Source organism: Cryptomeria japonica, chromosome 2 (genome assembly GCF_030272615.1).
Source record: "Cryptomeria japonica chromosome 2, Sugi_1.0, whole genome shotgun sequence".
Classification (NCBI taxonomy): domain Eukaryota; kingdom Viridiplantae; phylum Streptophyta; class Pinopsida; order Cupressales; family Cupressaceae; genus Cryptomeria; species Cryptomeria japonica.
This window is the reverse complement of record NC_081406.1, coordinates 8229122-8301210: the sequence shown is the minus strand read 5'-3', so window position 1 is coordinate 8301210 and position 72089 is coordinate 8229122. Positions and strand designations below refer to the sequence as shown.

The following is a 72089-nucleotide window of genomic DNA, read 5'->3' as shown; positions in this document are numbered from 1 at the left end:
TCCCACTTTTTATTAATCAAAACATAGCGGGAAAAAAATGGAAATTCAAATTCTTACATTGAACTTTTCATTTCTTACTATCATAATAAAAAAGTAGTTCATGAAAATATTTTTAACCTATTACTTATATATTATAATATTATTATCAGTTGATCTATGTAGCTTCTATTTTTCTATATCTAAATTTGAAGTTTGAAACTAATTCTTATTACTTTTAAAAATAAATATTATAGTTTCTTAAAAATTATTCAACATACTACCTTTTTAAGGAAGGTTGATAAATTGCCATTTTTGAAGAACAATTTTGTCCCATGATGCAAAGAAAAATTTTGCACTTTTATTTTTGATGGTATAAGCTTTGATTGATTCAGATATAAAATTTTCAATCATCAAAAGGACATAGAAAAAAATCTCTTTTTTTCTAAATATACATTTATTCCTTTCCCACTAATTCTTCCATATCAAAATGAATGGATATACTTTCCATAAAATCCCATAGAATGAATCACTATATAAGATAGGCCATGAGTGAAAAAAACTCCAGTAAATCTACTTGCATAGAAGACACCCATTGCAATTTTTACATTAACCAATATCAATATTCCTTTGGAAAAGAACAATTTAAATGAAGGTGGGTACCTGTTTCTATTTCCTGATCACAAAATACATAAGAGAAAGCTTGTTGAGCAATACCAAGAGAATGAAGATGATCAGCAGTTAAAGATTCTGCCTTTCAAGGCTAACCAAGCAAAAGCCCTTGCCTTTAGAAGACCTGCAACCAACCAACAAAATGAGAAGCCTCTTAAATTCTTCTTTAAAGTTGAGTTTCGAAGGATGTCATAGCCTAGTTTGACTTCATATTTATCTATGGAGAAGTAGTCCATATCAAGTGGCCCTAAGAATATTGATAATGAACAAATCTTTCTTTAAGCAAATTTTGAAGAATAGACTTTTTCTCTAAAGAGATAGGCGCAAAAGAGAAATCTTTCCAGTTAACTGCTTTTATACCATTAAACCCTGTGATAATCTAACAATTCTTAAAGAAGAAATCTAACTCCGTCAAATACATTATCATAACGAATGGATGGAAGGTGACACTCTTCTTCAACTATATTCACATAATATTTTAGCTCTTATCTCCAATGGTGGCAAATCCCTCCCAACAATGGAGTTGGAAGAGAATAATGGATTAAAGATAAGGATCTGATGGATGGGATGTCTGGAAAAAATCAGGATCAATTATTAGTACACAACTGCCTCTCATTCGCTTGCTACACTACGTCGACTTCAACAAAAGGTACGAAAGCTTTTAGTAAAAGTTAGTATGTTGGGTTGATAATTGTTGTTTGCAGTTAGCAGTGACATAAGCATTTGTGACAGAAACACGGTAGGTATGTCAATTTCTTAGTAGAGATATGGCCCAGGGACCAACTAGGCTATGTACAAATATCACGAGATAAACATTACTCACAAAATAAGGAAGCCGACATGTCTTTAGATAAAAATCGCATAAAGATATTTTTATTGCACAGGCTTGGGCTACCTATAAGGGAATGGCTATTCTTATTTTTATGATATTGCTATCAGGATTCAATTGTGTATATCATAATTTCATTTGTTGTGGAAAAAATATCTTATTTGTGTCGATTTAGTTCAAGTCAATTTGTTTATTTATATTTATCACTTTTCGATAAAAATCGTGTAAAATTAGTGTTGATTGTTTGATATTTAGATCGAATGATATCTCAGTAGAGTGATTCAATCATGGGTCAAATTTTGTCTCTTATTTTATGATGTTTTGACTGCAAATATTTATTACCAAGATTGAGGTAAATATGCATAAAATTTCAAGTACATGGAACTCACAAAACATTGCACAATGAGATAATCACTAAATGCAAAAACATATAACGTGTTTTCTTGGAGGAGGTGTGTAGATTGATATTTCTCGTAAGCCTTCATCAAAGTGTTTTATTAGAATTTTAAAGTTTTTGGATTGAAATTTTTTCTACCTTTTTTATAATTGTTATATTTGTATTCTTCGTTGACATCTACAAAGTTACACTAAATAAAAGTGCCTTTTTCAATGCATTTCTTCAATTAGTTTTCTATCTAGTTTGGAGCAATGTTTTGTCATGTTTATATAGTTATAAATTAGTTGACATCTACAAAGTCACACTAACTAAAAGTGCCTTTTTCAGTGCATTTCTACAATTAGGATTTTATCTAGTTTGGAGCAATGTTTTATCATGTTTATGTTGTTATAAATGACACATTTTTTTGTATGGTTGACTATATGTATCTAGTCTTGCTTGTAACTATTTACACATTTATCGCTTATCCCAATAATTATGTGCAGTGGATTCCAATCTGATTGACATATTTGTCTAATTATTATCATTAATCCAAGCTAATCTAGAATCCAACCTAGCTAGCTAGCCTAGGCCATGTTCATAATTACATGGTCATCTGAGAATAAGCAATCTTGTTCCACCTAAATGTAAAATCAAATCTAACATTTTTGTCAATAAACTCTCTTTTACACTTTCATCCTAGGTGGATTATGCACAAGTCTTTACTATTTAGAGATGTATTCATGCATAAGTAGACATTCATTTCATTCATTATAATCAATGAAGAGTGTTAAATATAATATCTTATCATCAATAGACACAGATCTCTCAATACAAGGACGTTTAAGAACAATGTTTTGCATGTAATCTATCATACACTCATCCTAACATATGTGAATCACTTATCAATTATTTTTAATTCATATGTACATTTGAAGAATTTTGTATATCCAAGTATATTTAGATACCACTTCCTTAACTTTAAAATATAAAAGTGCAAAACATGATATCAATATCTAGTAGTCTATTATTTGAGAGTTCAAAGATTGATTTATAGGTTAGAGTTAACTCAGAGTTGCGGATTACACCATCCATAATAATGAAGTCAACTTGACACAAATTAGAGAAGAATATTTGAAGTTTGTTCCATAGACACAAATATCGAGGGTATCTCTACATCTACTATTATTTATGTAGCATGATTATACATTCTATTTGACATTACCCAGTTTGATCCGCTTCAATCCAAAATTAATTCAATCTATGTTGATGTGTGATTAATTAATTATATTTAATTATTAACCCATATTAATCATTAAATGATGTTTTATTTTTCTATTATTGTGAACCCAACAAATAGACCAAACATTAAAACCAAAGTCATTGTTCAGATATGTAATTCAATTATAACTTTCTATTGTGTAAAATTATGGTATTTAATCTATACTTAGTTTAATAACTTATTTATTTTTCTATCCATGTTATGCAATTATAATTAGGGGTTCTGATTCAGGACTATCTAACCACACAATAAAGTAAACCCTCAAAAAATGCACTATTAAAAATAGAGTTTTACATAAAGAAATCGTATTTTATTATGCAAATGCAATAAGAAAAAATATTTAATGAACTTAATGTATGGTAGGACTTCAATTTATTTATAAAATTGATCAAAATAAGATCTCTTAGAATATTGATATACAAGATTATAAGTATCAAAAATCTTTATTGTCCTAATCTCACCATGTTATCATTTGAGCTAATTTTTGAGTACTATGCTCAACTAATATCAAGTGTCTCTTTCTATATGGTTGGATGTAAAACGGTATGCGCCATGAAAAAAATATAAGACTTTGACATAATAGTTTCTAAATTGAATTTAATTTCATACATGACCAATCTAAAGTCCCAAAAGAAAATTGGTAACCCTCAGAATTGACACATTATTCAAATATATTTTATAAATTTAATTCATGTTTTAGCAATAAAAATAAATATTCAAGTTAGGGTACTAGAAATAGAAAACAAGATATGATAAAAATATATGAAATTTGGATGAAGCATATAAGATTTTGTATGGAAGTTTTGTCTCAATCTAGATCATGTGAAATGTCCAACTATAGTGAAATGTGGGATGAAATGCTAATAATTATTCATATATTGAAAAGTATGGATCTCGAAGAAAGGAAAACAAAGTTATTTGAGATGTGATGTTGTAAAAATTTTACACTTTCTTGGTGTAACTAAAAGGCTTGGAAAACACATTCTTAAAATATATTTTAGCCAACATTGCTTTTACACCTTGGATACATTCCATTAGAGAGTTCATGTAATTGGAAAGTTTGTTGTTCACTTTTGTTCAAGTCCTTTAAATAATGAATAAAATAACAATTCACCCTTGTTGTGGACATATATGTTAGAGTCTTCAATTACATTAAATTTCCACTTCACCAATTATTCTTCATAAATTTTATTTTCAACTCTCTACATAGTTTATTTTCTAGGATATTCTGGATCTCATTAACATATTATTCCATTTTTATAAATCTATCTCTTCCTACAATCTCTTAACAATCCACTCCATTATAATAACATGAGTCTAAAAAAATAAATATATTTGAAACTCCATACTTCTTAAGTAGTTCAATTTCATAGGTGTTATAAGCAAAAATTATGATAATCTTTGACAACTCAATGATTATTCTCCTTAGTTTTTTATATGTAACAAATAGAAATATCCACTTTCTTATATATACTTTGGCTATATCTCCAAATTCACACTCCTTACATCACCTCATCTAATATGCACATATTTTATATTTTATTTTCATCTTCTCTAATTATATTATAACTTATTTCTATAACTCATTTGTGTGTTTTGTATAATATTGTTGAATATCCCAGACAATTGAGAGGGGGGTTGAATCAGTTGTACCAAGTGAAATCTTTTACTTATTCCATAGAAATAGATGTTAGAGTATTGTTGGGAAAAATGGTGTCTCAACCTTGCATTTATGTGAGGTTACTATTTATAGTAAGTTTTCATTTGAGCACGAAATGGTGCGAAACTCTTCCTGAAGCTTCTGGTCAGCTAGATAAGCATTTCGGTAAAGTTGCGTTGCAAGGTCACAACTAGTTTTGAAGATATTAAAGTTTTCGTCTTGGAGGGGTGCGATAAAATGTTTAAACTTAATTTTGGAGGCTTTAGAGGCTCTGAAATGCCCTGAAAAGTGGCCGTAACCGGCGCAGCGGGCTATGAGGTGATAGAGCACTTCGCGAGCTTTCCAGCGCTTCAAACGGTTCGTCAATCAAACACCCGGTTCTCAAGTTATGGCCTCCGGAAGTTTGTACTCCTGAAATAGGAAAAATAATTTGTATCGGATACATAAATTAGCTGTAAAAGGGAGCGACACGTGTTGATGTGTACTTTAACATATCATAGGGCATCTAGAAGGGAGATAAGGTCAGCTACACCTTATTGGGTGGTTTTAGCCCATGGTTTTGTAATACCGTTTGACGGTTTCCTGTATTGTATCTCCTATTTATGAGGTGTGTGAGATAGAGGTTGGGTGTAAGAGTCTTATGGCTATTGAGTTGCCTCTGAATCTCTGATTAGTGGTACTCCTGTGAACAGCTTGCTTTGCAAGTATGTTGTAATCTATTTTTGATTGCTGAATAAAATATTGAGCTGCTTTTGGAGTGTGGGGTTTTTCTCCCGAAAGGGTTTTCCCCACGTAAATCACTGTGTTGTGGTATGAATGCTATTATATCTATTTCTATTTTTCTGTAACTGTTGTAATGATCTGAAAAAGTTTTGCATTACCCTCCTCTCAAGGTTAGTGTAGGAAGTTGTTTCCGCTACTTAACTTCCTTACAAGTGGTATCAGAGCCTGATGACCTTTGGTTTTAATTGTGGGCAGTTGGGTTTTTTGAACTAATCCAGATTTGAGTGGGAGCTTGTGCAGAAGACACTTTTTGATCTTGTTGCAGGAATATTCAGATGGCGAGTTCGTCAGGGAGAATAGAGGTGGAGAAATTTAATGGAAGTAATTTTGAGATGTGGAAGCTGAAGATGGAAGATCTGCTAATAGATTGAGATCTTTGGGATGCTGTTGATGCGAATGTCCAAAGGCCCTTTGATCCTACTGCGGCAGCTCAGTATGATGTTATGGACTGAAAAGAAAAGGGTCTAATCAAACTGTGCCTGGCAGACTCTGTTCTAATCAATGTCCATGAAGAGAACTCTGCAAAGAAGCTATGGACTAAGCTTGGTGAGATGTATCAAGTGAAATCTTTATTAAATCAAATTTTCTTAAGAAAGAAATTGTATTCCTTGAAGATGGAAGAGGGTGGACGAATTGCAGACCACCTGGAAGCATTCAATATGTTGGTGGCTCAATTAGTATCCGTCGATGTTAAGATGGACGAGGAGGAGAAATGTCAGATCTTGCTTTGTTCTTTGCCTGATTCGTGGGATTCTCTTGTTATGGCTATCGGTAGTACTTCTGTTGTTTTGAAATCTGAAGACGTGGTGGGTGCCCTACTCGGTGAAGAGATGCGAAGGAAGGTATCCATCAGTTCAAAGGAAGCCCTAACCATTCGTGGAAGACCTAAGGAGAAAGGCAAGAAGAATGAGAAGCGCGACAAGTCCAAATCCAAAGGGAGATCGAAATCTCCTGGAAAGTCCAAAGTCATTTGCTGGAACTGTGGTAAACCGGGTCACATCCGTAAGGACTGCAAAGAAGAAAAGAAGAAGAAGAAAAAGAAAAAGTTCGATTCTGATTCTGAGTCCGAAAAGGAAGATGGCGATGCATTTATTGCGGCTTTGGCGACTCATGCAGGTAATGATGCCTGGCTAATTGACTCAGGTGCATCTTTTCATATGACTTCCAATAGAGATTGGTTTTCTGAATATGAAGGATTTAATGGAGGTAAGGTGTACTTGGGTGATGATTCACCTCTAGACATTGTTGGTCGAGGTAAAGTTAGAATCAGGTTTTCTGATGGTAGAATAAAAAGGATTAATGGTGTGCTGCATATCCCTGGATTAAAATGAAACTTGTTATCTGTGAGCAAACTGATAGATGCGGGTGTGCAGGTAGTCTTTTCTGAAGCAGGATGTAAGATGATTAAGGGTGCTATGGTAGTTGCTAGAGGTGTCAGGTTTGGCACTTTGTATAAGCTTGAAGCATACACTGTTGAGTGTAATAGCACTTCTATAAAAAGTAAATCTGCGGATACTTCACTGGAAGATTTGAAGGTTTCACCTTCAGCAGATGGAAATGGTTTTTGGGTACCTAAGGGTGCTCTTTCGTCTGAAGCAAAGTTACCTGCAGAGAAGACTATGTTATGGCACCAGAGACTTGGCCACATTGGAGAAAAGGGTCTAAGGACCTTGAAAAATAAAAATCTTGTTGAAGGTTTGAATGATTGTAATCTTGACTTTGATTTCTGTGAGCATTGCATTTATGGAAAACAAAACCGCGTTCAGTTTTACTCGAGTTCTCATAAAACTTGTGGTGTTTTGGATCTTATCCATTCTGATGTGTTTGGTCCAGTAGATGTCTCTTCGATTGGAAAATCCACATATTATGTTTCATTTATTGATGATTTTAGTAGAAGGACATGGGTTTATTTTCTAAAGAGTAAATCTGAAGTTTTTAGTCATTTTAAAGAATTTAAAGCAATGGTTGAGTTGTAGACTGGAAAGAAAATAAAATGTTTGAGAACTGATAATGGCGGTGAGTTTTGCTCTAATGATTTTGATAGATTCTGTAAAGACTGTGGAATTAACAAGCAGAAGACAACTCCATATTCTCCACAGCAGAATGGAGTTGCAGAAAGAATGAACAGGACACTGATGGAGAAGGCTAGGAGTATGTTGAGTGGTGCTGGTCTCGAACAAAAGTTTTGGGCTGAAGTTGTTGCCACTGCTTGCTACCTGATTAACAGGTCTCCTACATCAGCTCTTGTTGATAAAACGCCTATGGAAGCATGGTCAGGTCACAAGCCTTCATTGAGACATCTTAGAGTTTTTGATTGCGAGGCATATGCACATGTGCCAAAGGAGAAGCGAACAAAGTTGGAGAACAAGGCTATGAAATGTATCTTCATTGGGTATAGTTATGGTGTGAAAGGATACAAGCTTTGGGACCCTGTTGCACAAAAGGTAATTCACAGTAGAAGTGTTATTTTTAGAGAAATTAAGTCTCCTTCTGTTACATTGCAGCCAGAACAGACTAAAAAAGAAGATGTGATTCAACTTCCTTCCACACCTGAAAGAGTTGAATCGAGACCCCTAGATAGGCAAGAAGTTGAGGAGAGCTCATCTAGCTCTGAATCTTCAGAAGAGGAGGAAGAACCTCCAACTCAGCTTGTTCGAAGGTCTACAAGACATAGACAACCACCTGAAAGGTATTCACCTAATGATTGGAGATGTATTTTTGCTCTGAATACTAGTGTGGATGAACCGAAATCTATAGAAGAGGCATTAGGTATGAATGGTGCAGAATCCTGGAAGATTGCTATGGAGGAAGAAATGGCAGCTTTGAAAAAGAATGATACATGGGATCTTGTACCATTGCCTGAAGGACGAAAACCTGTTGGTTGTAAATGGGTGTTCAAGAAAAAGATTGGTTCAGATGGAAGCATTGAGAAGTATAAAGCAAGGTTGGTTGCAAAAGGCTACTCAGGTTGAGGGTGTTGATTACGGTGAGATATTTTCTCCTGTTGCAAAAATGACGTCCATTAGATTTTTGCTTTCTATTGCTACTGCTTATGATTTAGAGGTTGAGCAAATGGATGTGAAAACTGCTTTCCTTCATGGTGATTTGGAGGAAGATATTTATATGACATAGCCAGAGCACTATGTGGTGAAAGGCAAAAGTAATTTGGTCTATAAGTTGAAGAAATCTTTGTATGGCCTCAAACAAAGTCCTAGGATGTGGTACCAGAAATTTGATACATATGTGTTGAGTTTGGGATTTGAACGTTCTAAATAAGATCACTGTGTTTATTATAAATTTGATGGTGATCATTTCTTATTCATTGCATTATATGTTGATGATATGTTATTCATTGGTAAAGGGAAAGGTATGATTTCAGAACTGAAGTCTCAGCTCACTGCTAAATTTGAAATGAAAGATCTTGGTGCAGTAAAGCACATTCTTGGGATGGAAATTAGAAGAGATAGGGTGAACAAAAAGCTATGGCTAGGCCAGAGTAAGTATGTGAATTCAGTGTTACAGAGGTTCAACATGCAGAATTGTAGACCATTGAGTGTTCCTTTTACAGTTGGAACGAGACTATCTGTTTTAGATTGTCCTACATCCCCATTGGAGATAGAAGACATGAGCAGAGTGCCTTACCAGAGTGCGGTTGGAAGCTTGATGTATGCTATGGTCTGTACTAGACCAGACATTGCCCAAGCAGTGGGAGTACTTTCTAGATATATGTCTAATCCTGGTAGAGTTCATTGGGATGCAGTCAAAAGACTCTTCAGATATTTGAAGGGTACTTCAGAGTATTCTTTGTGTTATCATGGTAATTCAGTTGGAGACATGACTTCCCTTGATATCCATGGTTATGTGGATTCAGATTGGGCAAGTGATATTGATAGCAGAAGATCCACCAGTGCTTATGTGTTTACTTTGTTTGGTGGTGCAATTAGTTGGATGAGTAAGCGACAGGCTACGGTTGCTTTATCCACTACTGAAGTAGAGTATATGGCAGCTACTCATGCTTGTAAAGAGGCCATTTGGCTTAAGAGACTGTGTTCGGATATTGGAATAAAACAAGGTACAGTGATAGTTTACTGTGACAGTCAGAGTGCAATTAGCCTAGCTAAGAACCTGACATTTCATGCCCGGACCAAACATATTGATGTTCAGTATCATTTTGTTAGAGATATGGTCAAAGATGGTAGGGTGAAGCTGGTTAAGGTGGAAACTTTGATGAATGTTGCAGATGCTTTAACTAAGGCTGTGAGCACAGAGAAGTTCAGATGGTGTTCAGAGTCTATGGGCCTTATGGCCCCTAGCAATTGATTCATTGTGTTGACATTCCCTTCCGCTCCTGCAAGGTGTTTGACAAGTGGGAGATTTGTTGGGAAAAATTGTGTCTCAACCTTGCATTTATGTGAGGTTACTATTTATAGTAAGTTTTCATTTGAGCACGAAGTGGTGCGAAACTCTCCCTGAAGCTTCTGGTCGGCTAGATAAGCATTCCGGTAAAGTTGCGTTGCAAGGTCACAGTTAGTTTTGAAGATATTAAAGTTTTCGTCTTGGAGGGGTGCGATAAAATGTTTAAACTTAATTTTGGAGGTTTTAGAGGCTCCGAAATGCCCTAAAAAGTGGCCATAACTGGCGCAACGGGTTACAAGGTGATAGAGCACTTCGCGAGCTTTCTGACGCTTCAAACGGTTCGTCAATCGGACACCCGGTTCTCAAGTTATGGCCTCCGGAAGTTTGTACTCCTGAAATAGGAAAAATAATTTGTATCGGATACATAAATGAGCTATAAAAGGGAGCGACACGTGTTGATGTGTGCTTTAACATGTCATAGGGCATCTAGAAGGGAGATAAGGTCGGCTACACCTTATTGGGTGGTTTTAGCCCATGGTTTTGTAATACTGTTTGACGGTTTCCTGTATTGTATCTCCTATTTATGAGGTGTGTGAGATAGAGGTTGGGTGTAAGAGTCTTATGGCTATTGAGTTGCCTCTGAATCTCTGATTAGTGGTACTTCTGCGAAGAGCTTGCTCTGAAAGTATGTTGTAATCTATTTTTGATTGCTGAATAAAATATTGAACTGCTTTTGGAGTGTGGGGTTTTTCTCCTGAAAGGGTTTTCCCCACGTAAATCACTGTGTTGTGGTATGAATGCTATTATATCTATTTCTATTTTTCTGTAACTGTTGTAACGATCTGAAAAAGTTTTGCATTACCCTCCTCTCAAGGTTAGTGTAGGAAGTTGTTTCCGCTACTTAACTTCCTTACAAGTATTTGGGTATTTACTTGATTAATCAAACATTATTTGTTTAATTATTTAAGTTCCCTTTATCTCTTTTTACACTTAAGCTAACTTTAGGTGCATATAATTAATTATTATGTGCAAACCTAGGTTTTCCTTTTTAGGGTTTCTTGACCTATTAAAGGTTGAGTTCTTTCTTTTCATTGTAAGAATCACATTACATATTTTTGTGAATATTGAGCTCTCTTTTTGAGCATAGTCTCTGTGTATTTGTTTTTCTGTATTTGCTTTCTTGCTTCTCCTTGTAACAAGTTTTTCAGCTTGCAGAGATTATTTGGGCTCCTATGGTGTTGTATTTTCTCAACTCCTATATGGTATCAGAGCTTCAGATCTACAACTACTTGTTCTTGTATTGAGAATTTTTGTTTTGGAAGCAGATCTGGGGTTTCATTAATTTTTTTTTATGTACCTAGAGTTTGACCTTTTTTTTTAGCACTTTGGGCCTAAACAGACCTCACCATCATGCTCAGAAGGCCCAAAAACCCCTATGGTCATAAAAATTTGATCTTTTTTGACCCCTGAGCCTCTGGGTGATTTTGGGACTTGTTCTTCAGATATGTATATTCGGGGTTTTGTGCAGTTGTTTTTTCTCCATTTCTGGGGATAGCTGATTTTTTGGCACATTTTGGTGCCAAAAGAACCTCATAGTTGGATTCAGAAGGCTAATTCCATGAATTTTGATACATAATTCGACCTATTTCGATGACAAGAGCATTTGGACCATATTTTTTCATTGGCACTCTTTACGAGGCATAAAGATCCGTACGGCTGTACCTGCAAATGCGTCTGAAAATTTTCATCATATATATATATATATACCCTTTTTATGTCTTAAAAGAGGGGTTTTTTTCTTTTGGCCATATCTTGGGCATACAGAGTCATTTTTTCAAAAACGAATAGGCATCGGAAAGCTGGTTCTGAGCCAGACCTCATGGTGTTGGTAATTTGTTCCAATTTTTCTGTTTGATTATGTTTTTTTCTAGTCAAAGTGAGGTCTAGTTTTTGCACTCCGGGAGCCATAGAATGAGCATCCGAACTCCGTTTTTTGAAAACTTTATATTTTCGGAAAGCGTGTGCTGTGTACTTTCCAACCATCTGAGTTTTATTTCTAGATTATTCTCCATGCATATTTTATTCAGTATTTTGATTTTCAGCACTCTGGTGGATATCGTGGTTGTTTCAGGTCCTGGAATCTCTTCTCTAAGTAGGATGTCTCTATTTTGGTTCACATTTCTCTTTCCAATTTTCTTATCATTGTAGCTTGTATTTATGCAAACGCACTACGATAAAGTGCCATCATGCATTGTTTACTTGGGATCATGCACATCTTGTGCCTTGTTGTACATGCACTATTGATAAAGTGCCATGAGGGGGTTGATGTTTGCCTTGTTTGCCATCTTCCTTTGTCCAGTGATTGTTCCTTCCACGACATTCACCTCATGATGTGTGTCAAATGAGTGTTCCTTCCACGACACCATGTACTTTTCTCAGCACCTTTGATGTTCCTGGTTCTTTGTCATGTAGTTTTTCTTGGCCGTTCTTTTCAGTGTTCTTGTCCCTCTCCCTCTTCCGCATTATGGGGAGGTTTGTCCTATTGGTTCTAATGTTTCCATGGTTCGATTGATCAGCTCTTTAGGCTTTGGTTTCTCATGCCATCTGTATTTTCGATTTCAGTTGTTTGCCTTGTTTGCCTTCTGATTCGAGTAGTGTCATTTGAGGGCACTCATACAGATTATAGTCTTCTCTACCTGGTCATGTTCTATTTCAGTGGAGGTTCTTCAGATCAGCAGTTTCTCAGAGATAGAGTTTGCAGGTTCTTCATGCTTTAGTGGTGTTCTTTTCCATCTCTTTTTGGTGTAGAGTTTTGTTCCCACATGGTTTTCTCTATTTCTCCAGATCATAGAGATTTCATTGTATTTGGGTACTTGATCAGGCCTTTTTACCGGGACCCATCTTTCATGCTTTCAGTAGTTGTTCTAGGTTTTAGCTTCTCCCTAAGTCTAGCTTAAGGGGGGGTGTTAGAGTATTCGGGTATTTACTTGATTAATTAAACATTATTTGTTTAATTATTTAAGTTCCCTTTATCTCTTTTTACACTTAAGCTAACTTTAGGTGCATATAGTTAATTATTATGTGCAAACCTAGGTTTTCCTTTTTAGGGTTTCTTGACCTATTAAAGGTTGAGTTCTTTCTTTTCAATGTAAGAATAACATTACATATTTTTGTGAATATTGAGCTCTCTCTTTTTGAGCATATTCTCTATGTATTTGTTTTTCTGTATTTACTTCCTTGCTTCTCCTTGTAACAGGTTTTTCAGCTTGCAAAGATTATTTGGGCTCCTGTGGTATTGTATTTTCTCAACTCCTATATGGTAATGATACATGAAAATTATATCTAATTTCAGTTGATGTAGGGTAATGATACATGAAAATTTAGAGTGCTGCCTTCTTTGTATTACTGTTGTAATAGCCTTTTTTTTTCAATTGTTTTGCTGAAGTTGTAGCTTTATCTCTATAATTTGATTTTTAATCTAATAAAAAAAGTGTGTAACAAATAATGTTTTATTTAGTCAAAATAAATATTGATAAAGATTTGTGGGGCATCATGTGCTCAAGAAATTAGTTGAGGTTTTCTTCTAATTAGAAGGTTGAAATACTTTATAATTTTAATTTGTAATTGAATTATTTAGTGTATGTATTATTGTTTTCTAGAGTTTAGAGTTAAATTTGCACATTTATGTCTATCTATTAAATTTATTCATGTTATAGTTTAGAATTTATCTATTGATAGTATCAGGGTCACATACTCAACAAGACTTAAAATATTTTGTGGTCTTTTTATAATTTATTTAATATCACAAAAGATTGAAATTGTTCTTTTCTTTACTCTTCAATTTTTTTATAATTCTATTGACTCATAAAACTATAAATCCACAATCTTAAAGCATAGACATTCAATATCCAAGCCTAATGATGTATGTTCACCTATATAAAGAAGATGGATCACGACTACACATTATTTTCCATTCAATTAATCACATTAAAAATAATTCCAATCATTTTCTTTTAATCTTTCCAATTTTTAGTTTGCATGCAACCAAAATGTTTTTTTTTTGTTTTGATTTGGAATAATAGAAGAATAAATGAACAAAACTAGCTAGTTTTTCTTATATCCATTTCAAAAAAATATTTTTTCTTTTAATAGTATGAAATAAATAGTACCTTTTCAAAAATTATAACTTAGTACCTTTTTTAATTCTTAAGGAATTTGAGCTAATTTAATTCATTCTAATAATAGGCTATTACTAACATCATGGAATTAAAATTCATTTGATTCAATACAAAATATTTTATTAATTCTTTAAAAAATTAATATAATTCTTTGAAAAAAATATATCTCAACATTTGTCAAACAAAAACTAAATATTTTTCACACGCAATCATTTCAATATTTTTTACACAATTTAATACATTGTGTTAAAATAAAATAAACAAAATAATTATTTATTTATATGGTTTCACATAATAGTTCGGGTCATCCAAACTCATATGAGGTAACCAAGGCTCATCTTACACTCAAATTAATTATGATATAGAAGAACAAACACATGCAGGTAAATGCAACATCTATAATAGAACCACCATTGGAGAAATAACCTTATACCTAAAGACTTAGATAAAATCTAGAATGGTTGTACCACGTAATATATTGAATAAAAAGTAAAAACCACCCAATGTAACACAAACCATAGAGACATTTAATAGGTAATATCACATTGACATGGATATGTGATAATCAAATAAAATACAAGATGTGAAATTATAATAATAATCAAATATTTAATCTAGATATTTAAAGATAGTAGTTAGATAGAACACTATGATAATCTATTCATAGAAGCATAACAAATTCATCCAAAAATATTTAACATAATATGAATTTGAATCATAATATTTATGTGCAAGGGATCTCACTCATTCAATACATATAATAAAGACATTATAAAAATGTCAATTCCTTATGAAGGTCTTGTTGTAGTATTATACACACATCACAATATAGTAAAGATACCAATGACCAATATGTCAAGAAGCAACAAACAATATCTAAAAAATAAATGTGGAATGAATACATGTCATAAAATGGGGTGGGGGGAGGAGTGGCGAGATAGATAGAGTGAGGCATCAGAATCACTACTGACTATCATGGAGAGCCATCTCAACCCTCCTACCATCATTCGGGAGTTAAATAGTTTTGTTCCCCACCCAGCAATAATAGGCCCCCATAAATGTCCTGGATTCCAGGTCGAGCTCATCCGAGCTCACCTTAATTGATTGGTAGGCTTAAAAAGGCAGGGAAACAACCTAGATGAAATGCTAAGGTCCCTAAGTAGTCACTTAGTGGAAAAGGAAGTAGTCGAGCGATGACAACCAGGAGGTGGGCTTGGAAGCAATCATCCTTCGAAGAAAGTGATCGGGCTCCTCGTTAGGCTCCATCGGATGAGAGTTACCATCCCTCACCCCTGGTAGCTAGCTCCTCGTTGAGTTCTTTATCTCTCATTTGGAAGACATTTCAATCAATGCATACAATACATCTCATTTAAGAAATATGTCAATCAATTCTTATCATATCCCATTTAATAATCATATTGATTAATCATAATGTCAAAGGTGGTATACATGCCAATCACTTCATAAAAGAGTACAAATAGTTCAAAATAAGTCATAAGATCATAACTAACTATCAATAATAATAACGAATCTAAGAAAAAATAAACACATAAACAAGATGTAAATTAAACAAGAATTACGTAAAGTGAAGATATGTTACTTTCATTTAGAGAGAGATGGGGTTGGAATCAAGACTAAATTATTTATTTAACACCCATTAAACCCTAATAATTATCATAGAAAAAAAAGTATAATTTTACCATGTTCTTTGATACCAAAAGTAGAGATACCAAGTACCATTTAAAAACAAGTATATACCCAACAAAATGAGTATATACCCAACAAAATGTATTTGCAAAACTAAAATAGAAAGAAGAACTTCCTAAAGAGAGAGAATTTTTGAACTGTCATTATGCAAAGCCCCAACATTGCTCTCCAACCTAGCTACGACCAATGTACCATAAAGAAAATAAATTTATACTTTGAAAAAGGATGGACCTTACATAAAATAAGGTTGCATACATTTTATTAGCAAAAGTTGGTAACCATATGCCCATGAGAAAATAAAAAGAATCCTAACCACAATACTACTTAACATTCACCAAAACCTAATGCTCAACCCTAAGGAAATTCATCTAATTGTTTTATAGCCTTATACAAAGACAATAAAAAGAATAACCATCAAATAATAATCATAAACCAAGAGAAAATATTTGCAACAATAACATGAAAAGAACAACTATATAAAATGATATTAATCTTTCAAACTCTTACCATGCAAAGCCTTAAATTTGTTTTCTAGATCAATTATGATCATTATATCACAAAGGAAAAAGGATTTGAATTCCATACCAACTACACATCATGTACAAAATAAAAAGATAACCATGAATAGACACAACAAAACAAAACTCACATAGAATCAAAAAGAATAAACACTAACAAAAGCTAAACATAAATACCTAAAGGTATAACATAGAGCTTAAATAAAATCCTTGTTTTGATTGCAATCTCATCTTGTTGCATGTTATTTCAGCTTTCTTCATGTGCCTCCACATTTTACATTCATGGCTACCGACATGGTGTGAACAATGATAGAAGTGATATAAAGATAAAGCATAAATGATTTATTCTATGTTCTCACCATCTAATACTAGCGGTTGGACCTCAGAAAGGTCCGATTTGTACTGCCGATAGCAATTTCTCAAACGAAGATGAAGAACATGATGCCTAAAAAATGCATGCATTTAAGACAAGATACTTAGATCACTTGCGAGTGGGCTGCGAATGTCAAAGATCATCCATAGATTAGAAAAATGAATAAATTTAGGTAAATAAAATAAGTAATCATTTTTTAGACTGAATTAATATGGTTGTTGGCAGCAAGCCGAACAACTTACAATTACAAATACTGGAAGTAATGATTGTTTCTGGCAGCAAGACTTCTAGAATAATGACAAGTTCAAATTTAGTGTTCCTAAATCTCTAAATTTTGAAGTAATCATCAACAAACTTGAGTTTGGCCACACGATCACTCAAGTTAATAACTAATCAAAAATAAAATTAAGACCACAACACACAACAATCCATAATCATTGGTACTGCAGATATAAGATCCCTCACTAGTATCTCCCAAATTTTTGTGACATTTCTTCATACAGCTTGTGTAATGTGAGATGTTTATGTTTGCAATATCTGGGAGCAATTTGGTGTATTTTTGTTTGAAGGATTTCAAAAAAGAAGGGTAAAGACTAAGCAAATAGTATAAAATAAGGTGAAATAGAACATTTTGAAACTACCTGGAGTAAAAACAAGTAGAATCTGGCATCAAGTGGTTTTCTGAAAAGAATCTTAGGTTATAAGATTTAATTTCAAGTCTCCTTCATGCTTCTGGAAACAACTAACACTTTTCTCAGTCTAATGATGGTAAAAATAACAAAATATTCTGGCTAGTTACTATGAATTTCAATAGCATTCAAATCCCACTTACTGAAAAAATAAATAGAATAAATTTTTTCAAATTTCCTCATGATCCACAACATTGATCTAGAAGCAAATCAATACCTAATAATTTTATAAGCAGATTTCTGATTAAAGTAAACCATGTAATCAGTTTCAGTATTAAGTTCAAGCTGCTAGTATTAATATAACTTCAATTTCTCAAACCTAAATTCAAAAATCTATGAGATGGAGATTACCTAGCTATACAGTTGATGAGATTGCATGAGAAATCTCAATTCTCTTTTAACAAAGATAAGTTCTATTAAATAAAACTAAATTGTATGCAAAAGAAAATTGGTCATTTTAGGCTGAAGCCTGCTTCAGATACAAGTTGAACCTTTAGTTCAATGATTGAATGAAAACTGCAAAAGAAGAAATTTTTTTTTAATGAAAAATTTTTCATCCAGAGAGTTGTTGTAGCTATTTGATATGAAGCACAAGCCTTAGGCTGAAATCTCTTTGGCTGAAGACAAGCTTCAGATACAAGTTGAACCTTGAACTTGTAGTGCTCTGCTATAACATTGATTAATAATTTAATACTAGATATAGATTCCTTGGGTTGGAAAAATGGGAATATTTAAATTCAATGAACAAAGATAGATGCAAAGTACACATAGGAGGAGAAGCTATCCAACTACACTAGAAGTTTTAAACATGAGAAAATAATTGATGATTTTGACCATTAACAAGTAGGTTTACTAGAAAAAATCCTTACAACTCACAGAAACAGAGAACACAATAGCTAGGGTCCTATTTTGACCAATTGGCTAAACTTTTACCCTTTTATAAAAAATTACATTCGCTAATTTACACAAAGTCTGAGAAATATTAAACATTTATAATGAAGGCATGATCATCTCAACCTACCACTTGTTAAAAATTTTATAGCAAAAAACCCTTGTCCTCTTATGGGAAGGTAGGGTACTTAAAGGTCCTCAATTTCACTACCAATGAAACGATTTAGTATGGATCACCCCTTAATCTATCTATTGACACATTATATGCACAAATAATTCCTATGATATGAAAACTTGGAGGTTTCCAAAGTTCAAAGGATAATCAAGGTATCGTTTTCTACACACTATTGACTATATGTGGATACCACTATCATTGCTCTGAGATGAATGCTTTGTATCTCTGTTTGGTAATGACTACAAATTTGACTTTGTTGACATAGATCTTGACTGTGTTGTCATTCAAGGAAAAATAATATACACAAATACATATCTTCATTTTGAATCCAAAACACCCAAAACCCCAAAATAGTCAAAATTGGGAGAGTTTATCTCTAATAGTTTGTTCTATAATCTCCCAAGATGTTACTTTCTCAAGTATTTCATCATAATCATCACCATATCTTGGTCTTTTTAGAGAACACACTTGCACAATTTCCTTTAGCACCCCATATATTGCTCATGATGCATCGGGTATATACCTAGAACATCCAGCAAAAAAAATATTAATTCTAATAACTGCCAAAAGGCAATAACTGATAAAGTGAGATGTCATTTTCAAACACATACTGATGCTCCAGATTTCCTATTGGTGGGAACCTAGGTATGTTAAACTATTGCCAAATAAATAAGCTTAAATCAAACAAAATCTAGCTGCACCAACCTCTGGCATGTCAACATAGTAGTTGATGTTTACAAAAGCCATTAATAGTGGTTGGAAAGGAAGGACCATTCCTTTCTTTTGAGGTACCGAGGCTTGGAGTTCAAAGAGTTCTCTATCATGGGTAGAATGGAATTCAGAATTCGAACTTTCTTTTCTCTCTAGTGAGTATGCATGGCCTGACAAAAATATTACAATTTGTGAATGAAAAATGCTACCTTTTTCAGATGGTTTTGGAACTATTCAATTGATATGGCTAATGAGCTTTTCATTTGAGCATGTTAGAAACTTTTCTCTATAGCATATTTTTCATTTAATTTTTTTCTTTTTCTTTTTGAGAAATAAAATACTTTCAGGTATAGTTCAAAACACTTTCTAAGCTCTAACAATACTTTTTTCTGTTTTAGTGTTCTCTTACTCAAGATATAGAGAAATTTATATTTACACTCAACACGATAACTATTTTCCATTGCAATATTTACAATAGATAGTAAATAGTACCATATCAGATTGAAACATATTTTAGTCCCTATCTAAGACAAGGCATTTTATCTTTTATGGTAGATTCACACATTCACAAGCACTAAATGTATCTCAAAAAATCTCAAGTTATCACTGCTTAGCTTTCCAAAATTTATATGTGTTTATTTACTTGGCTCAGATCATCAAGCTTTGAGTAGATATTGACATCCACAAGCAGCAAAAGGATTTCAATAATGTCTTGGTTTATCACTGGTTAACTTTCTAATCTTTATATATGTTTCTGTCCTTGGCTAAAACAAAGAAATTCAGCTTTGAGGAGTAGATTTAGACATTAACAAGCAATATAAGTCTTTTAGGAGTAGATTCGGACATACCTCTGGAATGTTTTCCAGATGCATCGACAGACATAAGTTTTTGCCCATGGCTACTTTCTTCAGTTCTGTTTGCATGTTTCTCTTCTATTACATCTTTTGATAGTACACCCTATGATTTTCCAAAATTTGTAAATGGAAAGGATTCAAACTTCTATTAGATCTCCCATCTCACCATAAAAATAAAGAATAAGTGAGAAAACAATAATGCATTTAATCTGTTAATAGCATCATCGACTTACGATTGTGGAAAGTTAAAGCCAATCCAATAAAATCTAGCTTCAATGAATAAACCACGAGCTTCTATTATGGCATGCCCCAATGTCTCGTTTGAGGTAGTACTACTGGGCTGCATATTGTTAGCGCATAGAAAACTCCTTGTTCTACCTGTGATTTACGGAGAACAAGAGTTGCATATGCATTGTGAATGTAATCTAACTAAAGAGTTTTAAACTCCATCTACCTCATTATTTCAGTTTAACTAATCTACATCTTCAGAAATTTCATGCATCTCATGCATAATTTCTGCTCCTATGATCTATATATCATTTGTAATCATACAGATTTGTAATAATGAAAATGGTTTAATTGCTTTCATTTGTTCTTTTGATTTTCTCTACAAGTTTTTCTTTTATTTCCCAGCTAGAACTTTTCTCTATTTTGTAGGGATAGCTGCAAAATTTATCATGGTATCAAAGCTAGATTGCTAAGAAGAAGAAGCATTAATGATTATTTGCAGGCAAATTTCTGAAGATTATCATTACCATGGAAGCTGATGTAGATCTCTATTTTTAAATGTATGCATATTCTTCCCCTAATTTTTGCATGCTCCTTGAATTTTTTTTCTTATATTGATTCTTTTCAAATTGTATGTGCTTTGCAAGAATGAAATGATAAAGATCTGAAAAATTTGGGGCTTTGTATTAAAAATTTAACTTTTAGAAAGTTTATATGGGGGTTTTGCTTAATCCATTTAGTACAGGTTTCTTTCAATAAGTTTCTTAAATAAAAATAGAAGATTAAAGTTGCTATGAACTCTTCCTCCATGTGACAGCCAAAAATGTTCTTTTGTTCTAAATTCTTGTCTACATGAGATTCCAATGTTGCAACTTTGTTTGCTCCTAGATATTCTTTCTAGCAGGGTTCCTGACTACATGAGATTCTAGAGTCGCATCCTCGAGTGCTTCCAGAGTTTCTTTCTAGTTGGACATTATTGAGCAATGGATAAACAATGACATTATCATAATCAGAGGACTTTTTGCAGTTATTCAACTTGGAGCACATTTCTGCATATTCATATCTTCCTGTCTGTTGTTCTCAAAATCTGATTCCCCTTCAATGCCCTTAATAATACAATCTAAAATGGGTGCCAAGAAGACATCAAGGATAAAGGGATTCTAGAGACAACATATGACAAGGTTTGGTTAGACCTTCTACACTTCGGGCTTTTCTTTGAGCCCAGGTGGGTATACCCTTTGTGAATTAACTTCACACTCTTAAGCAACAAACCCACAGCAAACCAGTCCAGAAAACCAGTGGGTTTATTCACCTTGAAAACAACTGAAAACAAAGAATGAAACAATACTCAACTTCAGCATATTTGATCAACAAAGCATGCAATAAACAACTTCGATTAGTACCAGTGCTTTATCCAAGGCTACAGAGTCACTCAAACTCAAATAAAACTCCTGAAACAAAATATCTCTATACTTCCCATCAACTTGGTTTCCATTAATCCTTGCGAATGCCTAACACCAACAAGAATTCAATCACTTCAAACTAAACTATGGTCCTCAAAATTCAAAGTTTCTCCCAAAGTATTTACTGGTAAGAATGATCATGCATATTTAATTTCCCTCCTAAAGAGAAAAGCTAAAAACACCCATACTGAGATTGCCTTACAATTTCAATCAAACAGAAAATCCTGGATTATTCAGAATGAAAATAGTAAATAAACTTAAGGACAAGTTTGAAGACGACACAAAGCTTCACTCAAAACTGACGGCTTGTATATTGATATTCATTTGAAAAGATTTTACAAAAGTCTGATTCTCCATTAAACTTTTGGAAAAGCTCAGATAATATTTCTGTAGTGTTTTCTTACAAAATTTTTGTGATCCCTTTCTCTCTAGTCCTGGTATCCATTTATAACAATATGGATGCACAAATCTTCGGACTTCTCGAGGAAAGTTTGTTACAATTATTTCAAAAATTGAAGAGGTTACAATTTTTTACGTGAATCAGTTATGCGCTCTTCTCAGATTCCCCAGCAGTCTGTTCAACGAGTTGTTCAGTTGTAACCTCTTCTGGCTCTTCAGGGGCGCCCTCCAACTGCTCCGGATCTCGAGTGGAATATTTAACTCCCCACTCACTATACGTCTCCTCTATCGGCCATACAAAACTAATCACATCATTCTTAACTTTAGTCAACCTTTTCCAAGAATTCCTCAGTTTGTTGACTTCTGAGTTAAGAAAACTATAGTGTGATTTAATTCTTTCTATTTCCTGTATGGTTATAACAAAGAAAGAGGTATCATCCAGATCAATGATTCCCTTGACCCTTGCTGACAATTTAGCATTTATCTCATTGAGCCATATCTGCTTATCTTTCAGCTGATCTGGATTGGCAAAAATCCCTGGGAGCAACTCACAAACTTGATCAGTGTATTCCTTCTTAAGCAATTGAACCCTTCTTTCCACATTATCCACCTCTGTTGCCAATTGCAATAAACTCTTAGTGATAGCAGAAGTGGATTTGATGATGGGATTAGCTCTTGCTTCATCATAGGAAACACACATGAACTCTAAGTCTTGCTCCCTAGGCCTCCATCTGTCAAAAATGGGTGTCAAAATGGCCTTATCTCTTCTTAATTCAGTCCATATCTCCATGACCTTTCCCACACTATTATGAAGGAGTGAGGCATTTATAGTGTCTGCAAAACTAGAGATTGTGGCTTTTATCTTCTCCTCATACTTCCCCGCATAATAGGCCTGAGTCTGCTTTAGATTCTCCAATTCTTGGGGAGTTATCTCAATCATTTGAGAGCTGGAAGGCGCAGGAGATGGTGGGAGCTCAATGATGGGGCTAGTAGGTGGAGGTCTTGCAGGAGAAGAGGTGATCATTAATGTTGAAGACTCACCTTGTTGGTGTTGTCCCGCTAGCTGGCTCTGCAATTTAGCAATAATGCTATCTTTGCCTCTTATCTCCTCCTTAGCACTATCATAAGCCTTCAAAACTATTTCCAATTTAAGCTGGAGGGCCTCCTTTTCTTTGGCTTCCTTTTCAGCCACTGCAACACTAAATTTGGCAGTCTCTAGCACAGTGCTAGCAGCCTCTACTACCCCTATACTCTCTACTCTCTTGATCATCAATCCACCAATGTGACTTGTCCCTGAGGTGTCCTTACCTTTCTTATCCTCATTTCTTTTAAGGGACCACATGACTAGTGCAGCATTGTCCTTACTGAATGTAACCCCTTCCATGGGTTTGGTCTCCTTTCTTACTGCATCCAGCACCAGAGCATCAGCAATATTCCATTCTGGTAAAATGAGCACTCCAGCTTGTGCTACTAGATCCCTTCCCTGTTCAGGAGTGATGGTTTTGAATTCTTCCATCATCTCCTGTTTTATTTCTTCCTCCACTGAGGCTGGGTCTTTATTAGGCTGTTCTGCCTTTCTTGCTTCACATCTAGCATTATATTTATCTATATGCTGCTTCCAGATAAATTGCATGAATGTTTCAGATGTGACAAAGCTATCATCAGCTAGAAAGGCACTAGTGGCCTTCTTTATCTCAGGATCCCACTCCTGGCCTATGAGTTCAGTTGAAGTGATGTCCATCTGTGCTTCAGTGGGCTCTTCTGGCATCCCTTCTTCCACTTCATCATAGGTATATGCGATTTCCCCCAAGCTGCCCAACTGAGAGAGGTATTCAGTTGCTGCTTGCTCATCTCCTATGTGGAGAGGGGATTGGGATGGGGAATACAGGGGTGTATCTGATTGCACTTCCTTCCCCACCCTCTGCTTCTTTGGGCTGTCCTGGATGTCAATGACTTCTTGTGCCTTCCTCTTTCCTTTGGATGAAGAGGGCTCCCCTATTGTAGACACCAGCACACTATAACCTGCTTTCTTATGCAGGGTGTAATCACCAGGAGGGATTGCTTTAGTGGGAGCTGATTTTCCCAAAATCATTCTTGCTTTCTCAGGGTTATTCTTGATTACAACTTCCCTCTTCTCCTTTATTGTTTGCATTACATCCTCAAAGCAAATAATCAAAAATTTTATCTTCTCTTCCAATGGGAAGAAGCTAGACAATGGGTCATAGCTAGCATCAAATTGATGCACAAAATCCAGGGCTTTCCTATAAGCCACCCACTTTTCTTTCCTCAACTCCTGTTCATCTAAATCAAATTCATTCCTGATGAGGTCTTCAGGAAAGTGGAATTGATGAGGCCTACCTCTACATGCTACTTTCTTCCGGAACACACCATTGTAAAAGTCCTCTGGATCAGCACATCTAGACACTGCAGTGGACAAATGGTAGGGTTTGAGGAAATCCTCAAAACATTTTCAGCCTCCCTTGGTGATTACAAATTGGTGGGCTACTGTAGCTACAGGGAAAATAGTCCCTTTACCTCTGCCTGTTAACTCTGCCTCTTGCAGGTCACCAATTTGTCTGAAAATCTCAGCTATTCCAACTTTGAGGGGGACCTGGTATGGTAACAAAAATGGGGTGCCTCTGAAACCAAAGACTCTAAAAACTATAGAGACTGGATATAAGTACATATCACCCCAGTTATGAACTATCTTGATATTCTCTGCGAATTCTTTTGGTCTTAAGAACTCCAGAAGAACCTTGGGGACTCTTGGGTTGTCAGAGAAAAGGAGAGTCCTTATTTTGGATGCAAAATATTTATCAAATTTCAAAAAACTAGCATCCTCTCTGTCCCATGACAACACAGTACTCCATAGTTGTACCGGCATTTTCTCTCCCTCCTTTTCTTTTACCAGGTCCATACCACTGGCAAAATAATCACCACCTTTGAAGAGAAAGAGGTGCATCAAGAGTGAATACCACCCAAATGGCCTATCCACCTTTCCATTCTTTATCCCTATCAACCGTCCATGGATAGCATCGGCAATATAAGAAGCATAATCAAATGTAATAGTAAGAGAAGGATTCAAAATTTGAACAATCATTAGCAAGTAATGGTTTGGCATATTCGATTCAGCATCCTCTCCTAGAACTTGGCAAAGTGCCCAATACATCCCTTTTGCCCTCAAGGTAAACATACTTAATGAAAAAGGCTCTTGTGTGTTGGGCCCTACAACTGCTAACCCTCCTACTTTCAGAAAAAGTTCTTTGAGAGGTCCATTCCTAAGATGACTCCTTTGTGCCCTATACACCTGAGCTAATTGTGTGAAGTTTATAGGTTCCAAGAAGTTGGTAAACTCACTGAGCCCAAATGCTGTTCTCAACTCTTCTGCATTAATCTCCACGAGGGTTTTTCCATTTACATCCCGGATGCACCTTGTAACTGAATCACAATTCAACGCCATTTGGGTTAACAAATCTGTATCCATGAACACCCCTGGGACTACCAACATCCCAACATCTAATTCCCAAATGCTATTTTGAGGAGCAGGAGAGTTCCTCATCCCAAATCCGACTCTAAATAACCCCAACCCAGACAGTCCAACCTGTGGGTCTCTTAACCAATTACCTTGTCATATAATCCTTCTCCAATCTTCAGACGGGGAGCCCTGGGTACTAACTCTTTGGCCTTAGATGCCTGGTTGGTTGACAGCGTCAACTGTTCTAAAAAGTCATCACACACACTCCTTTCTAAATAATCAACTTTACCAGAAAATTCCCTTTTAGGAGCCATTTGCAAAACAACCAGATGAATATCACTTCTTAAACACTTCTGTAATACGAGAATAATTCCACTTGTTACAACACACAAGAATAGCTGCAAAATAAGAAAGAACCTGATGCTTGCTTGAAGGAATTCGCTCTGCAACTGATTCACCTTCTCTGTATTTGCAAAAGATAACTCTGCATTACTCTTCTGCAAAATCCTTTTAAAAGATCTCTATACTTGGTTGTTAGGAAATCAAATGCTTGTACTCTGGGCCTTAACTATAACATTGATTCTGCATGCTTCGGCCGTCCCTTCAAAATCGAATTCATACGAGAATTCATATTTTAACTCCAACGGGTCGCAGCCTTCCTGCAAGTGTCTCACTGTGAATTGCATTTTGACGGCTTTGTCTTTAGTCTGGGTCCCATCTTCCTATTGGCTACATAATACCACGTGGCATCTGATCATTGGCTTAGAAAATCCCTTTACATTCTGTTTTGATACTGGCCGAATGTATCCCTTTATACTGTGGCGGGCCCATGTTTTTCCCTTTTGGCCATGTCATCATCATGCCATTGGATCATTCTTCAAGCTGATCACTGTTTAATCCTTCGAAAAGGTCCTCAGGAATGGTGGGCCCACTGTGTCGTAACTAACACCTGGCATCTAGTCATCCGTTGTGCTGATTTGTCACTCCGTCACTTGCCAGAAGAAGAACCATGGGGGCCCCACTTTTCGTCTCAACAGGTCTATCTCCTATGTCATAATCAAGACACGTGGACGGCTAATATTCATTCTCGCTATTTTGCGGCCTTAAAGGGCGAGCACTTAACCCTTGCGAAACAGCGTCGACCATCGGATCTTCTCTGCAGTCGATCGGTGTTTAACCCCTTGAGAAGGCTCTCAGAGATGGTGGGCCCACGGACACGCCATGGACACCTGGTGCCTTGTCATTTTCGAAGCTGACCTGTCACTTTTTCATTCGCTGGAAGGAGCCACGGGGTCTCAATGAACTGTAAGAGCTGTCCTTGCCAGGTCATCTCCACCTGTGAACTAACTCATCTTTAGGGCCCACTTTTGAACTTTAATCTTAACCCGCTGACTGTGGCGACTTGTGCCACGTGCCGCCGTCTAATACACCAGAAGAAAACCACAGAGGGGGGGGCCTACCTTCTTTGACGGCCACATCATTTACTTCCTCAGCATGACACATGGACGGCTGATATTCATTCTCGCTATTTCGCGGCCTTAAAGGGCGAGCACTTAACCCTTGCGAAACAGCGCCGACCGTCGGATCTTTCCTCAAGTTGATCGACGTTTACTGGGCCCGACACTTTAGAAGGAAATAAAACAGGGCGAAATTTTTTCAAATAATCAACATAACCGCCTAGGTAAATAGCAAGGGGGGGACACTTCCTATGACCCCGCGACCCATGACTTAAGTGGAATAAAGTAACGACAGAATAGAAACCAGGGGATCTAACACAAAAGATAAAGTAAAACTTGAAAAACCCATAAACCCTCTAGGTTTAGAACAAAGCTGAAGCACTTGGGACCACACCCTATTCGAATATTTTCAAAGTACCATAGCCAATTATGGGGAAGGTAGAACCCAATTTTTAAACAGTGATAACACTGTCTTCAGATGACCAGTTTCTGTATTCAGAGACCGTGTACCTGTCTGTTCATCCATGTGAGCAATGGAAAATATGTACAAGTAATTTTCAAAGTATCCCAGAGGTACTCATGCAGTGGTTTCTATGATTATGTACAATCCTTTTGTAGTGTGGATTCATTTGCAGTTCTTCTTCATCGGCAATTGCAGCTTTCTTTTATAGTTAGAATAATGGTTAGGAGTTTTTCTCAATTGGGTTTTCTCCTTTCTTCTTTGTAATTGGGTTTCTGATCAGGATTTGTTGCCTGGACCAGGAATAACTTTAAGAAACCACCCCCTGGGCAATTGTGTAAAATCCTGGCAAATTAGACATTATTTTCAGGGGGAAATTTTCATATGGATGGCGAAATTTTTTTTTAAATGGGGAAAAAAATTATTTTGTATTGGTGATTTTTTTTCTACGGTATGAAAATTCCATAAATTTCTGGCAAATAGTACCTTGTTCTATGGGGAAAATATTTATTGTGAGAGGCAAATAATTTGTGTTTAAAAGAACAAATATATAATTATATGAGCAAAAATGCTTACTCTGAAGGAAAAATTATTTAAATGTATTGGCAATTTTTATCCATCGCTTGAAAATTATTTAAATGTATTGGCGATTTTTTTCCACCACTTGAAAATTATTTAATTTGTTTTTGCGAATATTTTGTTATATATGGTACAATATATAATTTATTGGCGATTTCATGAATTCATTGCCATTAATAGACAAGGCACATCACATCACATCACATAATTCATTGAGTTCGGACTCTGCACGATGTATCAATAAGCATGACCTCTTTGACACGTGAAGGGTGACACATACCTAAAATCTATCAATGATTTTAAACCATTCGATGATCGTGGATCAATGGCTGAAGTTTTATTTCGGCCCAATTTTCTGAAGAGAACATAGCTCACCAGAAAGTGCCCGGAATGGAATTGGATTCAATAGACACGTATCAAATGTCCTGAATCACGATCGATAATTTTGTTCATTTAATATATATCTTTTCACTAATTTCAATCCACTCTGTCCCCACGACTTCCAATGTGATACTTGCCAATTTGGTACTAGTTCATAGTTGTTTCCATTTTCGCATAATAGTGCATTTATGGGATAGATTTGCAGAGATACGAAAGATTTAAAAAAAATTATAGTAGTTAATACTGTTAAAGAAGTAATTATTACAATCAAGAGCTTCAACAATTTATATACGATCTCTGCTTCTTTCATCTTCAATTAGCCTTTGCCATTTGGCAGATAAATCATCAAAGCTCATGGTATTTTAGGTTTATAGGCTCACTGCTTAGGTTGTTTAATTTGTTAATCTATTTTCACAAGATGGACACTCCCATCCGCTTGAGAAGCCTTTCTGCAGAGGACCAGAGGGTCTTTCTAGGCTTCGTTAGAGACCCAACCCTCCAATCAGTCTGCAAGGAGGTTGGGTCGTTCACCAATGAGACTGTGCGGATGGTGCTGGGTAGAGAATTTATGTGAAACGAAAATAGGTACCATGTTAACACAGACCTTACATCCCGCTTCTTAGCATCTCTTCTGGACCTGGGAGGAGACAAGGTGGATATGTTGATGCTGTTGAGGAAGGTTTTTAAGGAAGACTTCCTCGGAGATGACATTACTCTTGTCGTTCTTGCAGAAGTAGGGGTGGGGATCCCTTGGATGATTGATTTATCCAAGCTTCTCCTCCTTGACCAAACAATGCCAGTGGCCAGGCAACCATTTCTCCTAAACTTGAATGCGGAGCAGCTGACGTGTCACAGAAAATGGGCACGGATTGGCAGGGACTTCCTCCAGAAATGGTTCCTCCTGGACCACTTTCCAAACTACATGTGGCTTGATGAATTCTCTCAGCTTATGTTGTCTGAAGAATTCTACATGGAAGGAGGGCCAGATTCTTAGGGCAAAATTGTAAACAATTCCACTAGATGTGCCCTAGCCCCGCCCCCTATAGTTTTTTTTTCTATGTCCTCAAACCCTAACAGGCTCAGTGCTAGTGGCTCACTCATTTTGGCTTTTAAGTTTTTGGGGGACTCAAGTCTTAGACAAAAAAATTGTAAATTTCAAAAGCATAAATATTAATGATAATTTTTCAAATTCCAGTTTGCCTCTTACAGTCTTATGGATATAAAAATGCTTTCTATAATTCTATTTCATTTTTATTAATTAATTTCTTTCAAATGCTTTTTGTATATGAGCTACGTTATTTCAATTATTTGTTAAACAATGGAAATAAATTTAATAATGTGATCTTTTTTATGTAATGCTAAAAAAAAAAAAATCAGTTCTTTCCATTAATTATTTGTACATTGATTATGTTTGATTATAATTTTATAAATATATACTATATAGTCATTCAAAATACAAAATTTCAAAAGTTTCAAGATACAAAAGTTGATTGGTAAAGGTTTTTTCATTATATTAATTCAAAAGTTTCAAGATACAAAATTTGCAGTCATTCATGCATAAATGCAGACTGAGAGAAAAACCTACTGCCCACAGCTTATAGCAAGCAGACAAAAAAAATAGTTCATTGCCGATAGGCCGCTCACTCAGTCTCACTATCCCCCTGGGTCACCTCCTCCCAGTCCCTTCCCTCCTCAGAGGTCGATGCTTTGGCTTTCCCTTTTCCCACTTTAGCTTTCATTTTTGGAATGTAGTTTAGCCACTTGAAGTTGGGGTCACCCTCCAAGCTTGCTAGTAGCTGTATGGCCCTTCCTTCTTCAGCCCTATCTCTCAATTCCCTACCAACCTCCATCCTTGCCACCACATGCAAAGCCTTTAGGACTTTATCCACCTTGATTAATTTCACAAAGACTTTCATCGCTTCCCACCCCACTTTGGCATGTTCACGACACTAGTATTTGATTTCATCCTTTGGGCCACGAATAAAAGGAAGCAACTCCTCCTGGTCATCCCCTTCCTTAATTTGAATGCCAACTTCCAGCACCACCCACTCCAAGATTGAATCCAGGTTAATCAAAAAATCCCTATCAATCAATTTGACCAATGTGAGATTTATCTTTTCCACCTCTAGTTCGAATTCATAGGCCCACGCCAGAATAAGAGAGTAAACATCCATGTTAGTATGATACTAGTGACTGATATGTGCCACCTCCTCTGCAAGCATCAGTCGAGCTGTCGCCCACAACTTTTCCTCCTTAAACATGAATAGTCCTTGCATTCGTTTATCAGATACTTTGCCCAAAAAGCGCACCAACTTCTTGTCTGTTTGAAGTGTGAAATTGGCCTCCATGGTCACCTGCAACTTCAAAATCACTTCCTGCAAAAAATGTCTTACAGAAGGTATGATTCTATGAACTATAGATTTGTTCCGCTTCAAAGCAAAAACTGGTACAAAAGGTAATAGATTCTGCCTCCGTCTTATAGGTCGGGTAATGAATGTGCACGATAAGGCATTAATGCCATGAGATCATGAAAAAGATTTCCTGCCATCCTCCCCTTCCTCCGTTTGTGCAACATGCCGCATAAAACTCCTTCTGCACCAATTAATCACCACCTTGGCATTTGTACATTCCAAATTTGCTCACCTTAACAGGTTGAGGACTGCACATTTTTTAAAATTAATACACTAAATTTATGTTTAATATTGAATGTTTTCTTTTTTATATTAAACTTTTACCTTTCAAATTGTATATCAAAATTTATATTTTTATTTAGTTATTTGTTTTATTCTAGAAACTAAGTTTCATGTTTTATATTATTTTTTAATTTCAAATTTTTACAAATAATATTAACATTATATTTAATAGTTATCTCAAACTATTGCACATCTTTAAAATTTAAATGACTCTTATTATGGGACTAATGACATCTGACAACACTCAAGTTCTCAACAGGTATCATCGTCCGTCGGATGAGCAAAGATCAATGGCTTAAGGTGGATTTCGGCCCAAATGTGGGTAGTGAACACATTTGTGAGAACTTCGGCTGGAAATTGGAATTGAACATTTTAAATTTAATTAAATAGAATTAAGTCTATAGTCTATAGACTAAAAATCTCTTTTTTGGGCGGAATTGTAAAATCATTAAATAGACTTAAAAAATAGACCCGAAAAGTGACACGAGTATGGTGACGTGCCAGAAAAATGGTAGAAGTCATGGGACCCACTTCATCTGAAAATAGGTACCATCGACCATTGGATGAACAAAGATCAATGGCTAGGGTGGATTTCGGTCTGAATGTGGGAAGTGAACACCTTTATGAGAACTTCGCCCAGAATTGGAAATTTTAAATTTAATTAAATATAATTAAGTCTATAAAGATTTTTTTTGGGCGGAGGTTTAAAATGATTAAATAGACTTAAAAATCAAACCCGAAAAGTGACACGAGTACAATGACGTGTCGGAAAAATGGCAGAAGTCGTGGAACCCACTTCATCTGAAAACAGGTACCATCAACCATTGGATGAACAAAGATCAACGACTTAGGGTGGATTTCGGGGCAAATGTGGGAAGTGAACAACTTTCTGAGAACTTTGCCCGAAAAAGTGACATGAGTATGGTGACATGCCCAAAAACTGGCAGAAGTCATGGGACCCATGACAACTGACAACAAGTACCATCATCTATTGGATGAGAAAAGATCAGTGGCTTAGGGTGGATTTCGGCCCGAATGTGGGAAGAGAACACATTTGGGAGAACTTCGCCCGGAATTGAAATGTTTTAAATTTAATTAAATATAATTAAGTCTATGAAGCACTTTTTTGGGCGGAAGTTTAAAATTTTTAAACAAACTTAAAAAATAGACCCGTAAAGTCACAACAGGTACCTTGGTCCCTCGTTCGTTGGATGAGCAAAGATCAACGACTTAGGGTGGATTTCGGCCCGAATGTGGGAAGTGAACACATTTGGGAGAACTTTGCCTGGAATTGAACGTATTACATTTAATGTCCTCAGAACTTATACTGAAGTAGTGAATGTTTTGTCCTTCGACATCGAATAGTTATTAATAATAATTAATAAAATTACAAGATGATTCTTAATGTCCTCGGAATTTATACTACAGTAATGAATGTTTTGTCCTTCGGCATCGAATACTTATTAATAGTAATTAATTTTGTCCTTCGGCATCGAATAGTTGTTAATAGTAATTAATAAAATTACAACATGATTCTAGATATTTTGCACTTTAGGTTTTACTTTTCTACTTTTTAGAGTTTTCAAAATAAGAGACTTGTAAATCATAATCGTCTTTCATTTCTTGGACAAACCTATGAATCGAGGGAGATTCAGAAACAGCTACTAGATTGAGGAATGCAAGTTGCAACAGATACTGTCTGCGCCAATCTAGTGAAATAGAAATTCCAATTTCCGGGTAAAATCTAGAACACCTACATCTTGCCTTTTTTGTTTTTGGTAATCTCATGGTCCAATTTGAGGGTTAGCATTTTCAGGTTTTTATCTAGCATTATTTTGAATTATTGACAATAATAGTGATGGACAAAATGGGAAGCAGTAGTTCAACAAGAAGCCAATTGAAAAACAAAATGTACCTAACCGAACTAGTTAAAACACCAGGTTTCACTGATGAATATGATGATATTTATGACCTTGCTATCCATGGTGAAAGGCATATCATAGATATTAGATATGCATTGTCTAGTAAGGCGGCAGATGCAAACAGGGTAAAATTTACTATTTTCAAACCAATGTTAAAACAAAAAACAAATAAAATCGCATCATGGGATGTTGGATTGGGAAGCATGGTGTTTCCTGAAGTATTCCCTTGCCCTGATTTTGTCATGGTCTACGCCAAAAATTATGATGAAGATAAAAAAGCAATTGTCAATAAAAATACAAAAGAGGAAATTCTATCCATAAACGAGGGAGAATTTGCTCGTTTGTTGAACTTAGGACTTGAAGCCCAAAACTCAAATGTCCAAATTGACCTTGAAAAGCTGGCAGGGAATTATGAGAGTCTTGATCCAAGTTGCAGAGATTCATTTATCAAAGCTCTAATGAAGAGTGGTATTGGTATTGTGTTGGATCAGAATCATAAGCCTCCTTATGATTCTAACATTTGTGTTCCATGGGTTGGGGATACAATTTCCTTGCTGTCGTTTTGCCTGGGATTGGAAAATGATAGGGAAGTGGGTGCAAGCCTTCTTGAAATGATTTATAATATCCATTGTGTAGGTCAGCTAGTAAGATATAATTTTGTTGAGAATGTTGTTCAATCCATGCAAAAATAATTACTAATGATAAAAAAAGGTTCCTATAAGACATTTAGGTTCTCATCCTACTTGTGCTATCTCCTTTTATCCAAGTATCATGCAATATTCGAGACCAACAAGCTTCAAATTGTGAGCTATAAGATTGATGAGAAGACTGGGAATAGAATAGAGAGTCCAATATATGATTGGGTGCCAAAGATAAGGATGCATGATAACAGAAAGAACTACAACCATTTTGTAGACTTCTTTTTGGCACCAATGTATAATGAAATTACAAGCACTCCAATGCCTAGGTTGCCTGTGTCTTGTAGAGATTGCATTCTGTAGACACCCAAAAATGGTCAACGCTTGCAAGGTCATACTTTAACAATTGCGCATTGCCTCATTTTAGGTTTTTGCGTCGCATTAACATTTCTCCTATGTCACGCACTTGGTCTTTATCATTTGCGAACATCGAGTCATTTTTCTACATTATTCAATCATCTCGTCCTCAAATTTGGTCTTCTCGACAACATTATCCAGTCATGATTTTGATCAATTTTATCCTGTCGCATCAATGTGCGTATTCATTTGTCATCATTTTGGACATCGTCAATCCTAATTAGGGTTTTGTCCTCCTGTCAATCTTATCAATCTTATCATCAATCTCATCATTTTGGACATCGTCAATCCTAATTAGGGTTTTGTCCTCTTATCGATCCTGTCAATCTTACGATCAATTTGTCATCGATCATTGTCCTCTTATCAATCTTGTCGATTTATCATCAATCCTTCAATACTTGCCGTTTTACGATCAATTTGTCATTGATCGTGGTCATGTCTAATCTTGTCATCTTGCAATCTATTTCATCAATTTTGTCATTTTGCAATCAATTTTGCTATCGATCATTGTCTATCTCAATTATGTCAATTTGGATCAATTTGTTATTGTTCCTCGTCAATTGGCGCATTTTCTCAATCATTTTGTCGCATTGGTCATTTATCGAAATCAAATCATGACATTAATTATCTTTAATCAAGACCTAATTGTCATTTTCGCATTTCTAATTCGTCTTCTAGGGTTTTATGAGTTGGTCATTTAACCTAATTTGCCATTTCTTCCTCTAGGATTACTAAATTATTTATTAATCCTAAGTCTTCTTATTACAATTAAATCTTTATTTAATTGGCTAATTATTCCTCTTTGTGAATTGATTAATAAATGAAAAATTATTAATTAATTCACTAATTTTCCTAAATCCTATTTTTCATCAATTTCTAATTCCAATTTCCTAATTGGTCATCAATTTCAATTTCCTAATTTTCAAATTTCTAATTCTTTTTCCCTCCTATTTCATCTCCTAATTCTATGGGAGTGGCATTTCAATTTGTCATGAAATTGTCATAATTGATTAATCAATCAATTTTGACATGAAATGTGTCATAATCAATCAATCAAAATTGTGCATGGAAAGTGCATAATTTGCATAATTTGTCATAATTAACATATTGATTTGCAATTTCCATTTGAATTGCATCATGCCAATCTTGTCACTTCTCCAATTTCTCTATAAATTGGATAATTTTTCTTCAATCAACCCCTTCAATTACTTCTCGAAATTCGAATTGCTGTCAAACTATCAAATTTTAGTTCTAGTACTCTTGAGCTTTTTTGCTTTCAATTGTGAGAGCACTTGTAGGTGAGATCCACAAACCCATTGAAGAGGAAAGAACAACAATGGAGCCGCATGGAAGGAGTATTCAATCTTGAATCTGGTTTGCATAATGTTTTCTTTTGAATGCTTCATTTTCATACCTCTATTGAATGTGCATTGTGATTAGGTTCATTGCAATGAGTATTTCTTTGATTGAGCTATCAGGTCTTATGTTTTGATTTGATCTACTTATCTTGTGATGATTCCTAATTTCTTATGCGTACATTAAATGGTGAACCCGACGTGAATACTAACCTTCTAACCATCTTACTGTGTTTTGGAGTGCTTCTAAGCTGATTTGCAAGTCAAAACTCAAAAACAGGGCCGTGCAGTGCATTCTGGACACATCCTGCGCCTGTGTAAAGCATCTTGCGCCTATGTTGAAGAGTCTTGCACCTGTGTCAAGACATCTTGCGCTTGTGTTTGACAACCTGCGCTTGTGTCCTGTCTTCTGCGCTTGTGTAAAGTCCATATCAGAGGGTAAAAAAATGCAGTTTACTTGAAATTTTTGATGTTTTTGCATTCTGTTTTCTGTGTTTTGGATTTTGGTACTGATTATTTGTGCAGGATCTTGGCTTACGCATGACAAAGACTAAAAATCAAATTACTAACGTGTGTTATGCAGATTCGATGGTCAAAGACTATAAATCAAACTTCTGACATGTGTTTTGCAGGTTGCCTTGGAGAAACAACCAAATTGTGTGTTTGAGTTTTCTAATTAGGCACTTAGTGATTTTTTTAAATAGGTTGGGAATGAACCCTTGTTTGCTTTGTTTTCTAAGTATGACATTGGAGTAGGAGAGTATGCTCTCATCCTTCATAGGGTGATCAGAAATCCAGATCTTCAATACCATGCTTGTCTTGTTGATTGTTTGTTTCCATTAGAGGGCCTGCCTTCCCGACCACTTTGCTTTAGCAAGCAGGTGATAATCGTGAGAAGGGAACGACCCAAAGTGAGTACGGCTAGAATTCCTTGGCATTATAACTCACTATAAAAAAATACCTGATGGGCGAAAGCTTTGAAGGAAGTGTTACGTGGGAATTGCAGTTACTTGGGAAGTGATGCCCCTTGAAACTCTTTCTCATATCAACATCTAAGTAGGGCCTCTTGGTCTAAATCGTGCTTGCGCGACTACATTTGTTTGGTATCTTGATGGGCTTAATGTCTCAATCATGTTTTCATGACATCAAGGAGTAATGCTTAACAGAAATCCTTACTACATACCTTGTTTTTAGAGGCCAAAAACCCTTCTAGCTACTTGAGAAGGACAAATTCGGATACTTGGAAGAGATACTAAGTTCGCCATGGGGAGATTCCATGGGGACTGATGCTTAGCTGCCCTGAGAAGTGAGTGCCGTGGAGGGGAGCCCGTGGGGTCAAGCATCTATGTATTCTCCTTGAATCCCATAATGAGTCTACCTCTCAAGTACCTAATGTCTTTGCCTACCATAAGAAATGTGGAAATGAGCATGATTGTCTTGAGTCTAAGTTGCAATATCTTGTATTCTTTGATTGTCAAAAGTTGAATACCATTTCAAGAACAAACACATTGATCAAAACAAGATTAAACACAAGAGACATTCATCCAACAAAAATTCAACAAGATTCAAAGATCATCTTCCTAAAACATGGTTGTCAAACATTGTTCCAAATCTTGTCTTAACATTCATGTCACTTGCATTTAGGTTCATCCTAGGTTGCATTTTTCAAAGTCATTGTCAAGTATCAAGGTTAGGTTTCACCTAAGTCATACTTCTTTTGCATATCAATAAAAGTCATCCATTTGCATATGTGCTCTTGCATAAGAGTAATATCATTTCATAATTAAACCCTAGGTTTCATCTTAGGTGGACATTGTCATACATCGGCATTTGCATATCCAAAGTCTCTTCATTAAACCTAAGTCATTGTCATATCATAATAAGATCATTTGCATATGTCCTCTTGCATAAGAGTAATATCATTTCATAATTACACCTTAGGTTTCATCTTAGGTTGACATTGTCATACATCGGCATTTGCATATCCAAAGTCTCTTCATTAAACCTAAGTCATTGTCATATCATATTAAGATCATATACATATTAATTATCCTTTCACATATAGTCTCAAAACCTAGGTCTTGTCATACTTAAGCAATCCAAATCTTTGATAAACCCTAAGTCATTGTTAAGAGGTCTAGACCTTATCAAAGTCCTTTGTCCTTTTGTCATCAATATCATTTCGTTAAACCTAGCTTAGTATCCAAACATATAGGGGAGACATTGTCATCTTATCCTTTGTCAATTAAGTCCTTTTGTCCTTTGAGGTCTAGATGTCATTTCAATATTCTAAGGGTCTCTTTTAGATTTGCATTTCAAAAGTTTGTCAAAATCTTCAAAAACAACCAAAAACATAGATTGCATTTTCATTTATTTAGTTTGCATTTAGTTGCATATCATATATTATCCTTGAAAAATTCCAAAAATATTGCATTTGCATAGTGACATGTCTATTGAAACAAGGTTCCAAGCACCAATGATGCAACAAAGTTTGACATATCAACCGACAATGCAATCACAATTCTATTCAACCCAACAACAAAGCAACATTGGTCAAACTTATCATGATGATTTAAATGTCCAAATACAAAAACTAGAGGAGAAACTAGCTCGAGAAAAGGAGATATTGGAGCAAAAAGTGATAAACAGTGAGAAGATAAGATCTCAAATGTCCAAAATGTTTCAAAAATTTCCAGGTCAAAATTTTGAGCCAATTAATGTAAGATCTCTTCTTGAACGATCAGACATACCAGCTCTCCTCTCCCAAATAGAGATGATGAAACAATTACAAGAAAGGAGACAACATCAATTTCAACATTATGTGCCTCCACAACAAGAACAAGAAGGTGTTTACTATCAATCATATTTTCAACCATCACAACCAATGACACAACCAATTGTTCAACATATGCAACCAACACAACCAATGGTTCAATTTCAACAAAATGTCCAACCAACTATACAATGTCAACAAATGGTTCAACCAATGGTGGAATATCAATGTCAACAACCACAATCACCAATTCAAAAACAAAACTTGCAACATGCACCAAGCCGAATTTTGAACATGTCAAACCAAAATGATCAACATCTAGTTCAATATCAAAAAATGACATCAAATCAAAAACAAGTTCAAATTCAATCAACATATCAATGTCAACAACTACCACCAAACATTCAAAAACAAAGGTTGCAACACACACCAAGCCAAGTTTCAAACATGTCAGAACAGTTAAACCAAGTTCAATATCAAAAAATGACATCAAATCAAAAACAAGTTCAAATTCAATCAACATATCAATGTCAACAACTACCACCAAACATTCAAAAACAAAGGTTGCAACACACACCAAGCCAAGTTTCAAACATGTCAGAACAGTTAAACCAAGTCCAATATCAAAACATGACATCAAATCAAAAACAAGTTCAAATTCCAAGTCCAACTATGTCAAAACCTCGAAAGAAAGGTGGCCTTATTGCAATGCTCTTAAGGAAAAAACTAAGTGAGTCTTTTGAGGAAGATAAAGATAATACACTTATGTCTAGCAATGCCTCATCCCCTCACAAGAAAATTGACTCTCCAGTGGCATCTATCCCTACACCTTTAAAAGTTTCACAAGAACCTTCCATATTGTCCTCATCAAACAATACACCCAAGGATGCAATTATCCAAGAGCTATCCATAATTGATTGCCACGATAATCCAATTTGTGATGCACATCCTTGTCATATTTCAGAAATACAAGACCCAATGCCACCATGCACTTTATTGCCATTCCCTATTTTAGAGGACCCCATTCGAAGTCCCTCTTCCTCATGTTCAAGCATTGATTCCTTGCCAGAATCCATCACAAATTTTCAAAGTGCCTTTCCTTCATGCCAAAGCATTAATCCCTTGTCAGAATCCTCCATGCATATCCAAAGTCCAACCTCATGTCAAGAGGATAGTTTAGAGCATGAAAAAACGTGTCCTAAGGAAAATCAAGATCAAGATCCTGAAACCTTATCATCCCATCCAATTGTTGACCAGGACCCCATCTTCCCAGAAACTCATGATGATTCTCCTATCACTATCCATTCTATCCAAGAGAACAACACCTTTTCAAGTCCTATTGACATTCCACTCCCCGAGCAAGATCAAGATATCCTAGTCCATCCAATCCCAAATGATCCCCGTTCATTCCAAGAACAAAATGTCCTTTCAAATCCCATTGACATTCCAAATATCCCTTCCATCCTTTCTGATGATCCTATTGAAAGTCAAGAGCAAAGCACCTTTAAAGAGGAATCCAATGATCTTCCTCCTTGTCAAGATCAAAGTATCCTTCCAAATTCATTTCCAACACAAGACCCTATCATTCCTTCAGATCCTCCACAAGATCCACTTATTCCTCCATCTCCATGTCCTAATGCTCCATATACACTCCAAGATCACATTTCTTGTGATGATCCCATTATTCCTCCCATTCCATCTCTTGAAGAGCCTATCATTGAACCATGTCCACCACACAATCCTCGATCCCCTCGTGATCCTAGTCCCCCTCATGATCCTAATTCCCCTCATGATTCTAACGTGTCAGTGCAAGATGTTCATGAACCCCTGACATTAACAATGGGTTCTTCCACTTTGGTGCAATCCGATCCACTTCAAGATCTCATTGTTTCTCTCATATCATATCCACCTCATAATGGACTCGCGTCTTCTTCCCAAAGAAAAGAGTATCCTACAAGTCAACATATTGATAAAGGCAAAGGAGTAGATCTCCATAAGCAAGAATCCCTTCATGTTAAAGAAGATCTTAATGGTCATGGCTACAAAGCTCACACTCAAGGCATTGGTATCACTTCAAAGTCAAAATCCAAATGTCCACCTTCCCCATCATCGCTTCCATCCATTCTAGGTCCCTATATCCCTCCATCTCCTATGAAACATCAACAAAGGCACACATCTTGGAGAACCTTCCATCCATCCCACATGCCTCCATATCATTCCCATCCACACCAACATTCTTTCCCTCATCCAAGCAATTTGGATGCCAAGTATAAGCATCATAAGTCTAGAAATCCACATGTATTCAAGGATCAACATGTCCAATATAATCGACATGTCAAAACAAAGAACAATATGATCTATAAAGAAAAAGAAATATCCAAAAGGCCACAAAGGCCCACTGAGCAAAATAAAGCAAAGTCAAGATCTATATGGGTTCCTAAATCCCTTGTGCAAGCAATGCACTCCAAGGAACCACAAAAGCATGAAAAATCAAAAACCATGTGGATCCCTAAGAAGCTCCTTGAAGCACAAAGAGAAACATCAAACTTGGCATCCAAAATTGTTATTCCTCCATCCAAACCTCTCAAATCTATTCCTCCATCACCTTCATCATCCATTTTGGGCTCTTATGTCCCAAAATCCCAAGCTATTCCTCCATCCAAATCTTACAATCCAAAATACATTTGTCCTCCATCAGTCTATCACCCCTCAAGGTGTGTGCCAATGTTGATCTTGCTTTCATTTCCATCCATTGAAGCCCAATTCTTCCAATACCCTATCCATTATCCAATGCATATTTTCCATCCTTCCATCCCTCTCGTCCAATCCTTTGCATAAATCATTGCCTTAGTTCATCTCATTGTCCATGTCCTTATCCTACCAACATCTTTGAGCATACTTTTAAAGGTCATGGTCCAATTTTTTAAGGCTACTATCCAACCAAAAAGACGCTCGAGTCCTTCTTCCATCCCCTATCATGTGTCCGTCTTCTATTGAAAAAGTCAAAAATCAAAAAAAAATTGAAAAAAAAAAAAAAAAGACAAAAGAAAAAGAAAAAAAATAAAGAAAAATAATTCGTCCACTGGTGAAAACCTGGCAAACAGGCGCTTTGGGCAAGTACCATGATGAAAACCTGGCAAACAGGCATCATGCGTAATTTATGAACTTCTTGCACACCACACTTGGGGGCAGGTTTCCTCCTTCATATCCTTTTGTCCTTCATTGTTCCATTATCCTATCGAACCCCTGTCATTACCCTTCATGTCCTATTGTCACTCATGTCCAGTTTTCCTTTCCACCTTTGATCTTGACAAGGCTGACGATCTTCATGAGCATCACGCATCTTGTTTGCAGCTTTTAGTCTATCATAGCTTTTGGTCTTTATCCATTTGCTTATTACAACCTTTCATCCATATTCCCTACCTTATTGCAACTTTCTACCACTATCCCTTAGCCAATCCCGACCTTCAGTCCCTGTCCCTTATCCATTCTTGGTCTTGCTTATCCTATCCATATCTTATCGCTATCCATACACTCTTTTTGTCCCTTGATCTTGATCTAACATAAGGACATGAAATGCAAAACATATTTTTCAAACACCTCTTGACATGTCCCTCATGCCATGTCACTGCTTTACATTGTCATATCTAGTCTCTTGTCCCATCACGCCATAGCCCTTGGAAATTGCATCCGTATTGTCTCCATAATAAAAGGCCTGTGTTTTCCCTCTATCCACCATCATTTCAGCAAGCCTATTTATTCACCTGTCATATTCCTTGCCTTGCTAGACACTGGGGGCAAAATTTGAAAAAAATCCAAAAAAAATTGAAAAATGTCCTGAAATAAATCCATAAAAAATTGAAAAATGTCCTGAAATAAATCCATAAAAAATTGAAAAATGACCTGAAATAAGATCATAAAAATTGAAAAAAGTCCTGAAAAAAAAAAATTCTAAAAATCAAAAAATGTCCTGAAGAAATCCATAAAAATCGAAAAATGTCCTGAAAAAATTCTAAAAATCAAATAAAGTCCTGAAAAAAAAAAATTGTAAACCTCCAAAAAACCAAAAACATGCATTTTTGCAATAATTATCCCTTTTGTGCATCGACAGATCACTGAGCATTCCTCCAATGACATTCGCAATCATACGCTATGCTTTAATGAAATCATGCTTTAACAGATGAACTTTTTCAATCCAAACCAAACATTCAACCTGATCACAATTGTCATCTCAATCGAATATCAGCATCGATATCATTTTTCCTTGTCACATTATCATGGGTCTTATATAGGGTGTGGTATACTCGAAACCAGACTGTGTCCTGTCTTAGACGGGGGTACCGCATTTCCTGAAACCAGACAGCATGATCGTCCTATCAGCACGTTCAACTTTTGACAATGAAGATCAAGATGTTTGTTTGATTGGCTTGAATTTGTGAGTCTTCTCTTTTTATTGATTTATCTTTGGCTTCGATCATGTCCCTATGTTGCTCGATGATGTCACTGAGTGATTTAGAGTAACCGGGATGGCTCATGATCCTTTTCTTTTTTGATTATGATTGTCGTTTGTCTGTGATGTGTCTGTCTTTTGCAAATCGGGTTGCATTTCAGCTCTGGCCTTCAATGCCATGATGCTACGCATCCATTTTGCTAAATAAAAATAAAGGTTCTCACCTACAAAGTGCATTATTGAAAGCAAATTTTCATCATCTCTAATTGTCCCCTGTCTTATTTCTTCTTACTAACACTTCTTCCGTCCGGTCGGATAGTCAGTTCGGTCTAGTGCTCCGATATCCAAAACCATATTGTGTCCTGCATACATTTGGTCAATACATTTGCATTCCATCACATATTACATCACGCATTTTATACATTTCATATTATAAATACATCCAAAGTACATACAATGCATCCATACATGTTCATAAACCAGTGCATAAGTCATCCATACATAGCAAAATCACTACATCAGTCATAACATATTGCATCCATCATATCGATGCATATCATATCACATATCATAATAATGTCGGAGTACAAAATTGGACTGTCTGTCCTAAGTATGGCCCGCAGGCTGACTACATAATGTCAAACTACATAATGTCCACTGTCTGTCATATGGAGCACGTGCCTCTGTCACTGGGTGCTCCCTCTGTCCTCCTCATCCCTGCCATGTCTCGCAGATGATGTACCTGGTCCTGGTCCTGGCTGCGGTGGTCTCATCGGTCCACTCCCTCCTATGCTGCTCAATGACCTCCGAGAGCGTGACCTACTCTCTGTCCTCGATCGTGCCTGATATGAAGGTGCTCTCCGCTCCGGTGGAACTGCACCCTCATATAGTGTCCTCCAGTACAGTCTCTCCTCGCCGGTCTCTACCAGCATCTGTGCCATCTCCCGTGCACTGGCATCCCTAATCGACCCAATGAACTCAGCGACTCTCTGTCCCTCTCGCTGTGCCTGAACTATGGCTGTATCCCGAGCCTCTGTGAGTCTGGCTATCTCCGCTCTGAACTGCTCATGCTGTCTCTCCAATATCGCAATATAATCCTGCTGGCTCGCTATGGTAGCCCTATACATGTCTATCTCCTTTGTCCTAGCTATCTCTGGCTCTATGGGAATATCCTGCAAAGTCTCCTGATCCGCTGTGTCTGGCTCCTCATCGTCCTCACCACACATCGCTGCTCATACTCGGCTGCCATAGTCTCCCACCGAATCTCCCTCTCGACAATGTCTAGATCCTCTGCGTCACACTCAAACAGTCTGCATAACGCGTCTCTCCCTGTCACTGGGTCGTACTCTATCATCTCCCCATGTATAGGAATGCGGAGGATGCGCCATACATCCTCTAGAGTCACTGTCGCCTCGCCAGTCGCCAAATGGAATGAGGAAGTCTCCGAATGCCATCGCTCTGCCAATGCGGTAAGCAATCCTGTGTTTTCCCTAATCTCGGGCATATATGTGATGTAATACAATCCCAGTCCAGCTAATGTGTCTCTCTCTATGCTCCTGAGTCTATGTCGTAGCATGAAACAGTCCGGTCGATTCTCTCGTGCGATCAATGGATATTGTCGACTCTGCATCACAATCGAGGCATCATTTTGTCAGTTTTAGGGTGTGCTCCTATGGGTTGCATTTCCTCATTTTCATGTCCAAATTTGGGTGTTTTTCATCTACATTGGCCTATCCTACCCATTCCCCCCCTTGTCAGGTCATTTGCATGCCATTTCCAATCAAAAGTGAGTCATTTTTCAACTCTTGCGCTTGTGTAAGATAAATTGCGCTTGTGTCAGGTGAATTGCGCTTGTGTCTTCCTACACAAGCGCAGAACATCCTACACAAGCACAGGTTTAGATGACACAAGCGCAGATGTCCATTTTGGTGCCTCCTGTGGGTCCCGCAATGTCCCGTAAGCCATCAAAATTCATGAAATCAAAAACATGGGTTTTTGCGATACATACCGCTGCTCCTGCATCCTCCGGTCATCTGAATGTGCGTACACGTTCTCCAAGGTGACCCACCATTGGAATGTTCGCCATCTATCTGCAAGTGTTCTTGTCCAGAGCAACAAATCCTCCTCTTTAGCTAGTGCAAATGAGTCATTTTCACCCTCTTGGTCCCATTTATAGCTCTTTGTCATTGCATAGATGGACGTGCGTCTTCTCCATCTTATGTTGGTCGCGGTCTTGTGCACCTTAAATTGATTGTCCTTCATGCATCTGATCTCCGATTTTTAGTCCGTTCGATCCTATCATTTTTTATCGATCAATTGGCCTCTTTTCCGCATGTTTCCGGCCAATTCCTCGAGGGGGCATGCATATGTCATTATTATTGTCTGGGGCATTTTTGTTATTGTTCTTTGAAACAACGCTCAGAATCGCATTGTCTCAAAGAGGGGCAAAATGTAGACACCCAAAAATGGTCAACGCTTGCAAGGTCATACTTTAACAATTGCGCATTGCCTCATTTTAGGTTTTTGCGTCGCATTAACATTTCTCCTATGTCACGCACTTGGTCTTTATCATTTGCGAACATCGAGTCATTTTTCTACATTATTCAATCATCTCGTCCTCAAATTTGGTCTTCTCGACAACATTATCCAGTCATGATTTTGATCAATTTTATCCTGTCGCATCAATGTGCGTATTCATTTGTCATCATTTTGGACATCGTCAATCCTAATTAGGGTTTTGTCCTCCTGTCAATCTTATCAATCTTATCATCAATCTCATCATTTTGGACATCGTCAATCCTAATTAGGGTTTTGTCCTCTTATCGATCCTGTCAATCTTACGATCAATTTGTCATCGATCGTTGTCCTCTTATCAATCTTGTCGATTTATCATCAATCCTTCAATACTTGCCGTTTTACGATCAATTTGTCATTGATCGTGGTCATGTCTAATCTTGTCATCTTGCAATCTATTTCGTCAATTTTGTCATTTTGCAATCAATTTTGCTATCGATCATTGTCTATCTCAATTATGTCAATTTGGATCAATTTGTTATTGTTCCTCGTCAATTGGCGCATTTTCTCAATCATTTTGTCGCATTGGTCATTTATCGAAATCAAATCATGACATTAATTATCTTTAATCAAGACCTAATTGTCATTTTCGCATTTCTAATTCGTCTTCTAGGGTTTTATGAGTTGGTCATTTAACCTAATTTGCCATTTCTTCCTCTAGGATTACTAAATTATTTATTAATCCTAAGTCTTCTTATTACAATTAAATCTTTATTTAATTGGCTAATTATTCCTCTTTGTGAATTGATTAATAAATGAAAAATTATTAATTAATTCACTAATTTTCCTAAATCCTATTTTTCATCAATTTCTAATTCCAATTTCCTAATTGGTCATCAATTTCAATTTCCTAATTTTCAAATTTCTAATTCTTTTTCCCTCCTATTTCATCTCCTAATTCTATGGGAGTGGCATTTCAATTTGTCATGAAATTGTCATAATTGATTAATCAATCAATTTTGACATGAAATGTGTCATAATCAATCAATCAAAATTGTGCATGGAAAGTGCATAATTTGCATAATTTGTCATAATTAACATATTGATTTGCAATTTCCATTTGAATTGCATCATGCCAATCTTGTCACTTCTCCAATTTCTCTATAAATTGGATAATTTTTCTTCAATCAACCCCTTCAATTACTTCTCGAAATTCGAATTGCTGTCAAACTATCAAATTTTAGTTCTAGTACTCTTGAGCTTTTTTGCTTTCAATTGTGAGAGCACTTGTAGGTGAGATCCACAAACCCATTGAAGAGGAAAGAACAACAATGGAGCCGCATGGAAGGAGTATTCAATCTTGAATCTGGTTTGCATAATGTTTTCTTTTGAATGCTTCATTTTCATACCTCTATTGAATGTGCATTGTGATTAGGTTCATTGCAATGAGTATTTCTTTGATTGAGCTATCAGGTCTTATGTTTTGATTTGATCTACTTATCTTGTGATGATTCCTAATTTCTTATGCGTACATTAAATGGTGAACCCGACGTGAATACTAACCTTCTAACCATCTTACTGTGTTTTGGAGTGCTTCTAAGCTGATTTGCAGGTCAAAACTCAAAAACAGGGCCGTGCAGTGCATTCTGGACACATCCTGCGCCTGTGTAAAGCATCTTGCGCCTATGTTGAAGAGTCTTGCACCTGTGTCAAGACATCTTGCGCTTGTGTTTGACAACCTGCGCTTGTGTCCTGTCTTCTGCGCTTGTGTAAAGTCCAGATCAGAGGGTAAAAAAATGCAGTTTACTTGAAATTTTTGATGTTTTTGCATTCTGTTTTCTGTGTTTTGGATTTTGGTACTGATTATTTGTGCAGGATCTTGGCTTACGCATGACAAAGACTAAAAATCAAATTACTAACGTGTGTTATGCAGATTCGATGGTCAAAGACTATAAATCAAACTTCTGACATGTGTTTTGCAGGTTGCCTTGGAGAAACAACCAAATTGTGTGTTTGAGTTTTCTAATTAGGCACTTAGTGATTTTTTTAAATAGGTTGGGAATGAACCCTTGTTTGCTTTGTTTTCTAAGTATGACATTGGAGTAGGAGAGTATGCTCTCATCCTTCATAGGGTGATCAGAAATCCAGATCTTCAATACCATGCTTGTCTTGTTGATTGTTTGTTTCCATTAGAGGGCCTGCCTTCCCGACCACTTTGCTTTAGCAAGCAGGTGATAATCGTGAGAAGGGAACGACCCAAAGTGAGTACGGCTAGAATTCCTTGGCATTCTAACTCACTATAAAAAAATACCTGATGGGCGAAAGCTTTGAAGGAAGTGTTACGTGGGAATTGCAGTTACTTGGGAAGTGATGCCCCTTGAAACTCTTTATCATTTTCAACATCTAAGTAGGGCCTCTTGGTCTAAATCGTGCTTGCGCGACTACATTTGTTTGGTATCTTGATGGGCTTAATGTCTCAATCATGTTTTCATGACATCAAGGAGTAATGCTTAACAGAAATCCTTACTACATACCTTGTTTTTAGAGGCCAAAAACCCTTCTAGCTACTTGAGAAGGACAAATTCGGATACTTGGAAGAGATACTAAGTTCGCCATGGGGAGATTCCATGGGGACTGATGCTTAGCTGCCCTGAGAAGTGAGTGCCGTGGAGGGGAGCCCGTGGGGTCAAGCATCTATGTATTCTCCTTGAATCCCATAATGAGTCTACCTCTCAAGTACCTAATGTCTTTGCCTACCATAAGAAATGTGGAAATGAGCATGATTGTCTTGAGTCTAAGTTGCAATATCTTGTATTCTTTGATTGTCAAAAGTTGAATACCATTTCAAGAACAAACACATTGATCAAAACAAGATTAAACACAAGAGACATTCATCCAACAAAAATTCAACAAGATTCAAAGATCATCTTCCTAAAACATGGTTGTCAAACATTGTTCCAAATCTTGTCTTAACATTCATGTCACTTGCATTTAGGTTCATCCTAGGTTGCATTTTTCAAAGTCATTGTCAAGTATCAAGGTTAGGTTTCACCTAAGTCATACTTCTTTTGCATATCAATAAAAGTCATCCATTTGCATATGTGCTCTTGCATAAGAGTAATATCATTTCATAATTAAACCCTAGGTTTCATCTTAGGTGGACATTGTCATACATCGGCATTTGCATATCCAAAGTCTCTTCATTAAACCTAAGTCATTGTCATATCATAATAAGATCATTTGCATATGTCCTCTTGCATAAGAGTAATATCATTTCATAATTACACCTTAGGTTTCATCTTAGGTTGACATTGTCATACATCGGCATTTGCATATCCAAAGTCTCTTCATTAAACCTAAGTCATTGTCATATCATATTAAGATCATATACATATTAATTATCCTTTCACATATAGTCTCAAAACCTAGGTCTTGTCATACTTAAGCAATCCAAATCTTTGATAAACCCTAAGTCATTGTTAAGAGGTCTAGACCTTATCAAAGTCCTTTGTCCTTTTGTCATCAATATCATTTCGTCAAACCTAGCTTAGTATCCAAACATATAGGGGAGACATTGTCATCTTATCCTTTGTCAATTAAGTCCTTTTGTCCTTTGAGGTCTAGATGTCATTTCAATATTCTAAGGGTCTCTTTTAGATTTGCATTTCAAAAGTTTGTCAAAATCTTCAAAAACAACCAAAAACATAGATTGCATTTTCATTTATTTAGTTTGCATTTAGTTGCATATCATATATTATCCTTGAAAAATTCCAAAAATATTGCATTTGCATAGTGACATGTCTATTGAAACAAGGTTCCAAGCACCAATGATGCAACAAAGTTTGACATATCAACCGACAATGCAATCACAATTCTATTCAACCCAACAACAAAGCAACATTGGTCAAACTTATCATGATGATTTAAATGTCCAAATACAAAAACTAGAGGAGAAACTAGCTCGAGAAAAGGAGATATTGGAGCAAAAAGTGATAAACAGTGAGAAGATAAGATCTCAAATGTCCAAAATGTTTCAAAAATTTCCAGGTCAAAATTTTGAGCCAATTAATGTAAGATCTCTTCTTGAACGATCAGACATACCAGCTCTCCTCTCCCAAATAGAGATGATGAAACAATTACAAGAAAGGAGACAACATCAATTTCAACATTATGTGCCTCCACAACAAGAACAAGAAGGTTTTATGGATCGGTAGTAAAACCATACAGACTTCTAATACATGTGACAGAGAGGGTATTTGCATTAGAGTATGTACGACAATTGGAGAGCATAGATAGGCACTTCCATGGTTAGCAAAAGAAGAGCATATTTCCTTCTTTGCCTTTCTCATGTGGAGGGTTCACATTTGAGAGAAAAGCATTCATTGTGGCACATGATTTCTTGACAGTTTTTAACTTTGGTGATGAGGGTCTCTGGCAGTATTATCCAATCGGTGTAGTTCAAGAAAGGCTTAAGAAAAATGGGAACTCTTCAGCATTATATCAACATGAAAGTAAACCATTGCTAGAAAAGTTTAGAAACAAGGACTCCTAGGATGAGGTTAAAAAAGAGATGGAGAAAATTGTAGCTGACAATAACATTTCAGCAGAAAAAATTTCATCACAAATTATGGAGGGGGGCCAGACATCCAAAATAGGAGGTCCTACAATTTCTACCTAAAATCTGCTAATCCATCTAAGAAAACTATTCCCAAATCAATTCTACATGAATGTAAAGAGAATTATTGGACTCAAACCAAAATAAATGATTTTTGGACTATGAGGAGGAATCTCGGTGAACCAAAAACAAGTGCAGAATTTGAGAGCATTGACGAGGATACAGAGTTTAGAAAATTGTGGAATATGGAGCATCCCACAACATCATATGATAGGAGTGAAGATGTTAATCAGTATGAGCTTGAGGTTGAGCCCACTCAAACAACTACTACAGTCCCTAAAATATTAGGTGCAGTCAATGAGGCAATGAAAGAGAAATATATCAAAGGGGCAAGCATTGTGGAAAAAATGGGATTTGAAGGTGGTGGTCTAGGTCCCAGAGGAGAGGGCATTTGGTATCCACTTCAGGTACAAATTCCATCAGGGTCAAAATCAAAAGGTCCTTATAGACCAGTTATTGGACATGATTCTTCAGATTCATCAGGGATAGGTACTACTCATTACCCTCAGGGTCCACCTACATTTGTTTCAGGTTCAAATCCACAACCACCACCACATCAAGGTATTCCCATTGGTGGTGAATCAAGTGCCACTGCCACTGGTGGGGAATCTGGGGATAGTATTCCTATTATTGTTCAGTCAAGTGTCGCTATGATTGGTGATGTTGGCATGGGTACTACTACTGATACTAGTTGTCTTGGTGTTGGACAAGGGAAAAAACAAAATATCTCTCGCAAAAGGCCACTAGAGGTAGATACTCAATCTCATACTATTGAGAATCTTATATAAAGTGCCACTGACACTACAAATCAATCATTTGTAACTTCAGATCACACACCTCAAAAAACTATGAAAACTACACATGAAAGTGTCAGTGGGAGTGGGACAGCATCAGGAACTGTTGTTGGTAATCCTGGTCAAGCATTAGTTAAAACCACAAGAATAAGTGGAACTGGAGCCTATGGTATTCCTATGTCACCTTTCAAACATTCAATTGCTTCAACAAGCCCAGATTTTCAATTTCATGATTCCTATGAAAAATATGAACACACAACAAAAGCAAATAAAGAAAAAAAGAAAGCATTTCATAGGAATTCCGTGTCTGAAGTTGTAAACGAACAACCTGCAAGGAATAGGGTATTTCCAACATATGACCCACAGAAAGATATGATGGAGTTCATGGTTGTTATATCCCTGGGCCCATCTAAAGATAAAAATCCACCACATAGTCAGATAGATCCCTCTCAATTTCAAGTTAGCACCCTCCAAATGGATTTTTCCAAAGTACATAATGTGGACAAAATTAGTGTGTCAAAAAGGACTAACGAAGTGGTCTACACTTCACTGCTAAAGGTGGAGAGAGAAAAAATAAACTGGAGAAACAAATAGAAAAGTTATAGGTAGACCTGGAAAATGAAAAATCAAGGAGGAAAGTAGCAGATAGCAAGTGCAATGATTTACAAAAAAAGATAATTTTTTTTGGCTTTGCAGTAGAAATTGCAAAGCAGGAGAAGAACGATGCAGAATTGAAGGACCTGACAGAAAAACTGGCTAAAAGCAGTAATAAAATTGTTGAGGAAAAAGCCAATTTTCAAAAATTATACAGAAGTTATGAGTCTGCTGCCGCCAAAATGAGAAAATTACAGGACCTATTGGATCATGGGAAGGAAAAAGAAAAACATTTGCAAGAGGAAGTAGAGGAAGAAAGAAAAAAATGTGCACAAATGAAAGAAGACCTGCACAATGCAAATGATAAAATAAAAACTTTGGAGGATAGATTGAAAGATAATATGAAAAATACAACGAAGTATATACAAGAAAATATTTGGCGGCAAATAATGCAGAGGAGTGAGAAGTTGTGTGAATGGTTTCAAATGACTAAAAGTATGAGACAATTTTTTTTAAAAATCAAAGTGCACTATGAGAAGAGCACACATGTTTATTCAAAAGAGGAAATGGCAAAAAAGATTCTAAAAGTAGTCTACAGTTCCAGTGATAGCTACTTGGCATCCAAGGGAATTAAGAGCCGCATTGATGCCACAGTTAAGACATCATCTATCATTCAAAAATGCCAGAAGCTAAGGGAAACATCGGAAGTTATGGACAGTTGTGGAAAAAAGATAATGAAGCTGCAAGAAAAGAAAAATAATTTGATTAAACTTGGTTTGCCTAAGCCTGTTGACACAGAAAATAAATTCATTGGAGAAGAAGCTTACAAAAAAATCATGGAGATAAAAATGAAGTCTGATTTAGACTTGCTTCCAAAGGACACAACTCCCAAAAGCTTTCTGGAATTCATCCAACCATTTACAACTCTAAATTCGGTATTGGATGAAACAGTGATGTCAAGTAAATCTTCTAAATATGGAATGTTGACGAAGTTGGAGTTGACTTTCCATAATTTATAGAATATTGACCTTCCATTAGACGAAGAGTGGAGCACCCTACAAAAACTGGCATAGAATTCTTAAGAATCATAGTATGTATTGCACAATTTTCTTCTTTTATTCTTAATTTCAAGGTTTTATGTTTTTTCTGTTTGCTATTTTGCTAATCTAGCCTATGAATCTATGATGCACTCGCTATTGCTATTTTGCTAATCCAGCCTATGAATCTATTTTATGAATAGGAAAAAAATAGCACTCGCTATTGCGATTTTGCTAATCCAGCCTATGAATCTATGATGCACAGTGCAAAACTTTAGCTAGTAAATTTGTATTCTCAAATTCTCCCTTGCTTTAACATTTATGCATTTCTCTATTTCTGATTAGTAGGTTTTAGGCACTGCTATTATCTATGTTTAATTTGTCATGGCGTGAATTAATTTTTAATTTTGAACTCTATTTTTTGAACAGGAGACATCAAACATGTAGCAGATGTTAAATTGCTAATACGGCCTGTGCTGGCCATATAAATATGTGTTGAGTTTGTGATTTTGATGTTCACTGTTCACATGTTGCAAACTTGCAATTCGACCTGAAGTTGTTGTTGCTCCCTTATTTCTATAAAAGGGAATTTAGGGTCATTTGCAATTTTGCAAAGGGTTCTGAAACTTTGTATTCACTTTTGCATGGACATTGGAGAATCACATAGGAGTTGTTGTTGCTCTCTTGTTTCTATAAAAGGGAATTCAGGGTCATTTGCAAAGGGTTCTGAAACTTTGTATTCACTTTTGCAATTGGCATGGAGAATCACACAGATTGGTGTATTACTATTGAATGAATTGTATCATATGGTTTTGAAATGTATCACATAGATTTGAGACTCAAACATGTATAAATAAACAATAAACATCTCTGTATCAATAAACACATTATGGTTTTTTTATTATTATGCTATTTTAAATCTGGAAATAGAAAGTTGAAAAATACAATTACAAATCAATATTAAATTCTAATTGCAAAAACTAATATGCTTTTGTAATATGGATGATGAGATACATTAATAAGGTTAATAAATACCAATCTCTTACAGTTGCCATTCATCCTCATCAAATTCAATGCTTTCTTGATTCTTGTCTGTGGTTTCTTTACTCTAAGTCTGAGTCTGTATATCTTCCCCGAACTGCATCTCAATGCTACCAGTAGGTCTAGTAGTCCCACTAGCACTTTGGTCTGAAGTGTTGCCCAAACCTCTTCTTTCACATTTGGACCTCCAGATTTGCTGTGCCCTATCATAAGGAAAAGTGTGGACATCATACCTAGATGTATAGAGCCTCAAGCAATTTTCCAAATTTTTGTCTAGTTTGTTTCTTATCTTTGATTTTAGGAACCCCAAAGCACTGAAAGCTCTCTCATCTTCCACCGAACCCAATATCATGGTAAGACATAAATCAAAAAGCTTCACATATTCTAGCATTGAATCATGCAAGGATGCGTTCTCAGCTATATATTTCCAAAGCCTTGTTATTGATCCCTCTTCGCAGGGGTTCTCCATTTTGGCATATTGTACATTCATAGTGTATGTAAAACAAGATGATTGCTCTCGAAGATGAGTTTCATCTAATATTCCATTTATAGTTACTCCATTAAATTCTCTGGATATGCAAAATTATTTTACCAAAGTCAGTAGCTTACTTCGAAAATCAAATGCACTATTGAGGCTCCAATAATGAGGAAACACAATAGACATGGCTTCGAGTAGGTTGTCAGGAGGGAATATGCTTCTAATTTCTGAGGAAAGATCATATGCAATTTTCTTCACAGAAGTAGTTACAGTCTCAACAATCTTGTCAAAATCTTCCTTTGTAACTCTTGCTAGTTTCTTCTTGGGGTGCTTTCCTGGTTCCTCGGGGTCGATCGTGGCATAGAAGTGCATTGGTATCTCAACTCTTCATACATTGGCACATACCTCCCCGTCTGCACTGATTTGTAAAAAGTTATCAGGATTGTTCAAATCTATGAGTGTCCACCACTTAACAAATTTTTCATCAGATAGTGTTGGTTGATTTCAATAGAGATTGTCGAGAGTCATGCATGTCATCTTACATGGCGTAGCATATTCTGCAATATACAGAGCTCTTTTTTGGGCAGCCTTCATAATATTCCTCATTTCCTCTAGCATGGGCAGAAGAGCTACTAAAGTTAAGAGTGTCTCTAAATTACTTAACCTGCCAAGAATTTCATGAAATTTCGGTTGATCTGATTTGTCGTGAGTTGTGTGAAATAGTACAATCAAGGATGGATATTCTAAAAACACTCGATGCACTGGACCATCCAAAGAGATCCATCTGGTATCATTATCCTTGAGAAGCTTGTTCCCATCAATTAATCCATCAGCAAAGTGGTGAAATTCCATAAATCGCTTGGGACTTCGACAGAAGTGTGAGTAGAGCTCTTTGATTAAAATTTCAATTTTTTTAACCGAAGCAAACTTGCTCACAATTCCAAAAGCTAGATTCATCCTGTGAGCCATGCGGTGAATTGCAGTAATGTACGGTGCAAATGAAGTTTCAATCTTTGTACAAAGACCATTCCTTTGACCTTGCATTACTGAAGCTCCATCTACTCCAACACAAACCAATTTTTTGGCTACTGTCATGTCATCCATACCTCCATATTCAATTAAACTTCTCTTTACTAGTTGAAATAATTTTTTTGCTGTCGTACTCTCCTTCATTTTAGCAATGGATAGTAGATGAGGTTGGCGGGTATGATTCTCTACAATATAACAATGCATGCATACCCATGAAGTATTGTCTACTGCCGTAACTTCATCTAAAGAAAAAGCAATGAAGTTTGACTCTCTTATTTTTTCCTATACATCTTCTTTTTCAACCTCAGCAAGACAACTTGCCCATTCCCATCCACTGTTTACTGACCATTGTCTATTAGGATAGTTAGGAACTTTCAAAAAAGTGTAATAAACCACTAATTGATGGGAAATTTGTCATAGCACACCCTCTGCTCAAAATATGAAAAACAATGCTTAACTGAACAACTTTTCCCAGTTGTTCTATTTGCATTGCTTTTCCAAAAATAGCTTCAATAGAACCTTTAACTTCAGCAGGCTTCGTCTGTAATTTCTCATGAAAATAATACTCTTTGGCATTCCTCACATGCTTACATTCATCCTTTGTTTTCCATCTTATCATTGATTTTTCAACCCCGTCTATCATTTTTTTTTCATAAACTTTACCTATATGCTTTTCTATGGTGTCAAATTTTAGCTGCAACCTAATTTCCTTCTTATTTTTCCGAGTGTAAATCTTACACTTGCATTCTATTGGAGGCTTGCCTTCAATTGGATTCTCCACTGGTTCAATGAATGGATACTTTGATGCCCAATTAATTTGAAAATTCCTCACTAACATATCCCACTCCTGATCCTCTTTTGATTGTGGTTCACCCTTTTTTGATATGGCTTTTCTTTTCCCCTTCCATGCATTATCATCAATGGCATTATCATCCAAGTCGATTATATCATTCCGGCTAACTTGGGTATCTACCAGATAATCTTCTTCAAGATCATCCTGATCTAAGATATCAGGTTCGCCGTCGTCTTCAACATGTGGTGCAGGTGGCGAATTTTGTACTTGTACTTGTGATGATGTACCTTCCTGATTTTCACCAGTACCACAATCTTTTCCAATGCCAAAGTAAGAAGACAACGTTCTGCTTTTTGTTGGCCTCTCGTGGCCTTCCCCACATTCAAGTTTCCTACCCCTCTTCCTATTTGACATCTCCAACGAAATAAAGGCTGCCAAAAAAATATCAATTTGCTGAAGAAGCAATAATAGACTATAATGTATAATATACCACTTCAAAAATATGATCGCTCACCTTTAGGCTTTAGGTCACTAGCAGTCGCCAATACAGTCAACAACAATGATTTTCCTTGGTCTGAAACTTTGCTATTGATCAAAATTCAGAGCCTAGATCCCACCAGATTGTGTTGAGATAGATCTGATCTTTGCATGTATTACCAATCCTTATATGGTGAATTCCGCGGGAATTTTATATGGTATACAAATATTTGGCGAATCTCGCGTAACTATAATACGACTTATGTAATTTTTGAGGCGATTATAGGTCGTCCAAATAATAGGTGAATACAATATAGTTGGCAAAAGTTGGGGTGAATGGAGACACGTGTCGGCAAGATGTCGGGTGAATTGGGTCCCCCTGGCTAACAAATCTTCACATGCCTATAGGTGAATTAAGGTAATCTATTAAGGCAACCTCGGAGAGTGTAGGCGAAACAATTAAATTTACCGTGTGTCCACCATATATTGTATTGGCAAAATCATCGCATAGAAACATTTAATTTCATAAAAAATATGGCACTCGGGCCGTGACTTTGATGGAAATTGATAATGTTCTGGCGACATGGCCACACCAAGATGGTACAAAATATTCGCCATTTCTGACATGGCCGACGTGAAAAATTCGCCATTGGCGAATATTCACCACTAAAGTAATCTCTGGCCTAGACCCATATCTCTCCTTAGTTAGACTTAAGGGGGAGTGTTAGCGCACAGTAAACTCCTTGTTTTGCCCGTGATTTATGGAAAACAAGAATTGCATATGCATTGTGAATGTAAGCTAACTAAAGAGTTTTAAACTCCATCTACCTCATTATTTCAGTTTAACTAATCTACATCTTCAGAAATTTCATGCATCTCATGCATAATTTCTGCTCCTATGATCTATATATCATTTGTAACCATACAAATTTGTAATAATGAAAATGGTTTAATTGCTTTCATTTGTTCTTCTGATTTTCTCTACAAGTTTTGCTTTTATTTCCTTGCTAGAACTTTTCTCTATTTTGCAGGGATAGCTACACTACTTGACTGCATGTAAGTGAAATATTTTAATGAAATTAAATTGGTTGCCAATGCTTGCTAGCCTTTAATGATTAATCTAGGGATTCCCTCACTTACTTTATTCCATCTGGGAGCAAAACATTCATTTACAGCAAGGGCATTTTGGCTGTAAGATAGTAGGGAGCACAAATATGCCCAAATCCATCAGCTAGGTACATCCTCTATTGAAGAAACACGATAAAATCAAGCATTTCTATCATAGTTAAAAAGTTCAAGATTGCTACAAGTTATTTTCTTCAATTTAAATAACCACATGTGTTTAACATTGTAAAGTGTATACTATACATCGAGAAATCATAAATCCTCCAAGAACAAACACAACAACTAAAGCAAATGAGCCAAATGTTTGTGAGATGATCATATTCCGACCACGTGATGCTATGAGTTTGAAGAGCCCCAATGCCATTTGATGGAGCGCAAAAAAGACAAGTATTTGCCTAAAAAATCTGCAAACAAAAGAAGGGATCTCTAAGAACAACCTCTAGCAATTTGAATGTCACTATGACTGTTATTATAGTTTTGATGTACGTTCTAATTTTTATATCCCATATAACTTAATTTAGAAGAGGTAAATGATTATATGTGGTTATTTCATTTCTCTGTTTTCTTTCATATGCCAATAAGCTAGACATCAAGCATAGAGAAGTTTAATGTAAAGAGCCTTGAACAATGATAACGTAGGCTGTTTTAGTTCAGGGAAAGGGTGCTTTCTATTCCCAACCAAACAAGTAAAACGTCTCATCTATGGTGCATTACACTAATTATCTGGAATTGTGGAATAAAAAAAGCTAATGATACAATTCAAACTATATTGGTCAAAATTCTATCAAGGCCAGTCGTGTGACAAAAAAGCATAGTAGAGATAACTTATGCAATAATCGGAACAAAAACATGATTGCTATCAAAGTGCATTCTTCAACAACAAACCCAAAAAACCCAATTGATACAATTAAAAGCGCACATATTACACAAGGAAAAATGAATGAATGACAAACTACCATGAACAAATTATAACATTGTAGACAACGTTACATACCAAGACACCGTGAAAGCCTTAAGTGTACTGGAAATGCAAATATGAACTTGACTCTGTTCATTCTTTAGTAGATCAAGCAGTGGATTCTTATCTTGATCCGGTAGATGGGTTTAGGGGGTCTTTGCCAACAATACACCTCTGAATGAAAATGCAATCGACATGCAGACAACCACATCAATGTCCATCACAGCTGGACTGTAAACCCTAACCACGCGTTATAGGAGCTGTCATAGAAAGCTTATCGAGAAAATTTTGGGGGCAACAGAAAGTGATGTTTTCACTACGTGAGACAATTCCGGTGGGGGTGCAACCCCACAAGGAATTGCCTATCGGCAAATTAATTGGACAAATTGGCCCCCAAACAACTATTACAATACAAATGCTGACAATGACTTGAATAAAAGCTACGAAAGCTTTTAATAGCAGTTGAAAGTTTGCACCATATATTTGAGAACGACTTGAAGAAAAGGTACGAAAGATTTTTAAAAGAGTTGAAATGTTAGGTTGATAATAGTTGTGTGCAGTCAGCAATGATATAAGCATTTGTGACAGAAAGACGGTTTGTCAATTTCTTAGCAGTGATATGGCCCAGGGACCATGAGATATTTATTACATAGGCTTGGACCACATATAAGGGAATGGCTATTAATATTTTTAATTGTGTCTATTTAGTTGTGTTTATCATTTTTTGATTTAAGTATGTGTAAAATTAGTATTGATTGTTTGATATGATTTGATGGGATGATATTTTAATAGAGTGATTCAATCATGGGTCAAATTTTATCTCTTATTTTATGGCCATTTGGTTGTGTGCAGTCACCAATGATATAAGCATTTGTGACAGAAAGACGGTTTGTCAATTTCTTAGCAGTGATATGGCCCAAGGACCACGAGATATTTATTACATAGGCTTGGACCACATATAAGGGAATGGGTATTCATATTTTTAATTGTGTCTATTTAGTTGTGTTTATTATTTTTCGATTTAAGTATGTGTAAAATTAGTATTGATTGTTTGATATGATTTGATGGGATGATATTTTAATAGAGTGATTCAATCATGGGTCAAATTTTATCTCTTATTTTATGGCCGTTTGGTTTCAAACCATCACTACCTAGATTGAGGTAAATATGCACAAAATTTGAAGTACTGGAACTCACAAAACATTGCACAATGGGATAGACATTAAATGCAAAAAATATATAATGTGTTTCCTTAGTCTGGTGTGTAGATTGATAAGCTTCCATCAAAGAGTTTTAATTGAATTTTAAAGCCTTTGGATTGAAACCTTTTACTACCTTTTTGTATTATTGTTGTATTTGGCTTCTTAGATGTCATCTATAAAGTCACAATATTTAAAAGTGCATTTCTGATGTATTTTTTCAATTGTCCTGTCATTGATTTTGAAGCGATCTTTTATCATGTTTAAATAGTTATAAATGACATATATTTTTGTATGGTTGGTTATATGTATCTAGTCTTTTTTGCAACTACCTTTACATTTATTGCTTATCTTAATAATTATGTGCATTGGGTTCCAATCCAATTGACATATTTGTCTAATTCTTATTATTAATCCAGGCTAATCTAGAATCTAATCTGATTAAACATTCACCCAACCTAGCTATCTAACCTAGGCCATGTTCATAGTTACATGGTCATCCAAGAAGTGACAATATTGATCCACCTAATTGCAAAATCAAATCTAACATTTTAGCCAATGAACCCTCTTTTACACTTTCATCTTAGGTTGACTATGCACAATTATTTACTATTTAGAGATTTAGTCATGTATAAGTAGACATTCATTTCATTTATTAGATGAAATAAAGAGGTTGCAACTATGGGTGGTGTTGTAATGGTAGAAGAGAATGAGGTAATGTTTTTTTTTTTGAATTTTGTGATAAAGTTGATGTTGATTTGCATACATATAAAGTGGTGAGTGTGGAAGATGATGAGAGAGTAAAAGAGTGTGAAGAAGAAAAGTAAGTAAATGCAAATGGGAAAGAGGTAAAAAAACATTTTTTTGAATTTTATAATGAAGCTAATGTTAATTTGTATTTCACTAATGTGGTGAGAGAAAAAAATATTGGAGAGTTGAAAAGTATAAAGAGATTAATATAGATGAGAAGATGGAAATATTTAATTTCTATCGAATCAATTATCTTGATTTGTGTATAGATGAAATAGAAGGGATGAAAAAAATTGGTTGAGGTTAGTTTATGGTGGACATAGGTGCATAAGATTTGATAGAAGAAGAGGGGAATTGTTCCAACCAAATGTTGGAAGAGAAGGATAAAGTGTTGCAATGTAAATGTTTCAATGATGGAGTTCATTGTAGTTTGCTCACAATATGAAAAGATGATTTTACCATCCAACTCCATTTTGTGAGCCCGAGATAACATATTTTTTTGTTACTTGATGTATCTGATGCATAAGCATCTAGGTCCACAGGAAATCTCACATGAACCAAAATAAAGGTTGGGTATTTTAATCTCAATTTTGGTTTATTTTGGTATTCTTAGTATCTCTCAACATTATGGAACCTTTAACTTTATCAAAATTAGAAAATAGAGTTTTTGTCTGAATGCCCTTTTAATGCTTCACACATTGACAACTCTCATAGTTTAAATTTGATATTAAAGGTATGTTACTTTGGGACCTCAACTTTTGATAGAAATTTAGGTTGAAATCCTCACATTTTAATCTTTCTCTAAGCCTTAGTCCTACTTATTAGATACCATTTTTCTATTGTATGAAAATCCCTTCAATATCTCATCTCTCAATGGAACCTCAATAATAGATCCCAAATTCCTTAGATCAAAAAAAGAAATTGTCATCCAATTTTAATAGTAAGGCATGCATGAATAGTATCCTTGTTCAATAGTAGGTCCTAATGGAATTGAAGTCTCTTGGTCTAATTTCCTCTAGGGTACCAACTTCCATTAAATTTTCATAGTGATGATTTGCAAAACTCTAATTATCACTAGATCTTTTGTTTTAGGTTCTTAGGTCCTTCATCTACTTAGAGTTTCAAGTCCCTCTAAGCCCATTAATGAATTTCATCAATCTCTTTTTTCTCCCTTGATCTGAAATCATGTAAAAGGGCCCAATCCTTATAATTGAAAAGATTACCTACTTTTATTACTTCCAATGGTTTCAAGGAGAATTTTATTGTCCTATAAGTCTCCTAATGCATTAAGAGGAAGTAGAAAGGGTACAAGGAAAGATTTATCAAGAAGAAACGATAATGAGGAATGAAAGAGAATTAAAGAAGATAAGAGGACATTGGCAATAAGGTATAATTTTCAAGTGGCAGCATAAGTATCCATGTTTCATTTAGAAGCGATGAACATTATATTTACTAAGATAAGTCATATTGACCATGCAAAGAGGAAACATTTTAGGATTGAATGATACCTCCAAGTGCACTAAGATAGAAAACTCAAGCTTAGCACATGTAGCTTCTCTCTCCTTGCAAGGACAGTCAAAAGAATTGATTGTCACCATTGTACAACACTACAATGAATGGAATAGGAAATGTAAAGGTTCCTATGGTTTTGACATTATTGACTTAATAACAACAATGATCATAACTACGTTTGATTTTCCTCCCCACACATAATTAATCCCAATGATAGAAGAAAAGCTTGAATAGGTCTATGCTGCAGATGAGGACTAGGGATGACTTTGTTGGAATCAATGAACACTGAGAGGGGGGAGGAGTGAGTCAATGATTTGAAATTCACAAATTTATTAAACTCATTCTTAAACCACTGGATGCATAAGAATGGAAGTCAAGTGCGGAAACATAAACCAATCAACCACAAAACCATAACACAAATTTTTTTATGTGGAAACCCGTAAAAGGGGAAAACCACAGTGGTATTTGAACTCACAATATTATTATATGTTGATCACGGGCATGATAATATTACAAAAGGGGAACACACTTGCATTCAGACACACTTCTTAGAGCTCACTGCTCAAATACAAAAGAAGGCTGCAAACTTGGAGGACTCATTATCCTACAAATGATTACAATAGTGTCTGAACTAAAGAATAACATCTACTAATGCCAAATAGCATTCTCGATTAAGCTCAAGAGTTCTTCTGCAACTGTTATGTCTCTTTGCTCTATTTTGCTACTATGTCATATATCGAAGCAATAAAACCTTCAATCACATTCACAAGACTTTGCACATACAGTCTTCTCACACTCATATCATCTTCCAAAATGCTCAAATAAATCAATCTTATATATCTGCATCAACAAAATAAATCAATTCCCATGTTGGCTTCCAAAAACCACATAACACACAACATGAAACATGTACCAATAAGTCGGCTCAATTCATCAACAAATTCATATGCAGACCTAAACAAGATAATAACAAGAATCTTATGTGTCAACACAATTATATTGAACTCAAAAAAAATCACCAAAATCAATACAAAGATTCCCACAATATGTTGCACCACAACAACTCTATTCTTCCTGAATTATTAGATACCAAACCTTTGATCTCGCTCATGAATCAACACCAGATACTGGGATTAAAAAATAAGCTACGTCAAACCTTGAATCATCTGCATCTATTACCGCAACCAAAATCAAGATCTGCACAATGTACTCAGGTAAGTGCACAAAGATGGTGGTAAAAAAGGGGGGTATAAATGGACACTTTTTTTTTTTGAAATCAGGTGAACTTGAACTTGGAAGCAAAATTTGAAAGTCATCCACTCAAGATATGAAGATAATCAAAGAACAAATATTATATTACTCTGAATCTAGTTTCCAAACTACTAAACTTTTTCAAAATTGGATAATATTAAGGGGGTCAAATACTTCGTGCATGAAAAACAAACCCTAATTTAAATTGAAAAAGATAACATAGTGTCTGACATGCGCACTAAAAACTTCATAGTTAGATTTAGCATTTTGACAAATACTTTGGCCTGAAGATATATAAGAGTTAGAACTAGAAGTTTTGTATTTTTTTATAATTTTTTGTAGAGTATATTTTTTTTAATGATTTTTCCAATCGAGCACATCCTGAAAAAATTAGGTACTTGTTTGTGTGCGAAGCATAACTTGCACTAAAAAAATCAAATTTTTATTTATTTTTTTTAAATTGTAAAGAATCAAGTGCGCTACAATAATATATAAAGTTTTTTAAATTTGGATAAGTAGATCAAAAGTTATTAAAAAAATGGTACATGTATGTCTATGAGAACTATGGAGACACTGGTAAAAGAAATTCAATAATAATATGTTATTGTTGTTCAAATTTAAAAAAAATTATATGGTTAGAAAGATGAGAAGATGAGTGAAAATATGGTGGCAATTTTAGAACTACCCACTTAATGAAGTGTAAACCTGATGATGACAAACTTGAGAAACCAAGTTGATAAAACAAAACACGTCAAAAAGGAGGGAAATGGAGGGAAATCAAACTTCCAACCTGCAGCTTTTTCATCCAAGTCTATTCACAAGCCTGAATAAACTAAAGCGCGTATGGGGTATTTAGAATATGAAGCATATACACTGTTCTAATAAACAAAACCATAAACGGGGTATTTTGAATATGAAGTTCATAAGGGGTTTTAATAAACAAAACCACGTACGGTGTTTTAAGAAGAAAAACTACGTACGGGGTTCAAATTAATAAAGTTAGACTAGTAATATGAACTTTAAATATAAGTGATATTTCTCTTTGTCTTTTATCTTTCTTATACTTTAAGTTATATTTTATGTATATATTGTCAGGATGTTTGAGAGTGGTTTCACATCTCTAGGAGTCATAATACAAATTCTAGATTTTAGGAGATCCTATAATTTTTCAAACAATCAAATTTTAATAATCAGTAGGCTTGTATCATCATTCACTTGTTGTCTCTCTATCTCATGCTATTTGTCTACCCTAAGATTTGGACCTATCTATTTTCCTATCTCTCTCATCCTCTCTTCACCTCTCTCTATCTCACTCTCTCCTCTCTCCCCAAGCTTTAGATATTATAATTTTTCAAATATAATCAAATTTTAGTAATCACTAAGCTCTTATTATCTAGATACTCTACCTACCTTTTGCACTCCCCCATTAAAATATTTATCTAAATACCTAGATAGATAGAATGAGAGAGAGAGATAGATAGGTTAGATAGATATAAGTGGAGGTAATATTTAGAGAGAGAGAGCATATGAAGGGAAGGGTCTAGAGAGTTAGGGGAGTTAAAAGTAGTGATGGATGAAAAGAGTGGTAGGTAGAAAGAAGGAGAGGGATTTTAAGAGTGTGAGATAAAGAAAGATAGGGAAGGAAGGAGGGACAAAGTGAGAAAGACAAAAGTAGACAACCCTACTTTTCTTCCTCCCTCTCTCTCTCCCCCTCTCCTTCACTCAACCCCTCCTTTCGCCATCTCTCTCACTTCAACTCTCTCTCAACCCCTCCCTTTCTCTCACATGGTCTCTATCTATCTCTAGTCTCTTCTTCTCTTTCCATCAACCTCTCCGTCTCTCTCTCAACCCTTCCCTTCCTCCACCCCTCTCTCTCAACTGGGATCTTTCTCTAGTCTCATATTCATTTTCCATCTCTTCCTCCCTCTCACTTAGTATCTATCTCTCTCTCTCTTAGGTTAGGCTTGGGAGGGAGAGAGGGAGAGAGGGAGAGATAAGAGAGAGGATGGAGGGAGAGACGGAAAGAGAGGGCGAGAGGGAGAGATGCTTGAGAGAGAAAGAAAGAGTGTAGAGGAAAAGAGAGAGACTTGAGAGAGAAAGAGAAAGGGAGAGAGGGAAAGAATGAGATAGAGGGGGAGGTAAATAATGGGAAGGAGAGAGGGAGAGAGGGAAAGATGAACAAAATAGGAAAGAGAGACACCTAAGAGAGAGGGAGGGAGAGAGAGAGAGAGATGGTAGATATATATATATATATATATATATATATATAGAGAGAGAGAGAGAGAGAGAGAGTTGAGAAAAAAGAGAGAGAATGGAAGAGAGAGACACATAAGAGAGAGTGGGAGAGGGAGAGGATGTGAGAGAGAGAGAGAGAGAGAGAGAGAGAGAGAGAGAGAGAGAGAGAGGGAGGGGGGAGGTAGGGAGAGTGGGAAAGAGATATACTTGACAGAGGAGGAGACTGAGATAGAGAGGTAGAGGCAGAGAGGGAGAGAGAATTAAGAGAGAAAGAATGGGAGATAAAGAGAGGGAGAGAGAGAGAGAGAGAGAGAGAGAGAGAGAGAGAGAGAAACTTGATAGAAGAGGAGAGAGAGAGAGATAAAGGTTGATAGCTAGAGACTTAAGAGAAAGAGAAAGAGAGTTAGAGGGAAATAAATACTTGACGAAGGAAGAGAAAGGGAGGGGGAGGGAGAGAGAGACACTGAAGAGAGGGGGAGAGAGTGAGAGATAGAGATATTTGAGAGAGGGAGAGAAAGAGAGGGGTAGACTAAACAGAGAAAGAGGGTGAGGGAGATGAGAAAGAGAGGGAGAGATACCCGAAAGAGGGAAGAAAGTAGAGAGTGAGATGCCTAACAGAAAAAAGGTAGGGGTTAAGGAAGAGAGAGGGGGAATTTAGGGAAGAAACGAGAGAGATAATGTTGATATGAGCATGATGATTATTGAAATTTGACTGTCTGAAATTTATAAGAATACTCAAAAAACTATAATTCGCATTATAACTCTTCGAGATCTGGAACCACTCTCAAACATCCTAACAATATATACAAAAATATCAATTAAATTATAAGAAATATTAAAGACAAAGAGAAATGCCACTTATACTTAAATGTTATATTTTATGTATATATCCTACCAAAAAACCTAATGGAATGCTAAACGAATTGCATTTTATTGATAGACAAATACGTGTGTATGGGGTTTTTAGTTTCTGAACTGCATACAGGGTTTTAGTTTTCAAATGGCATATGTGGTTAATATACTTTAAACCCTTTACGCGATTTAGCTTTGGTTAGGCTCGGCAAAACGAGCCTAAATGCGTACGGGGTTCTTTAAATTTGAAATACCCTGTGCGCATTTTATGTTTTTTCATGTTTTTTTTTTGGTTTGTTCACTTTTCTGACCACCATCTTTATGCACTTACCCGCTCATACTCTATCAGATAGTGTATTCCACCTTCCATACTTATGCCTAATGATAATAAAACTTCTGGTGCATCAAATCTACATATATCAGATATGATTTCTGAACTGAGTTTCCATGAATGACGACTCCTAAGAATCCCTCATGCATGAATCTATTGGAAATATGGAAGAAATGATTATGGGGAGATTGTTAGCAATATGGAGGAATTGATTATGTGTTGCATTGATGTTTTGTCATTGATGTCAACACTAGTTGTTATGGTTGGTTATCGATAGAAGATCTAGTGTTGGCAAAAGGGACTATCTATTAGACAATTCTAACATGTTTGGATCAATGGATTATGTTTTGTTTTATGTGTTACATTCTCTTGGAGCATGTTTTGGTCAGTTGGTATTGACTTTGTTACCGGATGCTATCATACACTCTAGTAAGCCTATACTAGTAAGGGTTTAAGATTTTATCTGAGAATCTTTGACAGGATGCATAAGTGGTGTTAGTGTGGCTTCTAGATGGAATTCAGGATGCAAAAGGTGATCCTTGATTGAGCTTTGATTGGTTGGAGATATCGCTTTGGCATGGTGGACACAAATTAGGTTTTGTACCTATCTAGGTTATGGACCAGTATCATGTTAACGTGTTCTCTACACATTACCAAGATGATTTATGGATTGGTTAATGTTGTTTTGGTCTAAAGCTGACATGGCATATCATTGTAATATGGATGTATGTAATGATCTTATTATAATATCTTTTAGGTGGCTGACATAATTGGTTTAGGCCTTAGGGTTTGTATAAATTGATGTAATATCTCATTGTAGATTGTGGCATGGGAATGATGTAATGTGCAAATAATATAATATCATTCAAGCAGAGGAGATTTGTTTGATCATTGAAGATCGAATTGGGTTTATGTAAGAGGTCAAAGGCCTTCGGTATTGAGTTTAATCGAGACTATAATCAGGCATGGTAGATGCTATCTCTGGCAGTTCATTCTTCTAGATTGTTGTCCATTTATCTTGAGGTGGTTATAACCTCTTTGTAGTCAGTGAGACTATTTTGTAATGAGTAGTGCACTCTAGGAAGTTTGCCTTCCTGTATGTGCAGGCCCCTCATTGTATCACATACTTTCTATAGAAGTATCATCTGACTATGGGTAGGCTTCCCATCGTGGTTTTTCCATTTATCAATTTTTCCATGTACAAATCATGGTGTTATGTGGTATGGTTGCATTGTGTTGATTATGTGTTTCATTCTTAAGTTTTATTGCTTACCGGTATCTATTTTTTTCTATTCCGGTATTCAATGTTTATGTGCTCTGGTTAAAGGTTGTAAAGTGGATTGATTTATATAATCTATTGACAACTAATTTAGCCCCCCCCCCCCCCTCTTAGTTGTCCACTGGTTATCCTAACACAATCTTCACCAGAATGGTGTCTCTTGCCAACAATCTCCCCCTTTGGTATTGATGGCAACACTATGAAAAATGATACGGTACACTCAAAACTCAAAAATTCCAAAACTCAAACTCCAAGACTCAACAAGATCCCCGTGAGAATATACACCATTTTTTACTTCTCTCTCTCCCTCTTTGACAACAATGCCAAAAATAAGAATCTGCCAAAATTTATATACAGGAATGTACAAAGATTCTTTTTAGGGACAACAGATGATCATCCCAACCCTTCTTCAAAAACCTCCAAAATATTGATCAAACCACTGAAAAGATAGGCATGGATCTCAACTCCTCTATGATCTGTTGGAACACTCTTATTCAGAGCATTCATTGCATCTTACTTACTATTGATCAATGAATCTATTCGGGGAGTGATAAGACTTCTTAATTTTCCCAATCTACCCAATATTTTTTCCTTTTCCTCATTCAATCTCTTTATCTTATCAAGTAAAACCATAACTTGAGCTTCAAAATTGCTAGTAGGGACTGATTGAGGTGCATAGGATTGAGATATGCTAGCTAACTGCCCTTCACACTTTTTTATTTTCTTGTCAATATCAATAGTAAACTTGGGAAAAATTATTCGACATGACTTATATATTTGACCACCTTCATCTAATGCATCTTGTATGTTCTTCATAATAGTTATCAAACTTACTCTATCTCCTTCAATCATATTCAAAATTATCCTCAATCTCATAGAATTAAACCAAGTTAAAACTTTAGCATCTATCGCACTCTCTAAAGATAGAAAATGGGAGTCTAATGCATTGAACATGCTTCTAATCTTATGGGAGGGAGTATCACCTGAATCACACTTAAAGGATGACAAGATTTTCTCTAATACATTTTTGGCCAAGGTTATCAAATCTTTGTCTATGGTGTGAGACTTGAGTAACTCCTCACTTGCTTTTTCTTGAGAAAGAGTTGCTAGCTTCAGTGCTTGAATAGGAGATAGTGAACTCAAATCTATTGGCCCTTGAGAAAAATTATCCGAGTCAGAGACAATTTGTTTTCCTTTTTCTGCTACAGTGTCTCTTACCACTGTCATTGGAGCCCAACTATCCTTCTCTTCACCTTTCTCCTTCTCTACCATTTTCGCACTTGCATCTTTCACAACATATTCATCCTTCTCAACATCAACCTCTCCCTTTCCTTGATCAATGTTTCCAATCTCCTTAGCTGCCTTTTTAGAGTCAACCTCTATCACTGAAGGATTTTATTCAGCTTCACCGGAGTCATTAACCTTAGCAGTATCAATATCATCTGCAATGTGGTTTGTTCATTTGTCTGCCCTGCCAGAATGGCTTTCTCAGTTGATTGATCTTTCTGTACATAAGGAACCATTGTTTGTAGTTCCCGAATGGAAGTGTTTTCATGTGGTTTCTCTTCGAGTTGGGTATCATCTTTTACCGGATTAACTTCATATTTGTGCTCTTCCAAAAAAATTCAAAATTATTTTGATCTCTTTAACCACTTCATCTATCTTACCAAGCATGATCTTATTCACTCTCTTTTTACTTATAAATCTATCATTCGTAATCTTAAGCAATCTATAAAGTTGAACTTTAGAAATTACAAAAGACAAGTTAACTAATAAATATTCTTTTATTCTCTCATCCTCTAAGCTGGTTGTATGCCTCCTGGCATCCAAAATACTATACAATCCCTTCAGAATCATAGATGATATGTCTATCAAGGATTTTCTATAAACATTCATATACTCTACAACAACTTCTTCTAATGCTCTTTGATAATTATCATCACAGTTTTTCATAATATATAGATATGTTCTTCAAGTTACCCTCCTTTACCACTTCATCAACTATTTCACATAATGCCCTTGGGGGCACAACATCATAATCACCTTCTATCTTACTGGACTTTAGAGCTTCATTGAGCTCAAACTTTGACTTTCTGCTAGATCTAGGTCTATTGGATGGCTTAGATTCACTCCTTGGTTTCTTCCTTGGCTGGTCTTCATCAGATTGAGGCTTCTTCACTACCTTAACATAGGTAGCTATCTTCTTCACCTCTCACACTGCTTCATCAGACTCTATCTCTACATCTTCAATAGTGACTACCACATGTTCCCTTTTAGGCATCTCCTTCTTCATCTTCTCTGCTCCAACAGTTGACTTGGTTTGTGGCTTGGGTGGAGGGACAGGCTTCTGAGCACCGAAGTTAGGTACTGACTTGGTTTGGCTTGGTTTGGTTTGATTGGGAGGAGTGGAGACTGGTTTTTTATTTGGTTTTATCATGTTCTCCTCCTTTAGAATGTTCTGCTCCCTAGCCCTTTTAACAACTTCCTTTGTTATACCCATTTGTTCTGCAAGCTCTGCAACTTATTTTCTAACCTTCCTCTTTCTTTCGTGCTCAGTGAATTTCTTATGCAGGTCTATATTTTTCTCCTTGTTGTGCCAAACATTTCTTCCTTCTCATCTACCGGTTAACTAAGATGGTGTGCATAAGCATCAAGAGTGTTTCCATCTACTTCATACCCTATGGGCATGATCCAAACTGTTCTTGGTTCTACTGCCCCCATACGGCATTGGTCTTTATCCACCATGAAATAGATGATAGATCCTCATATTTTTCAACAATTTCTTTTGGAATCCTCTCTCTTCTTTTTATCAGAGCTTGAAATCATTTGAAATAACCCCACAAAGAAGATTTTTGTGCTACTACATCACCCAATCCTTGCAAACCTTCTTTAATTTGAACTGCCACTGGTTTGTCATAAGCCCACTGTAATTTTCCTATACCAGAGATTTGATTCAAAAAGTAATGTGACAAATAGATAATCAAAGAACCAAACTTGAAAACATGCTTCTTATCTTGTTTGATCTTCTTCAAGTTGCTCATCATCTCACCGAGAAGCACTCCACATAGATCATATTTCTTATCCTCCTTGAGTATCTGATAGGCTGCATATATTGTAGTACCAAATACTGAATTTTGTTTGTTGGACTGGTAGACCTTATATCATGTCACCATTGATGCAAATTTCACATCATGTTCAATGATATCACTTATTGTCATTGACTAGTTATCTTGTTGGGATCCGGTTACCTCTATCACTATTGTGTTCTTAACATGTCCCAGACCAGGGATCTCACCAGCTGCATTTAAATAGGTTACCTCTTGAATGGATTTCTTTGTGATCTTATGAGGTCTATCTAGCCATATAAACTCATCATGGATTCGGCTCAAGACATACTCGACCCATTCGGGCTCATTGAAAACTGGAAAGTGAATAAAATGGATAAAACCCTTGACTTGCAGTGATTTGAAATTAGGCCTCAGGTTCCCCATCTCATCCATCATATGTTTAGTGTATAATGATAACATGTCTTCTTTCCCAATCTCTTCGATATTGCAGTGAATGTATGCCCAAATGTCCTCATTATGCAACACTCCATACGACACATATGAAAATGCTCCATTCAGATCATCTTTGATTGATTTGAATGGATGTTTCTTGAATACTGACCTTGCCCTATCAGTGATTTCTACTACCAATGGAGCTGCTACACCAGATGATGTCGCCATTTATAAAATAGGGTATAAAAAACAACTCAAATATGGATAAATACCTTTTCAATTTCAACCGGATGCTAGGAATCATTGTTAGATTGCTTCAAGATCTATTTTCGTTGCTCAATCTCATCCACCTTTCTCTCCTACTTTTTCTCTTCATTTACAATGTGAAGAATGAATGATATAATTTGTTTTTATGCTTTAAAAACTTAACTTTAGGTTGTATTAAATACACAAACCTAAATGCTCTCTCGATACCCTATTTTGCAAGAATTCATCACTGGATTGTCATATGGGCATGTAATCTTCCAGATATCAACTACACAACTAATCTCAATCATCTGCAACCTTCCTTAGCCGATTAAAGGTCTCCAAAAGTTGTTTTTAAGGATATGGATGATAAGATTACCCCTAAGGTTAAATTCCTTAGTTACCAGATGAGGTTCCAACACCAGAATCAGGTGTGGAGCCATTTTGTTCATTCGAATTTTCCTTCTTAACCCACATTTTCTTATGCTTCTATCCGACATCTTAAATCTTTGCTTTTCCCTTTTCGACTAATTTGTTCTTGCCTATTGGAGCATTCTTACTCAGATTCTTGCTTCTGCAACATTTTGCAATGTGACTACATTTGTTGCTGTAGCGTCCTAAAATTGCGACACTTGCAATTTCGACTGCATTTCGGTCTTCACGATGGCGACGCAACACGCAACCTGAATGGAGACCCTG

At 36.0% G+C, this 72089-nt stretch overlaps 1 protein-coding gene across 2 annotated transcripts; it reads right to left on the bottom strand.

Moving 5' to 3' along the window:
* Window positions 1-18427: 18427 nt before the first annotated feature.
* LOC131053993 (ABC transporter G family member 34-like) lies at window positions 18428-58428 on the bottom strand. Of its 2 annotated transcripts, XR_009107854.2 has the most exons (4): window positions 58272-58428; window positions 57521-57681; window positions 19171-19346; window positions 18428-18988 (listed from the first exon to the last, which is right to left on the bottom strand). XR_009107854.2 is itself a non-coding variant. In XM_057988555.2 (3 exons), exons 1-3 carry the CDS (start codon window positions 58330-58332, stop codon window positions 18902-18904), a joined length of 324 nt encoding a protein of 107 aa, XP_057844538.2. In that variant the 5' UTR covers window positions 58333-58428; the 3' UTR covers window positions 18428-18901. The 2 variants fall into 2 exon arrangements, 1 of the variants encoding a protein (XP_057844538.2); XM_057988555.2 differs by lacking the exon at window positions 57521-57681.
* Window positions 58429-72089: the final 13661 nt, after the last annotated feature.

Coding starts and splice junctions, on each gene's coding strand:
- LOC131053993 (XM_057988555.2), bottom strand. CDS start 58,332: ATGAACAGAGTCAAGTTCATATTTGCATTTCCAGTACACTTAAGGCTT. Junction 19,347..58,271: donor AAGGCTTTCACGGTGTCTTG/GTATGTAACGTT, acceptor TATTTTTGTCAG/GCCATGCATACTCACTAGAG. Junction 18,989..19,170: donor ACTATGTTGACATGCCAGAG/GTTGGTGCAGCT, acceptor TGGATGTTCTAG/GTATATACCCGATGCATCAT.